The 72,089-nt window shown below is 40.9% G+C and overlaps 1 protein-coding gene across 1 annotated transcript; it reads left to right on the forward strand.

Moving 5' to 3' along the window:
- The first annotated feature begins 23,174 nt into the window (after positions 1-23,174).
- LOC104227417 (wound-induced proteinase inhibitor 2-like) lies at positions 23,175-25,994 on the forward strand. Its single transcript, XM_070170642.1, has 2 exons — positions 23,175-23,347; positions 24,707-25,994. Exons 1-2 carry the CDS (start codon positions 23,302-23,304, stop codon positions 25,852-25,854), a joined length of 1,194 nt encoding a protein of 397 aa, XP_070026743.1. The 5' UTR covers positions 23,175-23,301; the 3' UTR covers positions 25,855-25,994.
- Positions 25,995-72,089: the final 46,095 nt, after the last annotated feature.

Below are 72,089 nucleotides of genomic sequence, written 5' to 3' on the forward strand. Positions count from 1 at the left end.
TGTTGGGCAAAGCCACGGCTTCAACCCATTTTGAGACATATTCCACCGCCACGAGAATGTAAGTATTCCCACAAAAGCTCACAAAAGGACCCATGAAATCGATGCCCCAAACATAAAAAATATCCACTTCGAAAATTGTATTGAGGGGCATCTCATCCCTTTTAGAAATTGCGCCGGCTCTTTGGCACTCATCACATATCTTCACCAAATCGCCCGCATCTTTAAACAAGGTAGGCCAGTAAAATCCGCAACTAAGCACTTTAGAAACCGTTCTCGCCCCGCCATGATGGCCACCATAGAGAGAGGAATGACAAGCCTCCAAAATACCCAATTGTTCCTCCTCCGGGACACATCGTCGAATCAGACCATCCATGCAAATCTTGAACAAGTATGGCTCATCCCAATAGAAATCCAAACTATCTCGCTTGAGCTTCTTCCTTTGGTTATAAGTGAGCTCACACGGGATTATTCCGGTCACAAGGTAATTGGCAATATCGGCAAACCATGGCATATCCTTCATTAACACCACAAGGAGTTGTTCGTCGGGAAATGAATCATTGATCTCAAGGCCGTCACAAGGCCTCCCCTCCTCCTCCAAATGGGACAAGTGGTCCGCCACTTGATTCTCATTACCCTTCCGGTCAACAATTTCTAGATCAAACTCCTGAAGAAGTAACACCCATCTCATCAATCTCACCTTGGAGTCTTTCTTGGTCATCAAATACCTAAGGGCAGTGTGATTGGTGTGCACTATAACTTTGTCACCCATAAGGTAAGGTCGAAACTTTTCCATAGCAAACACAATAGCTAACAATTCTTTCTCGGTGACTGTATAGTTTCTTTGAGCCTCATTCATGGTCTTTCTTGCATAGTACACCGGATGAAACATCTTGTTGATTCTTTGGCCCAAAACAGCCCCAACCGCAACGTCACTAGCATCACACATGAGCTCAAAGGGCAAGCTCCAATATGGTGCGGTAATGATGGGGGTAGAAGTCAACTTGAGCTTAAAAAGCTCGAATGCGTGCATACAACTCTCATCGAACAAGAACTTCGCATCTTTATCTAGCAACTTGCACAACGGATGTACCACTTTAGAAAAATCTTTTATGAACCTCCAGTAGAAACCCGCGTGCCAAAGGAAACTCCTCACCCCTTTGACAGAAGTGGGGGTAGGGAGCCTCGAAATAGCCTCAATCTTGGCGTTATCAACTTCAATTCCTCGCTTTGAGATTTTGTGACCCAACACTATACCTTCTTCTACCATAAAATGGCACTTTTTCCAATTGAGAACAAGGTTGGTGTCTTCATATCGGGACAATACTCTATCCAAGTTTACCAAGAACTCCTTAAAAGAATCCCCAACAACACTTAAATCATCCATGAAGACCTCCAAGATATCCTCCACCATGTCGGTGAAAATAGCCATCATGCAACGTTGGAAGGTCGCCAGAGCATTACACAATCCAAATGGCATTCTAGAGAAAGCAAATGTGCCATAAGGACATGTAAATGTGGTCTTCTCTTGGTCCTACGGGGCAATTAGAATTTGATTGTACCCCGAATAACCATCCAGGAAATAATAGAAAGCCCGGCCCGCAAGACAATCAAGCATTTGGTCAAGGAATGGCAATGGGAAATGATCTTTTCTAGTCACCTTGTTCAGCTTCCGGTAATCCATACAAACTCTCCACCCGGTGACCGTTCTAGTGGGAATGAGCTCATTGTTGTCATTGGTCACCACGGTCATACCACCCTTTTTCGGCAAAAATTGCATTGGAGAAGTCCACGAACTGTGTGAAATAGGATAAACCACCCCAGCATCTAACCACTTGATAACCTCTTTCTTCACCACCTCTTGCATCGCCTCATTTAGTCTTATTTGATGCTCCAAGGAAGGCTTTGCATCCTCCTCCAAGATGATTTTGTGCATGCAAAATGTGGGGCTTATTCCCCGAATATCAGTTAGAGTCCATCCGATTGCCCTTTTCCGCTTTTGAAGAACCGCCAATGTGGCCTCAACCTGCATGTTAGTAAGGCAAGAAGAAAAAATAACAGGTAAAGTAGAATTTAAACCCAAGAATTCATAACTAAGGTGTGGAGGAAGAGGCTTCAATTCCAACACCGGTGGCTCCTCAATCGATGGCTTTGTTGGTAGAGTTTTGCGGTTTTCAAGATCCAAAGATATCCTCCTAGGCTCATATGAATATGAACCCATACTATGCAATGCATTCACGCACTCCACTCTACTAGCATCATCATTGATATCCATATTAAGAAGCACGGCCTCAAGGGGATCTTCAACATGGATCATGGAACTTGTGTCATCCACTATCACAGCTGTGACAATGTCTACAAAAGAACACACCTCCGTGCTATTAGGTTGTCTCATTGATTTGCAAACATGGAATACCACCTTCTTATCCCCAACTCCGAAAGTCAACTCACCCGCTTCAATATCAACCAATGCCTTCCCCGTAGCTAGGAAAGGCCTACCAAAGATAATCGGCACTTCAAAGTCCACATCACAATCCAATATGACAAAGTCGGCTGGCAATATAAACTTATACACCCGGACAAGTACATCATCGATTATGCACAAAGGTCGCTTCATCGAACGATCCGCCATTTGAAGTCTCATTGAAGTAGGTCGAGGTTGTCCAATTCCCAAAGTCTTGAAGACCGAGTACGGCATCAAATTTATGCTAGCCCCCAAGTCACAAAGGGCCTTGGAAAAATCCGCACTTCCGATAGTACAAGGGATAGTAAAAGCTCCGGGGTCCTCAAACTTGGGTGCCATTGAATGCACTATGGCACTCACTTGATGAGTCATTTTAATTGTTTCACACTCCATCGACCTCTTCTTTGTTATCAAATCTTTCATGAACTTAGCGTACCCCGGCATTTGCTCAAGCGCCTCTTCCAAAGGCACATTGATTTTGAGGCTCTTCATCATGTCAATGAACTTTTTGAATCGATTGTCACTCTTTTGCTTTGCTAACCGTTGAGGATAAAATGGAGGTGGCCTAGGCAAAGGTGCCTTGGCTTTTAGTACAACCAGCTCGGGCATGTCAATCACGTGCTCCCTAGACGAGTTCACGACATCTTGTGTCTCTACCTCGGCTTCATCATCAATATCAATCCGCACATCATTGTTCATATTTTTGTTAACCATATCATCAACAATCAAAGGTACGTCATTATCCTGCAACTCAACATCTTCATCCATAACTTGCTTTTGCTTTGAGGCATTCACATCACCGCCTCTCCCACTTCTTGTTGTAACTGCCATCACATGATTATTATTCCCACCCTTCGAATTCACTACCGTATCACTTGGTAGCACACCCTTGGGACGAGTATTCAACACTTGAGAGATTTGTCCTAATTACACCTCCAAGTTCCAGATAGATGTATTATGAGAAGCTAATTGGGCATCGGAATCTTGATTCTTTTTCATCATTTGCTCGAACATGCTTTTAATTATCCCCATATCACTCCCCAAAGAACTCGGACTTTGAGAAGGAAAGGGGGTGGATTGTTCAGTTGTTGGTACATGGGGGGCCTTTGAAAGCCTTGCCCCCAGTTGCCTTGATTCCCGCTATTGTTCCACCCTCCTTGATTGTTGTTGTTGCTCCAATTATTGTTATCACCATTCTAATTCCCTTGGTTGCTTTGATTACCCCAATTGTTGTTTTGGTTGTTATTATTCCAATAGCCACCACCTTGTTGTTGATTGTTATTATTCCAATTACCTCCGCCTTGTTGTTGATTACCCCAATTTCCTTGAGGACGCCATTACTGATTTGAAGAGTTGCCTTTATTCCCTTGGTAGTTATTGACATATTGTACCTCTTCTCTTTGATCATCATAGCACTCATTTGAATAACCACCACCATCATTGTTGTTGTCATATTGTTCACAATTACCTTGAGGAAGTTGCCCTCTTTGCCTCCTTTCAACATAGAAACACCTTCCATTGTATTGACGTGGCGCGAGTTTTGGACTTGTTGCAATTGCGCCTTTTCCAATTGATTTATAGTTCTTGTAAGCTCGACAATATCTTGGCCATGATTGTGCAATTCCTTGTGCAAATGGATGACCATGGGGTCACCTTGGGGCACATTTGCTCCGCTTTGCCATGCTGAAGAGGTGTCGTCCATTTCATCAAGTACATTACATGCCTCTTGGTAAGAAAGTTTCATAAAGTTCCCTCCGGCCAATTGGTTCACAATACATTGATTCATGGTTTTGATGCCCCGATAAAAGGTTTGTTGAATCATAGTTTTAGTCATGTCATTATTAGGGCACTCTTTCACCATTGTTCTATATCTTTCCCATATCTCGTGCAAAGGTTCTGTGGGCTCTTGCTTGAAGGCTAGAATTTCATCCCAAAGAGCTGCCATATGACTTGGAGAAAAGAACTTGGCAATAAATTTGGCCGCCAATTCATCCCATGTTGTAATAGAATGATTGGGGAGCCTTTCTAACCAATCCAATGCTTTACCCCGAAGAGAGAACGGGGAAAGCCTCAATCTCAATGCATCCTCGGACACGTTAGTCTGCTTACTACCCCAGCATGTATCCACGAACCCCATCAAGTGCTTGTAGGCATTTTGATCGGAGGCGCTCGTGAAATACCCTCTTTGCTCGAGCAAGGTCAACATAACATTTGTGATTTGAAAGTTCCCCCCCCCCCTCCCGGATTTGGGGAGGAACAATAGCACTGGCGTATCCTTGATTTGGTAAAACTCTGGGAGCCACTCTCGGCGGTGCCAGATGAGGGTCTGGAATATTGTTGTTCTTATTTGCATTTACATTGACATTTCGGCCTCTCCGTGGAACTTGAGGTAACACCTCATCTTGTTCTAGATCCTCTACCTCCTCCCCCGCTATCACGTTGTCAAGAGGGTCATTTGCATTAAGAGCCATTTGTACCTGATTGATCAACACAAACAAAATTAGTAAACAAGAAGGAAAGAGAAGCAAAACACAAAACTAAATAAACAGATAGTCAACACCGTAAACTCCCCGGCAACGGCGCCAAAAAGTGATCACTGCCAACTCGACACTGCACTAAGGTAGGAAGAGCGGGTCGCAATAGCTTTTATCCAATATGAGGGTCAGGATCGATTTCCTCAGGGAGCTAGTAGTGGAGTTGGATTGTCTGTCTATCCTAGAGATGTGTTTGTACTCCTAATGTCACTTCAAACATTTTTGGGTTTTCAAATTATAACTATTTTTGTAAAACTATTGATTAACACTAAATTATGCTACAAGAATATTATTTCTCACTCTTACAATTTTACCCACTCTCACACCTCTCAGTAGAGAGAGTGATTTTTCCCAATTGACTCTCTCGAAACCAAATAGATAGGCAAATTAGACCAAGCAACTAGGGTTCAAGTAGGGTAATTACTCTCTTGAGGTCTAACCCGTTAATTGGGACTATTATTTCTCATGAGTCCATCCCAATTCCTTGTTGTGTCAATTTTTGGGGTCATAGGCTCTCTTTCTCAAGAAGAGTTAAACCCACAAAGCTTGAATCAGTGTTTGCAACCACCAATTCTAGATTAAAACATAAAATCAACCCAAATAGCAAAACACTCATAGTCAATCTAATACTAGATGACAACACCCATCAATTACCCACACTAGGGTTGAGCCACAACCCTATTTAATGGGTTTAGTTACTCATGATAGATAAAGAAATTGAAGAAATAGATGAAGAACTAAGCATATTAATTAATTGCTAAAATTGAAATACAGGAATCTATCATAAATGTAAAGCAAAAGTGCCAAAAATGGCTACAAAATTCGTTCTCACGAGCGCAGCTGTTGTCTGATATGTCTCAATACCTAAAAATGGTAAAATATTCTATTTATATTAGACTGGAAAAACTGGACAAAAATACCCCTGCGGGGTCAGTGCGGGCCGCATTAAATGGACCGCGGCCGTACTAGGCTTCCTTATGCTTCTCTGAACTTGGACTCCGTGGACCGCATAGAACGGACTGCGGCCACGGAGGGAGCTGGCGCGGTCCGCGCAACAACGATCGCGGCCGCGTATGAAGCTGGCGCGGTCTGAGCAACCACAACCGCGACCGCGGAAGAAGCTGGCACGGTCCGCGCAACCACGACCGCAGACCGCATGGCACTGGCTTTGTAAACTTTATCTCTCTGAATCTCATGACTGCGGACCGCATAAAAGAGCATTGCAGCCGCGGAGCCTTCACCGCAGACCGCGAGATGTGTACCGCGGCCATGCTTCTTCTAGCCTGATTTATTAACTCTTTGAACCACCTAGTGTGACCACTTTCCACTTTGCGCGGTCCGCACTAGGCCTTCTTTTCTTAAATTTCTTGGTCTTTGATACCTGAGCAGGTTTCACTCCTTTTTGAGCCAATCTTTGACATTTCGTCACTTTGTCGATCAAACCTGCGATCAAGCACAACTTGTGAGCCTTTTTGGACTATTTTGTAACAATATATGATCAAAGCATAGGCAAGTAGGGGCATAAAACATGTTAAAATCCTAACTTATCAGGCGCGCAACAAGTTGATCCCTTTCGTCCAGTAGTTGATCCCGCTTGGAGGCAAATCCTTACTGATCAAGGATCAAATTCTACAAGCCCTCGGAAGCAATAAAATTGGCCTATAAAAAAATATCATGATTAGAAGTCCGATTACAACAAATAAATAGAAAACAAGAGATAAGAAAGTAAGTACGGTACTACTGCCACATTATGCATAGCATTATTCAATAAACAATCCCCCGAAAGTGAGCGTATTTTCTTCCTATCTTTCTCTAAAGCCAGCAGTTTATGGTAGTTTGCAAGATCCACTGTCTTGGACAACAGATGGCCCTCCTTCGAAACCGAAAGAGTAGCACTCCTCCTCCCTCGAGGATTTGGGGAATAGGGTGAGTAATTATGCCTTAAATTCTCGTGGTCGGGAGACCGGGGAGGAGAAGCACCCCCTTGAACATTTTTTGCCGGTGGAGAAGACACAGTGGGTACTGGTGGCGAATGTGCAACTGGTGTAGAGGGGCGTGAAGTTGTTGGCATTGAAGGTTGAGAAGCAGCATGAGCAGGAGCAGTGCTAATTATTGGTTGCTTAGTGGCCAAAGGCAGAAGAGCCCCGGGGTCCGAGTTCCTTGGACCAGAGACAACAACGGGAGTTGGAAATCTTGAATCAGCATCCTCCACTGTATCCATTTCGCCTAAAGTGCTTGGACCTCATATGCGGTTAGGTTTTGAAGCTCTCCGGGCTGAGCATCCGGTTGAGTTGATAAAGTTATTTTTCTTCTTTGGAGGGAAGCCACTATTCTCCATCTTCCACAACAACCATTTTGGTCAGCTCGGTTGTTGTGGTCTTTGTTTTCTTATTTTAGCCCCCATCTGAAAAAAATGTCACCTTTTTAGTTGCTTGTTCTTTGGCTGGGGACTCCGAGAGGAAGCATCCTCACCGAAAGCGTATCAATGGCACTGCTTCGAGTAAGGTCACTTTGTAGCACCCTCACGGCCTCTACGAGATCAACCAAATTTTCAACCTCGGGGCAGGTGACAGAGCCCTACGACAGTCCTGACTCAAGCAAATAATGGAATTAGCAAAGTTACTTATGTTCGTACAAAGACAAAAGGAAGAAGAACTCAGATTACTGTGGTTCTTGGCCTTCCACCCATATTTGAGGGCCATTTTCTTCCACCGGTGGGATTCTGCTGTTGTAATGTCCAAATTTTTCTGAACTCACCAATCTAGGCTTTGAACCCATAGTGGTTCCCACGGGGTAGTAGGAATAAAAGAAATGAAGAGGTCAACAATAACGAAAAAATAAGTTTTTCATGAAGAAAGGAAATGACTCAAAAACTTATGAAAACGGTTCCACGACTAAAGAAAAGGCAGAGATGCGACCGGGATGATGTCCCTAGTCGCAATGATGACAAATTGCTCCATCCACCCGCGATCGTTGTCATTGTCCATGCTTGTGAGAAGAGCCTGATGGCCACGTTTGCTGAAATTTATTACTCCCCCAAAAAAAATGGGGGAGTAGAGATTTATCATGTATGCCAAGGTTAGGGTTTTCTCACTCTCCGTGCAGAACTGACATACCGTTCGCCATATTGATGGCCTACTTGTGCCAAGAATACCTAATACCGGTGGAAAAACTCTAAAATACTGGGCCAAGCCCTTCACTTGTCCCCAAGGAAAACGGACCCAAGGTAAATGGATACGTATTGACATACGTAAAACCTTTCTTGGTGAAGGTAAACTGTTTTATCATAATCGGAGCAAGGATGTCAAGGTTGGGCAGTTGCGGTCCTCCTTCAGAACAGGAATACTGGAAAGGCAAATAGAGGAGGGGTATGATAACGGCCCATGTCCGTGGAGACGCGGATGAAACTTTCTCTTGGAAGTCATTGACGATACTCAAGCATTTGGGTATGATAGTGTTTACAATGGGAGGCTCAGAATCAACGTCAGATTCCTTGTCTTTGTTTCTCTCGGGTATCCACCTAAGAGAAAATCAGAGTTTCTAAAAGAAGTAGTAGAAGAAGCCATGGTAGGTAAAAGATAGTAATTTTTTTTAGAAAAAGTAAGAAAAGATTCTAAGCAGAAGGAGGTTGAGTGCAGAGAAGACGATAAACTTATGGAAATTTTGGAAGTGAAAGAGGTAAAGTGATGAGTAGAAGTAAAGATATAGACGACAAAAATCATGATCATGATTACCTCGAGAACCGGCCAAAATATTGCTGAATCGTGGTGCACGTGTTAGGGGGATTAAATGTGAGAAGACGTGCGTCCTTTCAAGCGTCAGAGATTGTTCAGGAGATTTCCCACCAAGAAAGGGATCTTCACCAACTTTCCAGTGATACAAAGATCGGAAAGTAGGGGGACTATCTGTATAGGGTAAAATTGGTTTATAACAAATGGTCGAATGATATCATGACACATGAGATCGAAGACAGACAAAAGGCGAATCAAATAACAACAAGTACTGGAGACAACAACTACAACTGACATCAGATAAACCTCGAAGAGAACGTGGTCAACGGAAGCGGGTCGAATATTTGCCATCGAATAGCATTCAATGAAAAATATTCTCTAACATTAAATGGGCAGTCGTTGCAGAAAATATTTGCATTCATGGCATACCGTTACATATTCATCAATAGCTCCTTTAGTATCATTTAAGAAGGGCTTGATCCTAGGATCTTGTTTCCCTATGTATAGCTATAAATAGCAAACTCAACGGTCATTGTAAGACACGGATTTCTTGGCAAAACATATGTTGTATTCGATTTTCGCTCTCAATTAAACAATTTTATTTGCTCTTTTATATTGTTCTCATTTTTGTCCTCAAAAACGCTGTTCTGGGAGCCAGACTTGTCGTCTTCTTCAATTTTAATCGCTAAGTCTTGCTTTTAATCTTATTTATTTACCATTCTTGGATCAAATCAGATTGTTTGTCTATAAACACGTAATAATTCAACTATACAGGTAAACAGTAAAACAGTTACTCCACAAAATATCAATAATTTGTAAAATTCTGAATTTTATTTTCGGAAACTTTAGTCCTTGAGTATTGAAAATTGTTAATTTAATCCTTGTAATATATGAAAATAGTACTCATTTGACCTCAATAGTTAAAAATGTGTTACTTTTTTTTTTTTTTACCTATATGCTTGTGAATATTCACAAATTTGTTGAATTATTAATCGTTACACCATTTAGTTAGCCATATGATATATTAATTTTGTATTATTATTACTCCATACTTCAGGGTAATAATTCAAAAAATAATTTAAATATAACATGGTTTAGATAAAAGACTATAAAAATATTTCTGTTAATTGATTGTGAAAATATATTTAGTATAAAATTACAAGGATCAGAAATAGGAATATATCATAACTGGGGGGAACCGAAGTGTTGTTTCCTCTCATTTATTAGTTTTTATTAAGGGTGTCAAATTAACTGGTTAGTCTGATTTTGGATAGTCAAAATAGATTGAGTTAATAAATGAGCGATTTAATGGTCCGCACAAAAGTTACTTGGGCTCAGACGAGGAGCTCAATGACCATCCCAACTTTAAATGGATTGAATGAAGATGAATCTTCATAAACCACTATGGTTTAGAGCATAATAACTATAATGTATCTAATTATTATTTGTATTTACTGTTTAATTATTACTAATTTGAATCACTTATATTCAAATACGCAACGAATATAGCATGTGTCAAATGTATTCGTTCGCACAACAAATACAACTAGTATCAATTGTATTCGTTCGCGCAATTGTATTCGTTCGTGCAACGAATACAATATATATCAAGTGTAACCAAGGCAAAAATACAAGGGTGTATACATAGGATACACCTTGTACTAATTGTATCCATGAGTATATACAAAGGATACAATCTGCATCGACTGTATTTGTTCGTTCAACGAATACAACTAAACGGGAAAATAAATGTTCTTGTTAAGAACTTGAAATTCGAACTCAAAACCTTTGCTAGCTAAGTAGGCTCTCTAACCAATTAAGCGATGCGAATTTATTGCTTTTTTGATTCAGTTCAAAATAATTAATTTCTTATTTCATGATTTTATTATAAAATTCAAATATAGCTACGAATGATAAATTTATTAAATATAATTATAAATAATAAATATAATATAAATATTTAATATGTCTGCGTATTTTTCCTTTGAATGACTTTAGGCTCAAATTGCCACTCGTAGTTTTCACATATATGCCGTACTATCTATCCTCATGAATCATGCTTGTGTGGTCTCTATTCGTTTTGGATAAGATTATCACGTGGTGCTACTTGGTAACTAGAATATGGTACAATAATTAATTCGTTCGGCAAGTACGAACCTAACCAATAAAGTAACTCATTAAAAAAATATTAAATTTTAGACGAAAATAATTAGTATGACTAAAATATTCCTTATTAAATATTGCATCATAATTATAGTAGCATTTACTTCTCTTCTCAAATATGAGGAATAAATAACTTTTTAAGAATACGTACATAAGAGTAATTTTGAAAAAATAAATTATTTTTTTTAATTATATAAATGAACATTTATATTAGACCAAAATAAAAAAAATCAAATAAAATACTAATATTTAATTATTGTATTTTGTATTCTAGTACGACCAAAAGCAGAACCGAGTCACCACTTCTCATTTGCACGTGAATGAATTTATTTTAGTTGTACTGTATTTGTCCACCAACCGCACCGTCTCGACGTTGTTTTATGTAGAAATAAATTAAAACTAAAATTAAACCAGTTAATGCAATTTCTTAAATATTTTAATCTAACTAATCTATATACTATTTGGTCAAGCTATTTTCTTTCTAAGAGTATTTTTTGGTCAAAAATATTATTTTAGGAGGCAAAAACTACTTTTGAAAGCAGGAGTTGTTTTTGAAAAGTTGAAAAAAGTAATTTCTCTTCAAAAATATTTTTACAAAAAATACAATTAAAAACACTTTTTAAAAGTTTAACCAAATTGCTCAAAGATGTTTTTCAAATAGATTATCCAAACAAAAATTGCCTCACCAAAAAGTTTTTTTTTGCAAAGCACTTTTGAGAAAAATATTTTTCAAAAATAAGCTGATTTTAGAAGTTTGACCAAACAGCCTATAAGTTAGTTTTTTTAAATATCCAATCAAATTAAACACAAATTAGCACAAATTTTACCATACGCTTCTTTTATTAATTTATCAGTTTTTTCTTATTTTTATATTGTTTACCCTTAAAATCGGATAATAGTTAAAGTTATAAGTGGGTTTAAGGATATGTGATTTCACTTGGCACAAAATAATATATATAAGAATTAATGATAGAAATTATAGCAAAATAAAGCAAACCAATGTGATGAACAATTATGGCCTTCAAGCTAATTGCCCTCGAACGAACTGAATGAGATATTAAAGTATGAAATGAACAACAGAGCTTGCAAGAGATAAAAATGTGGTATACTGCTTTGATATGCGTGAATATATGATTGTTAGAAAATAATTAGAACCCTTTTTTATATAGTAGATGAATTCTATTTATGGTACAATTCTAATTACAAAAATAAATCTCATGATAAGCTAAATATTCGATCCTGACTCGATACATTCCGAGATTTCCGCCATGATCCTCGCCCGATCACGAATATCTCGGCTTTCTGTTATTCGATTTAGCAAGCCTCCTTCGATCTTACTCAATCTCTTTCTCGCTTTGGTCTCGATCACGGCTAGCCTAGATCTTCATTGGCCAGATCCACGAGCTTATCAATCCATCTCCGCACTATGTTCTCATATAACTGGGGCCGGGCCTTGATCTTCTGTCCCGACTTCGATTGGTCGTACAAAATTAGGCAAATTCGATTTTGACCGTATACAACTATGCAATCATATAAACTTAGGGTTCAAATAATAATCCATAAATAGGTAATGTTTCTCATTATTGCACCCACAAAAAATTTCATCTATGAGATATTGAGAAATATACTAGGCTTTGAACTAGAAGCTTCTCTGCCCGCGAGAAGTGTCCAGGGATTTTTGTTCGTCATTTTGTATCCATTATATTCTTTGTAAAATATTGATTCCTAAGTTGGTTATCCGTAAAGGAATAAGAATAGGACACGTGTAGATAGCGTAACAAATTTTATTCACTTTTGTTTTGTATGAATAAGGGTACGGTGCAGAAAATAATAGGACAGAAAATAACATTGTATGACCGTTCTTAAAATAATAGTCGAATACATATATTTTTTGAATATATATATCTACATTTTTATATGTTATATATAAAAAATTATATAAATTTTATACACTTTCACCGCTTTAAAATATAAATAATTTCGGCCGTGGTAAAAGTAATCTTTGCCCTTTAAAAGTATTATCAAAACTTTCTTATTTCCAATATAATACGTTTGAAAAAGCATCACATATAATTTGAAAGATGAGACCTTTGTTCATTTACTAATTGGCCAAATATATAACCACCATAAGGTTGGTATCAATTTTCATTTTAACATCTCAACTATCCCTTACTCTTGTTCCTATTAGACGCTTTAATACTTATCAAAATGTACATATTAAACACATAAATTACAATCTCACTTCAAATAACTGAGTACCACGTGCAAATAACAAAAGGAAAAAGTATAGAACTTAAAACTAAAAGAAAAAGCTTTTAGCCCGATGGTCTTACGGCGATACATCATCATAAAGCAAGTGGCGAACCAAAGGAGGAAGTTTAGTCGATAATCAACAACACATCTAGTATAATCCACAAAATGAAAAATGGAGAGGATAGTATACATGCAAGCCTTGCTTTATCTTGTGAAGATAGAGAGGCTGTTTCTAGTAGACCTCAGCTCAAGCATAGTCCCACAAAATGAGGTGTAGAGAGGATAATATGTATGCAAATCTTATCTTATCTTGTGAAGATAGAGAGACTGTTTCCACTAGACCTCGGCTCAAGGAAAAATAAAGAAGAAAATAGTTTACCTGGAAAACGGCAATTACAATTATATTTGATTTTGTGATTCTAAAAATACGTGATTTATTTTTATACTAGTTGTTAGGAAATAGGTGCTAAGTATAAGTAAAGAAAATAAGAAATGCAAACCAAAGCTATCACAGAACAGAGCCTCGAGCTGACTGGAGCAGAGGCTTCGAAGCCTATTTAGGGCGGTTGGTGATGAGCTATTGATGAAGAAATGATGACAATGGAAGCCTCAACGATGGCCTTTTGCGGTTAATAATGAGCAATAAATGAAGAACAATAAATGCACAATGAATGAACAATGAAAGAATAAGTAATAAATGTGTAGAACAATTGTTTGAGCAAAGAGTAGAGAATGTTGTATTGTATTCGATATGTTGTGTCCTTACAAAATGCCAAGGGTCCCCTTTATATATGAGGGGTGAATCCCAACACAGTACATGTCCAATAAATGACGAAGAAATGCTACCAGTACTGCTGTATAACGGCTCAGCATGAATTTGTACTATTCTTGCAGACTTTGTCAGTCCTCATCGCTTGCCCTCGGGGGTTTCCCGCCTTTTCATGACGGTTGTCAATTTTCATACTGCCTCGAGGTACACCATGGTGAGTCTTCAACGTACCCTGCCGAGGCGAGTGCTTCGGGGACGAGCCTTGGTCCATGCTTTGATCCCATCGAGGCCAAGCTTGAACTGCCACAGAAGCCTCAAATCGGTCTTCCCTAATTTTGACTGTATATAGATAGTCCCCGCATTTTTTAGAATAAAAAGAAAAGAAACAATATTGACCTCGACTTTCTCGAACCTATCGTGATGATGTCATGCTAGCGTCGTAGGCGCTCGAAAGATCGAAATGTCACGTCGGTTCATTTCCCCAGAACCACCAGCCCGTTTCCCAAAATAAAACATTGAATGCATTGCTGGTCCATTTCCCCAGAAATATTGAATGCGTCGTCAGTTTCGTCGCCATTTCTCTATAAATAAGGGATTTCCGAACCTAAAGCTCCATTCATTCTTTTTTCAACAATCTCTATTCCTTCCCTTTCTCTGTATCCTCCTCTGATTTCTTATTCTTATTGTCCAAACTTGTGACCATAAGGTCATAAGGCAGCAACCTTATCAGTTATGCCATTGCTCTTTTTTGAAGCCTTTTCCCTCTAAGAGGAATTATGCTGAGTTGTTGTTGTTGGCTCGAATCGGTGAGAAGAGGGCATCGGACTTTTCCCATATCAGAAGATATGTGGACTGTAAACCGTTGCTCATCTCTCTTAACTTCAACCTGTTGTGGTGCTTCACTCCTTTTTCTTTCTACGGAGTGAGGTGGCACTATCTACTAACTTTTGCATCTCACACCGGTACAATATCTCAAGAAGTGGTTTCACAATAGTGGTGCTGACGAGACTCATACTCACCAAGTTTTTCACCAGGCCACAATTTTCTTCGCTTGTTAAACATTTTTGCTCTTTGATAGGCTATAGTCTTTTCTTCATCTATTGCTACTTCGGAGGGGATTCTAGAAGACAACGCTCTAAAGATCAAAATGGGTCCCCGAGGAAGCGGTTCACAAAGATGTCACTCCCGAGGATATACCCTCGAAAGTAGATTAGGCTTTTCAGCTATTGTTTTTTGCTTCTTTGTTTCTGTGTAAGGACCCCTCGTGGGCTTTTGTAATCGTCTTTCATTAATATAAGAGTTTCTTCATTTTGCTTTCGACTTGTGTTGAATTCCATTTTTCCTTCATTTGCAAAAACCCAAGTGTATGACTTTATCGATCGGTCCGAATACCGGACCCTGACATAATAAACCCTTAGGTTTTTGATTGGTTAATATGATATCCCTTGAAGCTCTTTTTTATCCCTTGGACTAAGTCTGGATTGATTTGATACGAACTTAGGTGGCGGGACTTCTGGTCCCGAATTGAGTGAGAGCAGGGTCTCGATTTTTGAAATAAAGCTTAGCCTTTTTAGGCCTCGTTGATAGTCCTCGAGTGGTAAGTTCCTCGAGCTAAAGCAACCTTTAGATTTTGAAGCCCTTAGGCTTTCATAGATAATCCCCGAGTGAGAATTTTCTCGAACTCGGGCAGCCCGTAATTGAGCGAAAATTTATTCGAACTTGAAATAACGATAGCCCTGAGGCTTTATAAATAGTCCCCGAGTGGGAACCTGCTCGAACTCGGGTAGCCCTTGGGCTAAATAATCGAGTGAATGTTCGCTCAAACTCGAGAGAAAGATAGCCCTCAGGATTTATAAATAGTCCCTGAGTGAGGACCTTCTCGAACTCGGGTAGCCCTTGCGCCAAATAATCGAGTGAGCGTTGGCTCGAACTCGAGAGAAAGATTGCCTTGAGTCTTTATAAATAGTCCTTGAGTGAGAGCCTACTCGAACTAGGGTAGCCCTTGGGCCAAATGATCGAGTGAACGTTTGCTCGAACTCGAGAGAAAGATAGCCCTGAGGCTTTATAAATAGTCCCCGAATGGGACCCTGCTCGAACTCGGGTAGCCCTTAGGCCAAATAATCGAGTGAGATTTGGCTCGAACTCGAGAGAAAGATAGCTCAGAGGCTTTATAAATAGTCCCCGAGTGGGAACCTGCTCGAACTCGGGTAGCCCTTGTGCTAAATAATCGAGTGAGCATTCACTCGAACTCGAAAGAAAGATAGCCTTAAGGCTTTATAAATAATCCCCGAGTGAGGACCTGCTCGAACTCGGGTAGCCCTTGGGCTAAATAATCGAGTGAGCGTTCGCTCGAACTCGAGAGAAAGATAGCCAGAGGCTTTATAAATAGTTCTCGAGTGAGATCCTGCTCGAACTTGGGTAGCCCTTTGGCTAAATAATCAAGTGAGCATTTGCTCGAACTCGAGAGAAAGATAACCCTAAGGCTTTATAAATAGTCTCCGAGTGAGGACCTACTCGAATTCAGGTAGCCCTTGGGCTAAATAATCGAGTGAGAGTTCGCTCGAACTCGAGAGAAAGATAGCCTTAAGACTTTATAAATAGTCCCCGAGTGAGAGCCTGCTCGAACTTAGGCAGCCCTTGGGCTAAATAATCGAGTGAGCGTTCGCTCGAACTCGAGAGAAAGATAGCCTGAGGCTTTATAAATAGTCCCCGAGTGAGAACCTGCTCGAACTCGGGTAGCCCTTGGGCTAAATAATCGAGTGAGTGTCTATTCGAACCCGATTCCCCGATTGTTCTTAGCAATTTTTGACAAAGCTAGTTCCCGAAGCCTGGGTCCTGACGTCAACATCATGACATAAGTGGTTGAGGTAAATGAAGGGTCACTTATTGTACGATTCCCAAAAATCATTAATTGTAGGCGGCCGATGGTCGGCCTTTTGGCATCGCCAACACGTTTAAACGAACTTTGTAAATAGACAAACCTCATAACCTTGCAGATTCTACTTTCTTAGTGCTTCCAAAATTTCATTTAGCCCTTTGCAATTTCCCAAAACTTTTCCTTCTCTTTTCTAACAACATTTTCCATCTTCTCGGATTTTTCGCTTTAGAGATGGCTAAAACTTCTAAATCCATTCCTCAAAAGGATAAGGCTTCATCATCTTCTCGAACGGCCAAAGGAAAACCGGTAGTTCCTCCTAGCATCGAGGAGTGTACTCCCGGGCCTTGTGATACATCTTCTGATTTCCAGGTCGAAAACACTTCCTCTGTTCCGGGATGATGCGAACACATGTCTCGATACATCAGCCTAATAACTGAAACTGAGAAAGTGAAGGTTGATTGCCGTTGGGGGGAGGCAGTGCAAGTAGAGATTCCTTTACGTGGAGGAGACATAACCAAGCACAAAGCTGGTTTCCTCAGCGTATACATATATCCCTTCACCTTAGGACCGGCAGGAGCCTCTTCACCACCAATAGACCCAGTGATCCTTGATTTTTGCATACAATATCGGGTGATGATTGGATAAATCTATCCATCGTTCTGGCGCATCGTTTATCTGATTAGGCATTTCTCGAGCATGGTTGAGGGGATGCCTTTTACTCTTGATCATTTGATCAGACCGTATAGTCCCCGACTTTATCGAGGTGGCCTGATTAAGTTAAAACGTCGATCCCCGAAGGCCTTTTTTGGTAGCATTGATGAAGACAAGGACCGAGTGTGGATGAGCCGCTTTGTCCGAGTCAGGACCTCAGACCTGATCCCTGCTAAGAGAATGCCATTCCCCGAGGAATGGAATATAAATCTTAAAGTAAACATGTTTTGTTGATCGGATATCTTTTCTTGACTTTAGAATTAACTTTCTTCGATGATACAACTGTTTAGCGGTACCCTGGTGCTGTCAACGATCTCCCGGGCTGGGTTCGACGACTTGATTTGATCTGCCTATACACTAAGCGCGTGTAGAGCGATCTAGATAAGACCCGTTGGGAGGCCAAAAATCATGGTGAGTTTCTATCTCTGTTCATACTTGAGCTTTTTAGAGAAGATATTCGTCGCTTATACTCTCATCCTTTATGCATATGCAAGCCTTGGTGAGGCCGTTTTGATGAGGGAACCCCCGCCTGGGGAAGCAGATACCCCAAAGCCTGCTAAAGAGAAAAAGAGAAAGAAGAAATTACTGGCTAGGTCCCCGAAACCAAAAATGGCTGAAGTTCAAAAGCCCGAGGCTGATTTAGTGGCCTCAACTTGAGAAGTAGCCGAAAGTCTTTACACCGAGGGTGAAAAGAGTGACGACTGCTCGCTGGAACTTAGGGGGAGAAGCAGTATTGTTGCCTCGAAGTCTACTGAGCTGAAGGTGGCTGAGCCGGAGGCTGCTGGAACGGAGTCCGGTGAGGTGGTCCTGACCGGAAATGAGGGAATTGTTAAAGGGGTCTTAGACGAAGTCCTCGGGCCAGCAAACGACCAAAACACATTGGGTGCCGAGGGGCACCTGGTTGATGAACCCGAAGAAACCAATGATGAAGCCCTTTGAAGAAGGGAGAGGGCCCCCGTCGAACCAGTCAAGGTGGCCAATGTAGATGAGCCTTCGCCGAGCCTGTCATTCTCTCCTGGGCGAATACGGGATCCTCAAGATATGAAAATTCCCATCGTGGGGGCATCGATTTTTCTGCCGAGATTGAAAGGGTGAAAGCCCTAGAGGAAGAATCGGCAACTCTGCTTTCTTCCGATAGTGGTTCAACCAGTGATTCGACCAGCAGCTCGAAGGATGATGAAGACAAAGGTGAAGTCCCTGAGGGGGAGGATGTCGTCGATGTTCTGGGGGTCGAGGGCCAGGCCGTTGAAGGCACAACTTTCGAGGGAGCTCCGTCTAGTCAAGTACCCCCGGTGGTAGATTAGGTTTTTATTTGTTCCTTTTTTGTGTAAGGGCTCCAGGCGTGAGCCTTGTAAATATGTCTTTGTGAAACTTTTATCATATATATATATATATATATATATATATATATATATATATATGGATTTTTTCTTTCCATCATTTCTTGTTTTCTCTTTGCCTTTTTGGAATAAATTTCGACACTTGTCGATAACCAGTTCGGTGTGTTGGACTCATGATATAAACCCCTCAAGTTTTCATGCTCGAGGAGTGATTGATAATAGTTGACCGTTCTATGCTTCAAGTCAAAATTTTGACTCGGGCTCATTGACTCTTAGGTTTTCAACATATTAGCCTTTAGGCTCTTTAGGTTGGCCCCTAGGCTCTTACGCATTGGCCCCTAGGCTCTTACGCATTGTCCCTTAGGCTCTTTAGGCTGGCCCTTAGGTTCTTACGCATTTTCCCTTATGCTCTTTTTAGATTGGGTCGATGAGACCTATAATATGGCTATAGTTTTTCCTTATTTTGGCTAAAAACTTTTGAAGTTTTGATTATGCCTTGGCATGTTTTATGTTCGTCCAACTCTCCGACGACTCAAATGAGAACCTCAATTATGAGTCGATATGTGACGATAGTTGAGTACCTCGGGAGGCTCGCTCGAAGGTTGAGTTTTTGAAACCTTTTCATTGAAAGCTGATTATTTTCGAAGTGTTTAAGGTTGATTGAAGAGAAGCCTTGAATACTTGAGGAGTTCTCCCTATGTAGCATATAGATGTTGGCTTGTTAAAATCCTAGTCGGTAAAACCCGTTCAGGATAAAATCCAGTCTAAGGGAAAAAGAGAGCAACATATGCTTTAAAACCCAAGGTCTTTGAGCTGGAGGGCGCTTCGATTCCTCTCAATCGAAAACCTGCAATGAGTTAGTATAAAACATAAATGAAAAGGGAGAGGGTTGTACCTTAATGAGGGAGAGGGTTGTACCTTAATGATGGCATTCGAGCCTTGATAAATTTCAAATGCTTGTTCTGGGACGTGGCACGGTCTTTTATTCACTCGTCTGGATGTAGCCAAGAATGTAGGTTGTGGTTGCTACCCGATTTTTTATTTGCCTTTTGGCTTTTTGATGTAGAGGGCATCGATGTTGGTGCCATGTCATGCACCGCGAACATCTCTCTTGCTGCATGTTGCTCCCTGTATACTGCTTTTACTCCATCCTTGGTTGGAAATTTCATTATTTGATAAAGGATCGATGGTACTGCCCTCATACTGTGTATCCATGGCCTTCCAAGTAAGGCATTGTATCTCATGTCGCCTTCGATGATATGAAACTTGGTATCTTGGATTGCACCGGCTACGTTGACTGGGAGGATGATTTCCCCTTTTGTTGTCTCGCTCTCCATGTTGAATCTATTGAGGACTCGAGAGGCGGGTACGATCCGGTCGAGTAGTTCGAGCTTCTCCACCACCCTCGACCTGATTATGTTGGTCAAGATACCTAGATCCACGAGCACACGTTTAATTTGAATTTTATTCAAAAGAAAAGAAATTATCAGTGCATCATTATGAGGCTGAGACAAGGTATCGATGTCCTCTTCGCTGAATGTAAGAGCATCCTCTAGTATGTAATTCCGAGTTTGCTTTTCCCTGGTGATAGATATTTTTGTTCGTTTGAAAATAGGTCTCTGTGGGTCGTCGACCCCTCCAATTCTCATGTGGATGATGTGTTGTGGTTCTTCTAGTTCGTTTTTCCTATTCATCTCTCTTTCTTGAAATTGGTTTTTAGCTCTGTCGCTTAGGAATTCTTGAAAGTGCCCTTCATTGATCAGTCGGGCTACCTCTTCCCGAAGTTGTCTGCAGTCCTTGGTCCTATGACCGTGAGTGCCGTGATATTTACACATCAAGTTAGGGTTCCTCTGTGAAGGGTCTGACTGTACGGGTTTTGGCCACCAGGTATCTTTGATTTTCCCTATGGCCTATACGATGCCTAAGACATCGACGTTGAAGTTATACTCAGATAGTCGGGGTGCCTCTACCGGCCCAGTGTGCCTATCGAACCCGACTTTACTTATGAGTCCCAGGGAATTTTGACCTCGATCTATCCTTCAATAGCCTCGAGGCATCTTACGCCTTGGTGCGTTTCTTCGATCTTTTACATACGACTGGTATCTTTCCTTGTTTGATCTTGACTCCCTTTTTGTAAACCTTTGTTCCCTTGTTAAGAGCCTGCTAGGATATACTTAGCCCGATGGGGCTCCTAATTGGTCGTTTTCGACCCTGATCTTTGACTGATACCTGTTGTGCATATCCGCCCAGGTCACGACGGGATATTCAATCAAATTTTGTTTTAGTTGCCTCGAAGCTACCGAGCTTCGTCCGTTCAAACCTTGAGTGAAGGCCTGTACTGCCCAGTCATCGGAGACTGGTGGTAATTCCATTCGCTCTATCTAAAAATGAGATACGAATTCCCTTAGCATATTGTTTTCTCTCTGTTTGATTTTGAAGACACCGGACTTCCTGGTGGCGACCTTGATGGCACCGGCATGTGCCTTCACAAAAGAATCTGCCAACATGGCAAACGAATCCATCGAGTTCGAGGGTGGGTTGTGATACTACATCATGGCTCCCTTCGACATTGTTTCTCCAAATTTCTTCAGCCATACGGATTCAATCTCATCATCCTTTAAGTCATTCCCTTTTATAACACAAGTATAAGCGGTAATGTGCTCATTAGGGTCCGTGGTCCCGTTATACTTCAGGACATCGGGCATTCTGAATTTCTTCGGGATGGGCGTCGGAGACGCACTTGATGGGAATGGTCTTTGCACTAACTTCTTTGAATCTATACCCTTCAAAATCGGGGGTGCGTCCGGGATCTAATCGACCCTTGAGTTATAGGTCTCCACTTTTTTATCGTTAGCATCTATCTTCTTTTCTCCTGATTCAATCCTTTTAGTGAGGTCCTCGAGCATTTTCACAATAGTGGGGTCCGTTGCTGACCCGTTGTTACTCGATCTCTCTGGTGCCTGCTCGACTCGAGGAGCCATTTTCGGTGCTGTTGTGCTTGGAGTTTTTTGTTGACTTTGCAGCTGAGCAATAGCCACTTGTTGTGCTTGTAACATTTCAAAAATGACTTGGAGGCTGACTCCTCATTTTTCCATCCCTCGTGCTTCTTGGCCTCCAACCCGGGTTTCCCTGCATCTGTTCCTTACGGGATCTGCGCCTGCTTCCATGTTTAGAATGTTTTGGGAGCTGATATCAACTGGCTCCACGTTTGGAACTCCCTCAGGGTTTACAGGTGGTACACCCAGCCCTATGCTGCTATTTTCTCCAAGTCCTTCACTGTCGTAAAGAGGTGCATTTTGTGTGCTAGGCATGATTAAGCCTGAAATCAAAGAATCTTTGACAAGAAAAAGTGTAAAGAGTAACATGTGTTATCAGCAAACTAGCACCAAAACAATCACTATTATTTTTAGTCCCACGGTGGGCGCCAAATTGTTTACTCGAAAAACGGAAATTACAATATATTTGATTTTGTGGTTCTAAAAATACGTGATTTATTTTTATACTAGTTTTAGGCAATAGGTGCTAAGTGTAAGTAAAGAAAATAAGAAATGCAAACCAAAGCTATCACTGAACAAAGCCTCGAGCTGGGTGGAGCAGAGGCTTCGAGGCCTATTTAGGGCGGTTGGTGATGAGCTATTGATGAAGATATGATGACAATGAAAGCCTCAAAGATGGCCTTTTGCGGTTAATAATGAACAATAAATGAACAATGAAAGAATAAGCAATAAATGTGTAGAACAATTGTTTAAGCAAAGAGCAGAGAATGTTGTATTGTATTCAATAAGTTGTGTCCTTACAAAATGCCAAGGGTATCCTTTATATATGAGGGGTGAATCTCAACACAATACATGTCCAATAAATGACGAAGAAATGCTATGAGTACAACTGTATAACGACTAGCACGGATTTGTACTATTCTTGCAGACTTTGTCAGTCCTCATCGCATGCCCTCGGGGGTTTCCCGCCTTTCCATGACGGTTGTCGATTTTCATATTGCCTCGAGGTACACCATGGTGAGTCTTCGACGTACCCTGCCGAGGCGAGTACTTTGGGGACGGGCCTTGGTCCGTGCTTTGATCCCATCGAGGCCGAGCTTGAACTGCCACAAAAGCCTCAAATTGATCTTCCCTGATTTTGACCGTATACAAAACCGAAACAACACAATAGTAGTTTTTGAAATTGATCTAAAACTGACTACATATTGTTTTGGTTATTATTTGCATCAAATAACTTATACTAGTTTTTTAAAAATACTCAAAGGACTGTTTTTCATGGGTACCAGGAAATGAAATCCACGTGTATTTACAACATTGCAAATGAAACAAAGTCGTCTTCGATGTCTCGATGTCAAGTCATTCTCATGTGTTGTTTTATTAGATGGCTAAACTGCTATAAATAGATGCATAAGATAACACTCTCCATGCTCAAAAAGAAAACCAGTTAACTAAGGAGATAGTAAGTATGGCTGTTCACAGAGTTAGTTTCCTTGCTCTCCTCCTCTTACTTGGTAAGGCTCTTCTTTTCAGCTTTCTTTAAGGGAAAATACATAAAATCCCCTCGAATTTGTCTACTTTAGTTTGTTACTAACCTTTGCGAGAGTCCTATTACCCTGAAGTCGATTAAAGTGATATTACTATTTTCTTTCTTGGCTAACCTAGTTTTAAGAAAGATGGTAATCGTCATGCACCAATTTTGTTGTGCCACATGTCATTTTCATTAAAAAAAACTTTTGATCTTTAATTTTTCTTTTTTTTGTTGTTGATTTTTAACCTTATTTTATTCTTTTTTCTTTTACTTTTTGGTTTCTCCTTCACCTCTTTCGCTGGAGACTAATTGAGCGTTGGTGACTTTGTGTGTTTATGCCCCTGAGGATATGTTCTGTGTGTGCACTGTGGGAGGTATATGAATAAGGATGGAGAAAATAAATGATTATAAAGAAAAATGAAAGAAAAAGACTTTAAGAAGCGAAAAAATTAAACAAAAGAATTAATGAAAAAGATAAAATTTCAAACATATTTTCTCATCACTCTCGTTAAGTGCTCGCGTGTAAAAAATCCGAAAGGAGAGGAAAAAGGAGTTTAATTATGGGTCACTTAATATTTATTTAAATATTTTTATAATTATCTAAGCAAATTTATTATATTTAGTCAAAAGTAATGGGTGCTCAAGCACCCACAAATGTTCATCTAAATTGTAAAAATAGTACGGGCTAGCCAGTTTTCGGACTGGTCATTCAAAAATAGTCAGCGTTTACAAAGTCATTGATAAATAGTCATTATTTTGCTGCAATACAGAAAGTTCCAATATAATATACTGGAGATCGGTGCACCTATGTATGAACTTCCAACATATTATGTTGGAACTCCAATACGTTAAAAGTTTCAGTGTAATATACTGCTTCAATCTCCAGTATATTATGCTGGACCGGTAATTATACTGGATCTCTAGTATATTATACTGGAATTCCAGTATACTTGTGCTAGAATATACTGGAGTTTCACTATATTATACTTGAATTCCAGTATATTATACTGGACTTATTTTTTGATTTTGAACAGTGTTTCCGTTCATATTTATCTTTACATGAAAAATGACTAAATTTCAATTACTTTTGAAATTATGATTATTTTTGAATGACCACCTGTAAATCTAACTATTTTTGAATTTCTCCCATCTGAATTTGCCACTGTCTGGGCGTTATATGGAGGTAATAATATCACTTCAAACGAGTTCACGAGGATAATAAGACTCCTGCGTAATTTAAGGAGGATTTTATGTATTTCCCTTTCTTTAAGTTTCTCTCTTAACCAATTACTTGAATCCATTGTTCAACACTCATAAGGTAATTAATGTGGCTATGTTATAGGAATGTCTCTGCTTGTAAGCAATGTGGAACATGCAGATGCCAAGGCTTGTCCCTTAAATTGTGATCCAAGAATTGCCTATGGAGTTTGCCCGCGTTCAGAAGAAAAGAAGAATGATCGGATATGCACCAACTGTTGCGCAGGCACGAAGGGATGTAAGTATTTTAGTGATGATGGAACTTTTGTTTGTGAAGGAGAGTCTGATCCTAGAAATCCAAAGGCTTGTCCTCGGAATTGCGATCCAAGAATTGCCTATGGGATTTGCCCACTTTCAGAAGAAAAAAAGAATGATCGGATATGCACCAACTGTTGCGCAGGCACGAAGGGTTGTAAGTACTTTAGTGATGATGGAACTTTTGTTTGTGAAGGAGAGTCTGATCCTAGAAATCCAAAGGCTTGTCCTCGGAATTGCGATCCAAGAATTGCCTATGGGATTTGCCCACTTTCAGAAGAAAAGAAGAATGATCGGATATGCACCAACTGTTGCGCAGGCAAAAAGGGCTGTAAGTACTTTAGTAATGATGGAACTTTTGTTTGTGAAGGAGAGTCTGATCCTAGAAATCCAAAGGCTTGTACTCTGAATTGCGATCCAAGAATTGCCTATGGGATTTGCCCACTTTCAGAAGAAAAGAAGAATGATCGGATATGCACCAACTGTTGCGCAGGCAAAAAGGGTTGTAAATACTTTAGTGATGATGGAACTTTTGTTTGTGAAGGAGAGTCTGATCCTAGAAATCCAAAGGCTTGTACTCTGAATTGCGATCCAAGAATTGCCTATGGGATTTGCCCACTTTCAGAAGAAAAGAAGAATGATCGGATATGTACTAACTGTTGTGCAGGCAAAAAGGGTTGTAAGTACTTTAGTGATGATGGAACTTTTGTTTGTGAAGGAGAGTCTGATCCTAGAAATCCAAAAGCCTGTCCTCGGAATTGTGATGGAAGAATTGCCTATGGGATTTGCCCACTTTCAGAAGAAAAGAAGAATGATCGGATATGCACCAATTGTTGCGCAGGTAAAAAGGGCTGTAAGTACTTTAGTGATGATGGTACTTTTATTTGTGAAGGAGAATCTGAATATGCCAGCAAAGTGGATGAATATGTTCGTGAAGTTGAGAATGATCTCCAGAAGTCTAAGGTTGCTGTTTCCTAAGTCCTAACGAATAATATGTAGTCTATGTATGAAACAAAGGCATGACAATATGCTCTGTCTTGCCTGTAATCTGTAATATGGCAGTGGAGCTTTTCCACTGCCTGTTTAATAAGAAATGGAGCACTAGTTTGTTTTAGTTAGTGATGCTTTTGTTGCATTTCTTTCATTTACAATGTGCACTTTTGTTTTTAGTTGATTATTAACTTCTCTAGCAGCTACAGTTAAATCTAATTAGTCTTCTTTAGCTCAATCAGTGTGAAACGTTAAGTCTAATTAGGCTTCTGCAAAAGATCAAAATTCACATTTTTTTTTTCAATTTTAGAAACTTTGTTTGCTAGAGAGATTGCCATGCATTGCATCCCTGTCTTTCCATATAGTGCCATCACTGCCATGGTACTTTATTTTCTTGTGCATTAGAGGGAGTATTTTGTTTTCGGAATTTGAAATTTGTTCGAGTGGTGTTGCTCCCAAAAGCACACACAAGTATATGTGGTTGACAAGTAATATATGATTATAAGTCCAGATATCGTACCCACAGGGACCTGTGATTAACTATCAACTAAATTAAACCCAAACAATTCATCTATTCAAGCGATTTGCTAAAGTATGAATATTTAACTAAACTAATCTAGAGTAAAAAAATAAGAGATTAAAGAAAATAATTTGGCGAGATTAGAGACAAAATCAAGGGGAGAAAATATTCCAGAGCTATGGGTTAGCTAACAATCCCGTTGAGGTTTCCACTTAAATCGTCCAATTAATTTATCTGGTTTATTGATTGATAGGGTTAATATTGCGCGTAGCTTTCTCCCGAAGTACTACTCACCTATTCAAGCTAACCTAATGCCTATATTCCTATGGAATTAGGATTAACAAGAACGCATTTATAATTCCCGTATAGTAATTAAGCATGGTGATTAGGTATATCCTTATTTTAATCGCAAATTCGTTCCCGATACTCGAGTTCAATATCTTGCTCTATTCACTCTTATATGCAATCTAATATTCCCTCTCCCGAGTTCAATCCTAGATTTGCGGATAGTATCAATTGGTGATCAACAATCAAATAATTAAGCGTAAGATTGAATAAATAAACCAACATGATAAAATAATAAGAGTAATTCAAATTTCAAAACACAGCGTTCATGTTGCACCCAACAACTCTAGAACAAATAAACTATGAATTAAAGGAAGAGAAAAGAAGAAAAACTAGTTAGAAGCCTTCTCCAAGCGTGGTGTATGTTCCCCCACGTAAATTCTCCTTCAAAGTATGTTAGATATTCTCCAAATTAAGTTTAGGCCCCTTTTATACTGTCACACCTCCTTTTTCCGCCCCCGAGGGGCGCAGGGGGAGTTTTTCCAATTAAAGGACAATCGAAACGGGATTGGTTTAATTATTTCAGAGTCGCCACTTGGGATATTTAGGGTGTCCCAAGTCACCAATTTTAATCCCGAATCGAGGAAAAGAATGACTCTATATTACAGTCTGCGTACCAGAAATCCGGATAAGGAATTCTGTTAGCCCGGGAGAAGGTGTTAGGCATTCCCGAGTTCCGTGGTTCTAGCACGGTCGCTCAATTGTTATATTCGGCTTGATTATCTGATTTTATACAAGCATGAACTTATGTGCCAATTTTATCTTTTAACCGCTTTTATAATTATTATTATTAAGAAATGTGAACATCGCTTAAAACATATCTTTGGACTGTGTCACATGAAATGCACCCACAATCCGAAACATATTTTATTTGATGTTTTAGAATTTGGATTTGGGTCGCATGAAATGCGCACCCGAGTTTAAGAAAATTAAATTATTAAAGGCGCGCCTAAAGCAACTAGCGCATTATTATTTTTGGGGAGGGCCGTGAAATTTGCTAAACGACCCGTCCCGGAATCTAAATATTTAATATATACACTTAGAGGCCCCCGCAGCTTGTGCGTTTTTTCGAGGCTCGTCTCATTTTTATTAAAGGCAAGCCTAAAAATAATTAAAATTTTCTACCGATGACGTCATCTGAGATTGAATGAAAACAACGATTCTAATGAATAATAATATCCATGGTAAAATAAAAAAAAACGATTCAACCAAGATGACTCGCAAACCGTTCATACATTCTTACATTCACTTTAAACACGCAGTAACTATCCATAAAAATAAACATTTTTTAACAAAACAACAAGATTTCATTGTCGACATTCATCAATATCAAATACTCTCATTTGCCTTGAATCATAACATGCGAAACGAACAAAATGAAACAAGGGACGAAGAACACCAACCTTCGAGCCTCGACAATCCTAGAACAAAACAAGACCCCGATGGGACTCAAGCTGGACTTCACTGAACGAGGTACAACAACGAAAACTAGGAACGACCTCGACGTTCCGGACCTCGACGAACAACGACGACCTCAATGGAGACTGAAACCTCGGCCAAGACCGCCAACGCACGAAATGTTGGTTGCTGCTGTATTTCCGTTCTTCGACGCAACAGACTGATACGCGGATATGAAGCAAAAGGGGTCGTTTGGATGCTGGACTGGGGACTGCGAGCTGGGCAGCAGCAGTGGGTCGTCGGGGCGATGGGGAAGGTGAGGGAGTTGGTGTTTTTTTGCTGGACGTGAGGAGGAGGGGGTTCGACGAGCAGGTGGGTTGGTTGAAGGTGGTGTTTGGGAGCTGAAGGTTTGACGACGAAGGCGAAGCAGCAGTACTCGCCGGATTTAATGGAGGATGGAAGCGATGGTCGTTCGGACGTGAGGGAGTGGCGTCGCGACTGGTTTTGGGTTGCGACGGGTGTGATGGAGCTGGGCGTCGTTGATGGTGACTTTGGACGTGGGGGGTGGTGGTTATGGCGTTCGTTTGGTGTTGGGTTTGGACGCGGGGAGGTAGGGTTTTTGGTCGTCCGTTTTTCTGGTTTTTCCGGGGTAGGGAAGAAGAAGCCGGGGAAGGTGATGGACTGGTTGCGGACGTGAGGGAGCTCGCAACGGCAACAATGGTGGTGGCGGGTGCGTGGGGGTTGCCGGTGTCGTTGGTTTTCTCTTTTCTCCAGTAGGTTCCCTTTCTTTCTTCGTTTGAAGAAGAAAGAGGAACAGTAGTTTTTGCTTTTTAAATTTTTCAAAAAAAATCCTTTTTCGTTCCTCCCTGCTTTTTGGCCCTTGTCCGTGTTTTGTACTGGGTTTTGCCCAGAAAAATGAGCCCCACGCGTGGTGGGGTTCAAGGTTTATGTCCCCCACGCGTGGTGGGGTTCCCCATGTGTCCTGGACACGGTTTATTATGGGTTAGGTCCGAAATTAGGCCTAAAACCGGGTAGTTTGAACCCGAATATTATTCTTTTGCCCGGACCCGAGAAATAGGAACACGTTGCTTAAATAGTCCTATGTAAGCAAAATAGCTACTAAAATAAGACTAATTATTTAAAACAAAACTATATTATTTTCTTAATATTTTTTCAAGATTTAAAATAACTACAAAATATTAATAAAACTATTTTTTTGTAATTTTCGTTTTTTATATAAAGATAAAATATAAAGTAATATTTTTGTATTTTTCCAAAATTAAAACGACTATAGAATATTAATAAAACTATTTTTTTTGTAATTTTCGTTTTTTAATAAAGACAAAAATATGAAGTAATATTTTTTGTACTTTTCAAAATTATAATGACTGCAAACATTAATAGAACTATATATTTTTTATAATTTTCGAATTTATATAAAGTACCAAAATAAAGTACAATTTTTTTTTGTATTTTTCAAATTTATGAGAGATACATAAACTAAAATTATATATATATTTTTTGTGATTTTCAACGAAATAAAGTAAAAATAGTTAAAATAGCTATACTAGTCCTAAATTAGATATTTAAGCTTAAGAACGTAAAAATTCCCGGGGAGGGTCAAAAATCACGTGCTTACAGCTGCCCCTCTTTGACTGGAAACACGAAGAGTTTTCCGACAAAGAACGACTAGACGTGTTTTTGACCCGACCATTACTTGGACGGACTACACTTAAGGAAAGGGAGGGAATGTGACCGAGCCCTGGTATCTGAGCTGCCTACATATCCTTGGTTATACAGGAATCAGGCCACGTGTAGTTCGGAAATGAGAGAGATAGTGAAGTGTACCGAGGTGAAGAGCCGATCGAGGTGCCGTTCCGTTGAGGTTCCGGTCCGCGGTCCTGTCGTTACAACAAAAATGAAAACTGAAAAAGACTAACTAAGCCTATCAGCTACTAGTTACAAGGATTCCTATCTCTTAAGTCTTCTGAAACTTGGTCTTGAGTCTTGAATGGTGCTTCATACAGACTTTGGATTTGAACCTTGATACTTGCTAGTTGTAGGCGCTAGTTCTTGAGCAGATCACATCTGTTCTCTACTTCCGTACCTTGGGTTCTTTTCCCCTCTTGTTTTCTTGTTGTCTTTTCTTGACCAGCCTCTTGTGAATGCTGGGGATTTTATTGCTTCCTGCTGGAGATTCCTGTTGTATTCCTCTGCTTCATTGATTCTAAGTGTGCTCCTTTCTCATATGAGCGGGCTTTTGACTTCAATACTTCAATTGTATTCCCTTATTCTCCAGGTGGGTGCCTGATTTCTATTTCTTTTATCCTTGTTCTCCATGTGGACGCCTGATTTCTTCCTTCCTTTGTCCTTATTCTCCCGGTGGACGCCTGATTACTTCTTTTCTTTGTCCTTGTTCTCCAGGTGGACGCCTGATTTCTATTTTTCTTTGTCCTACAACAAACTCCGTTCTACAGGCGGGTCTCCTATTGGTAAGATTAAACTTAGGAAGTGTGTCTCCTATGGTGAAACTATACTGAGGAAGTGCGTCTCCTATGGTGATGACATGCCTGCATTTATACTTGTGGGCGACCTGGAATATGGAATGAACAGACAAAATGTATTCCCGCATTATACTGGTGGGCGACCTAGAACTTAAATGTATTCCCGCATTATACTGGTGGGCGACCTAGAACTTAAATGTATTCCCGCATTATACTGGTGGGCGACCTAGAACTTAAATGTATTCCCGCATTATACTGGTGGGCGACCTAGAACTTAAATGTATTCCCGCATTATACTGGTGGGCGACCTAGAACTTAAATGTATTCCCGCATTATACTGGTGGGCGACCTAGAACTTAAATATATTCCCGCATTATACTGGTGGGCGACCTAGAACTTAAATGTATTCCCGCATTATACTGGTGGGCGACCTAGAACTTAAATGTATTCCCGCATTATACTGGTGGGCGACCTAGAACTTGAATGAACAGACAAAATGTATTTGAAATTGTTTTCCCGTTCTTCCGAGAAAATTTTGACAATCGGTAGAAAATTTTCTGCCCCGGTTTTGGTGACTTCCCTGGCATTGCATCTTGCTGCCATCATCAACCCTTTGTTTTCCTGCTGGGGGTCTCTAGCCTGCTGGGGATTGGCTTTCAATTAATCCCCTTTTCTGCTTTCTCTTTAAGCACATGCTGTGGGAGTCTGCTTTTAATTCCCGAAACCACTCCCTTTATGAGCTTACTTCCTCCAAAATTGCCGGGCACGATCACTGCATTGCCTGGGATCGGCCTTTAAAACTGTTTGTATTATCCTGCATTGGATGAATTCCCCTTCGGTTTCTGGTAGTAAGCTTTGAAAAATCCTTTCAAGACACATTTTAGGAACAGAAATAAAAGATAGAAAAAGGAGAAAATCTTTCTGAACCAATATTTTGGTGGGAGAAGAAACTCAAAAGAACTTATCTGGAGGACATGACTGGTCCCCGTGATCATGACGTGCACCACCGATTCCTGACCCAGTCTATTTGTATCAATCGATTTGCCCGATGGTTTGATTTGCTGGGGCTGATAAAGGAGTGTCCATTTCGAATGTTGTAGCTTTTGTTGATCTGTCTTGTCGCCTCATAGTGCCCTTCGAGGGGTTTTCACTAATGAGACTCTCTCTTTTCTCTCATCTCCCGGCGCCTTATGGTGCCTGTGAAGGTTTTCACCAATAAGACTCTCTCATTTCATATCCCTCATCTTACATCGCCTCTCGGTGCCTGTGAAGGTTTTCACCGATAAGACTCTCTCATTTTATTTCTTTCGAGGATCCGGGGTGTTGTAGATACGACCCTCTCTTCCGGGGATTCTTTTGACTATCAACTCATTCCCAGTCTTACGATCCTCTTCTTTGCTGGGGATCAGTGTATTATTCTCGGCCTTATTTGCCGGATTTGGCATCTCTCGAACATTGATCGGGAGGTCTTTTGGATGTTGATGTTGGTTTTGGTGTGGGATTGAAGAAAGGCTACAAAAATGAAAACAATTTGAAGGGTGATGTGCTACAACTTTTGGAATCAAACCTTTGTTGGAACTTAAAACATAACCTCTGCCCCAGTTTTCTTGCTTGGGGAATTTATTTTTTATGCTTATGTTGAGCTATGTGCGTTACGCACATTGTGCCTATTATGCACACTATGTACATTATGCATCCTATATTTGCTATGATGCATACTATGACCGAGCCGTGAGGCGCCTACGTATCCTCTTTGAGGAATCAGGTCAAACGTAGTTCCCACGTTTTGTATTTCTTATGATTTTATCTTCTTTTTTTCTTTTTTTCTCTTTTCTTTTTCTCTTTTTTTTCATGTCTTTTCCATTAGTGATTCCAAAAGAGGGGTATGAAAGAATTACTTAGGCTCAAAGGGGGAAGCAAGGGTTAAAAGTGTTTGGATAGAAGAAAGAATTGTCTCCGTCATCTCATTATTCAACAAATGCCAAATACAAACAAATAAACCAAAAATTGCCATAATTAAAGAAATTACGCATAATATCTCTTGACTGCATCTGAATTGATAGCCATGTCGACACATCTACCCTCGACATCTGTCAAACACAAAGCACCGTTGGACAATACTCTGGTCACGATATAAGGCCCTTGCCAATTTGGGGCGAATTTGCCTTTTGCCTCGACCTGATGTGGGAGGATCTTCTTCAATACCTGCTGCCCTACCTCAAACTTCCTGGGGCGCACCTTCTTATTATATGTTCTCGCCATTCTCTTCTGGTACAGCTGACCATGGCACACTACTGCCAATCTTTTCTCATCTATCAGGCTCAACTGTTCCAATCGAGCTTTGACCCATTCATCATCATCAATCCCGGCTTCAGCGACAATTCGGAGGGACGGAATTTCGACTTCCGCTGGTATTACGGCCTCAGTTCCGTACACCAACAAATAAGGAGTTGTGCCTATGGAAGTTCGGACCGTAGTGCGGTAACCCAACAAAGCAAAGGGTAATCTCTCGTGCCATTGTCTGGACCCTTCCACCATTTTTCGCAGTATCTTCTTGATATTCTTATTGGCTGCTTCGACTGCTCCATTCGCCTTGGGACGATATGGGGTGGAATTGCGGTGTGTAATCTTGAATTGTTGGCATACCTCTCTCATCAAGCTGCTATTAAGATTCGCACCGTTATCCGTGATGATCACTTTTGGGATCCCAAATCTGCAGATGATATGGGAGTGAACAAAGTCCACCACTGCCTTCTTGGTTACTGATTTGAAGGTTTTAGCCTCAACCCATTTGGTGAAGTAATCAATGGTCACTAGAATGAACCTATGACCGTTGGATGCTGCCGGCTCGATGGGCCCAATGACATCCATGCCCCATGCCACAAACGGCCAGGGTGCTGACATCGTATGTAACTCTGTTGGCGGAGAATGAATCAAATCTCCATGTATCTGGCACTGATGGCATTTCCTCACAAAAGTGATACAGTCGTGTTCCATGGTGAGCCAATAACACCCTGTTCGAAGGATCTTTCTTGCCAATATATATCCGCTCATGTGTGGCCCACAAACTCCAGCATGTACCTCTGCCATAACCGTCGTTGCTTGACTGGCATCTATGCATCTCAACAATCCCAAATCCGGGGTTCTTTTGTACAATACTCCTCCACTGAGGAAGAAACCATTCGACAAACGCCGAAGGGCTCTTTTTTGGTCTCTAGAGGCATGTTCTGGATATATCCCCATTCTGAGGTATTCCTTGATATCATGAAACCAGGGTTCGCCATCTGCTTCTTCTTCTATGGCATTGCAGTAGGCGTGCTGATCACGGACCTGGATGTGCAGAGGATCAACATACATTTTGTCAGGGTGGTGCAGCATTGATGCTAAGGTGGCCAAGGCATCCGCAACCTCATTGTGAACTCTCGGGATGTGTTTGAACTTCACCGATCGAAATTGCTTGCTCAGATCATGCAAGCATTGTCGGTATGGTATGAGCTTTAGATCTCGTGTTTCCCATTCACCCTGAATTTGATGTACCAAGAGGTCCGAGTCTCCCAAGACCAAGACGTCTTGGACATCCATGTCAGCAGCCAAGCGCAGACCCAGAATGCAAGCCTCATACTCGGCCATATTGTTGGTGCAATAGAAGCGTAGTTGAGCCGTAACAGGATAATGCCGTCCTGTTTCAGAAATGAGTACTGCTCCTATTCCAACCCCTTTTGCGTTTGCAGCTCCATCGAAGAAAAGCTTCCAACCCGGTTCCTCAGGTAATTCCAACTCATTTGTATGCATTACCTCTTCGTCAGGAAAATACGTTCTTAAGGGCTCGTATTTTTCATCAACGGGATTCTCTGCCAAATGGTCTGCCAGCGCCTGGGCTTTCATGGCCGTCCTCGTCACATAGATGATATCAAACTCTGTGAGCAGAATTTGCCATTTTGCCAACCTTCCCGTGGGCATAGGTTTCTGAAAGATATACTTCAATGGGTCCAAACGGGATATGAGATAAGTAGTATACGAAGACAGGTAGTGCTTCAACTTCTGAGCTACCCAAGTTAAGGCACAACATGTTTTCTCGAGTTGAGTGTACTTGACCTCATGTACTGTGAATTTCTTGCTAAGATAGTAGATGGCTTGCTCCTTCCTTCCTGTGTCATCATGCTGCCCCAATACACAACCAAATGAATTTTCCAAGACCGTCAGGTAAAGAATTAGGGGCTTCCCGGGCTTAGGCGGGACCAATACGGGTGGATTAGACAGATACCCTTTGATTTGGTCGAAAGCCTCCTGACACTCTGCCGTCCAACCTACCGCAGCATCCTTTCTCAGCAGCCGAAATATGGGCTCACAAGTTGCTGTGAGTTGAGCGATGAACCTGCTGATGTAATTGAGTCTACCCAGCAAACTCATTACCTCTGTTTTGTTCCTTGGCGGTGGCAAATCTCGGATGGATTCAATTTTGGATGGGTCTAACTCAATCCCCCGTCGACTGACGATGAATCCTAGCAACTTTCCTGATGGAACCCCGAATGCGCATTTGGCCGGGTTAAGCTTGATATCATACCTTCGGAGTCTTTGGAAAAATCTCCTTAGGTCTGCTACATGGTCCTCCTGACGCCAAGATTTGATGATCACATCATCGACGTACACTTCTATTTCTTTGTGTATCATGTCATGAAACACGGCAGTCATTGCTCTCATGTACGTTGCCCCGGCGTTCTTTAACCCGAACGGCATTACCCGATAGCAGTAGGTTCCCCATGGTGTGATAAACGCTATCTTCTCAGCATCCTCTTCGTCCATTAGGATCTGATGATAACCCGCATAGCAATCCACAAAGGATCCGATCTCGCGCCCAGCGCAATTATCGATCAGGATATGAATGTTGGGTAACGGAAAATTGTCCTTGGGACTTGCTTTGTTGAGGTTGCGGTAGTCGACGCACACCCTGATTTTTCCATCCTTCTTTGGGACTGGTACCACATTGGCCAACCACTCGGGATATCGAGTGACCCGAATGACCTTTGCCTGCAACTGCTTAATCACCTCTTCTTTGATTTTTACACTCATTTCTGTTTTAAATTTCCTTAGTTTTTGCTTGACCGGAGGGTATGCCGGGTCAGTGGGCAATTTGTGAACCACTAAATTGGTGCTTAATCCAGGCATATCGTCATATGACCATGCAAAAACATCTTTGAATTCCATGAGGGTTTTGATCAATTCTTCTCTGACATTCGGCTCAATGTGGATACTAATTTTGGTCTCTTGGACGTTATCAGCGTCTCCTAGATTCACAGCCTCGGTGTCATTTAGGTTAGGCTTGGGTTTCTCTTCAAATTGGCACAGTTCTCGGTTTATCTCTTCGAAGGCTTCCCCTTCGTCACATTCAGATTCATCGTCACAAAACGACCTCTTGCATCATTGAGTCGGTTTCAGATTGATTTATTAGACTAGGTCGAAGATCCGATGTGCAGGCCATGTCATTAGAACTAGTAAAAAGAGAACTGTTCAGAAAGAAAAAGAACAAAACAAAATTAAAATGGGACAAAAGAAAAGAACTTCATTACACTTGCGGGATAAAAGGGTTCACACTTTTACAAAAACGAAAGTAAAATTTGGATTACACCCCTGAATAATTCGGACAAAACAAAACACACAAAACATAAATCAAAGCCTACTACCAAGACTCCCTCGGACAGGAAGAGGAGTAACTGTCCAATTGTTGGTCTTGGCCTCAAGCCCCACAAACTGTATCTCTGCTCTGCTAGAACCTTCTCCAGCTTCCACCATACTGACATCCGCGAATAGCCTCTCAAAACTCTGATTCAGGTCTTCATTTATACCGATCAAAGGTCCTAGAATCTTTGGGACCGGCGACCCCTTGGCACTCGCTTTGACAAAAGACCTTGAGAGGCGTGGCATTGGTTTAGGCAGAAACCAGACCCTCTTCTTCATTCTTCGCGCTTGCTTCCTGTCTGCTGCGGTTGGTTTGAACCCCAATCCGAAAGTTTCCAGATTTTTAGGAAGAGAGACAGGTTGGACAATCCCTTGAAGCTCGACTCCCAGGCCCTTTCCTGGCACGAATCCATTACCCAGCATTTCTGAGACCATCATGACTGTTGCGGTAGCTACCCTGGGGTGCGGGATGATTTCTCCTTCAGAAATTTTGTTGGCCGACCCTGTATCGAAAATTTAGTAGACCCAAGGACCTTTGTCATCAGCGGTCTCTATGAAAGGTACAATGGTTCCGCCCATGGTGCACGTTGTATCCTCGCCGTGTAACACGACCTCTTGTCTTTACCACTCGAACTTCACCATCTGATGTAGGGTGGAAGGCACCGCTTTGGCTGCATGAATCCATGGTCGACCTAACAGCAGGTTGTAAGATACCGTGGCATCTAATATCTGGAATTCCATGGTAAATAGGACCGGACCAATGGTCAGTTCGAGTACAACATCCCCTACAGTGGCTGTTCCATTTCCGTCAAACCCTCGGACACAGATGCTATTCTTGCGGATTCTTCCGCGGTCGATCTTTAACTGGTCCAGAGTGGATAGTGGGCAAATATTGGCGCTTGAGCCGTTATCCACCAATACTCGAGTTACCACCGAGTCTTCACATTTGACAGCTAGGTATAGAGCTTTATTATGCTCCGTACCTTCCACCGGCAGGTCATCATCTGAGAATGTTACCCTGTTCACCTCGAAAATCTTGCTGGCAATGGTTTCCAGGTGGTTTACAGAAATCTCACTGGGTACATGAGCTTCGTTCAATATCTTCAGCAGGGCCTGACGATGCTCCTCAGAATGGATCAGTAACGACAACAGTGAGATCTGGGCCGGTGTTTTTCTCAGCTGTTCGACCACAGAATAGTCCTGTACTTTCATCTTCCTCAGGAATTCTTCAGCCTCTTCTTCGGACACAGGTTTCTTGGTTGCAACTGGGTTGGTTCTTCTTAGCTCCACCGGAGCAAAACATCGACCTGATCGAGTCAGCCCTTGCGCTTCACAACTGACTTCTTCCACCTGTTTTCCTTTGTACATCACCACCGCCTTTTCATATTTCCAAGGCACAGCCCTGCTGTCAATCATCGGCAGCTGGACCACAGGCTTTATGGTCACCCGTTCTCTACATACCCCTTTCAACACGACCGCCGGTGTGGGCGGGATCCCTGGTATTACCAACTTGCTTGGCTCGGGTTTGCTTGTTATGGCGGACGGGCTCTTTCCCAATATCACTACCGGCTTGACGCCTTCTCCCTGCGACTGTACACTCGTTCCTCCACTGGTTGAGACTTCTTTCGGGGCGGCTTGGATCATCATCACTGTTTGTGAGGGTTTTCTCAATTCTCCTCCCTCACACACCAACTCAATCATGTGAGTTTCGTGGTGCGCTGGCAGTGGGTTTTGGTTGATGTTAGGAGCCTCCGGTGTCTGGACCTCGAATCTTATTGGTGTCGATAAGATCCTGTATGGCATGCCTTAATTTCCAGCACTTCTCGGTATCATGCCCGAGCATCCCTGAACAGTATTCACAACTGATTGATCGATCCAAGTTCTGAGGTGGGGGATTTGGTTCTCGAGTCTGGACAGGACTAACCAAACCCAATTGCCTCAGCTTGTGGAACAAAGCGGTGTAGGTTTCTCCCAACTCCGTGAAAGTTCTCTGCTTCCGCAACCTGTCATTCCTAGCATCTGGATTTCCCCGGAAGCCTGCCCCTGAAGGGTTTCTATACGCCCTCGGTGGAGGATAGGTGTTTTGTGGTGGTGCATATATGTTCTGGGGAGCCGGCGCGTGCCATTGTGGGCGAACCGGAGGCTGAGTGTATGCTTGGGCCTGGTGTACGGAACAATGTGGTTCTCGAGGCGGATAGAAATTTTGTGGTGGGTTGTATGGGTAGTTTGACCTGTGAGGTCTGGGTTGGTTGTAGTGCGGCCTGCCAGCCCTGGACCAACTGCCTGCCTCGATCGTGGCAACCTCTTCTTTCTTTCTTCTCAGCGCACCTCCCGTGCCGCTTTGAATAGCCTGGGTTGTGGCTTTGAGTGCCGAATAGTTCAAGATTTTGTCAGACCTCAGACCCTCTTCTATCATGACCCCTATCTTGACCACCTCGTTGAAAGATTTTCCAACTGTTGTCACCAAGTGACCAAAATAGGTTGGATCCAGTGTCTGCAAGAAATAGTCCACCATCTCTCCCTCTCTCATGGGAGGATCGACTCTAGCTGCTTGCTCTCTCCAGCGGAACCCGAACTCGCGAAAACTTTCCCCGGGTTTCTTCCCAGTTCTCAATAATGTGAGACGGTCAGGGACTATCTCGAGATTGTACTGGAAATGACCTGCAAAAGCCTGCGCCAGATCATCCCACGTGTACCACCTGCTGGAATCCTGCCTGGTATACCATTCTAGTGCAGATCCGCTCAGACTTTGGCCGAAATAAGCTATCAGCAGCTCATCCTTGCCGCCTGCCCCCCTCATTTTGCTACAGAATCCCCGCAAATGTGCCATGGGATCACCGTGCCCTTCATATAAATCAAACTTAGGCATCTTGAACCCAGCCGGGAGTTGGACGTCTGGGAAAGGGCACAGATCTTTGTATGCTACGCTGACTTGATTGCCCAGCCCGTGCAAGTTCCTGAAGGACTGCTCCAGGCTTTTGAACTTTCTCAATACTTCATCCTGTTCAGGGGCCTTAGCCGGCTTCTCAATCTCTGCCGGCACTTCCAAATGTGGATTGTAAGCCTGTGGTTCGGGGGCATGAAACGTAGGCTCGGGGGGGTAGTATTGTGTATCGTGAGCCTGAAACAATGGCTCACTGGTCGTTCTTTGCAAAGGGGCTGATGTTGGTCCCACAAAAATGGGAATATTGGGTGTTGGGAGAGGTTGATGGGGTGGTGGAGCTTGGGAATCATGAGGGCTTCTTTCTTGATGATAAAGGGGATTTGGGCGGCTTGTGGAAGGGCCAGAGTGAGGGTATTCCGGCATGTGCCCCAGTGTTTCAGGGCTCTTTTGTGTTTTGGCTATGGCTAGCTGCATTGCATTCATCTCTAGTCCCATCCTTTCAATCTTTTCCATCGCTTCTTTTAGCAACTGGCTCATCGGCCTCTCTTCCTCATTACTATTCTCTGAAGTAGTCATGCTGGTTGCTATCGGTCCTTTGGATCTGGTTTGATAGGAGTGTGCTACCAGAGTTCCTTAACAACTTCTTCGTTTGATTCAGACAACAACAAACTTTGTTAGCATTAGAGTTTAACAGATTTGATCATAACACATAGAGGATGCAATGCACCTAGGCAGTTAATCGTTTCTACATGCTTTGCTTCAAACAACATGCGTCATCCCGGTTTGCTCATTCGTCCCCTTTTAAAGTACTTTGGGAAACCCTGTGTTTTATTTTATTTTGTATTTTCTTTTCTTTCTTTATTAAAAGCGGTCGAATCTTATGGGGATTGCCTACGTATCACGTCCCCGCGTGAATCAGACCAGGCGTAGTTCTGCCTTAAAGTAAAGAAACACAAAATTCTTGTGAAATCGTTAAATTCATTCTCAAAATTTTGCTATTACAAATTACTTCAAGCAAGGAATAGCAATAGTACAGACTCCACAGTTCTTAACCCGTTTTGACTAAAAGAAAAGAAAACAACATATGGAAAAGCAACAAAGCCAAATAAACAAGACTCAACCAAAGATTAATTTTCCAACTTAGGGGCCCGCGAGGCATCATTCGGCCTTTCCGCGGCCCTTGGTGTGAGGTCCCTCTGCAGGCTTTTCAACTCATTCATGATTCGGTGGACGCAACCCATGATGGAAACAAGGAGGGTCTTCCGAGGCATTTGCTCGCATGCCAGGCATCTCATGTAGATGTAATGCCCAATCTCGTCGATCCTTCCTCGAATGTTGTCCCTTTCTGCGAACAAATGCCTTATCTGTCGGTTCTTCAACCCCAGTGTTTGCGCATTGTTGGCAAGCTGATCCTGGAATATCTCCATTTGTCTTTCCATTCTGGTCATTGCATCGTAACATCGCCTTCTGTCGGCTTGGGCATCTCGTGCTTGTTTGACGATCCGATCATGTAGAGTGGAGTTCGTCTCCCTCAATATTCCGATGCTCATCTCATAATCCCTTATGACCTGTTGCAAACGCTGCTTCCGGGCCATTGTGTGCCTTGCCCATCTGACCTTCATCCTTGCTATGCATGCTTCTGATTGTTCTAATTCTTCTTGGCTCTGGATGACCTGACTTCTCAAACTTGCTATCAATCTTTCGTCAGAGCGACGCTTCTGTCGGTCAACGTCACTCTTACTGGCTTGGTGAAGGCGGGCCTTCAAGATTTGGTTTTCTTGGGCTAGCTTGTTTCTTTCAGCCTGCTCCGAAGCGGCTTGCACATTGTTCTCAAATGCAAGTCTTTCGACTTGTTGCTTTAGCTTCCCGATTTCAACCCGGTAACCTTCCTCCCTTTTTAACCATCCCCATTGCTCTTGCGAATCATCTGTGAAGTGTTGGACGTGTGCCCTTTTAGCAGGTCTTTGCCGAATCTGAAACCTTCCTTCGAACCAAGCATCGTACTTTGGGTCTACCTCACCTTTGGCTAGTTCTCGCACCATGGTCTTGGGCTCCAAGAATCTACATTCATGCCACAGTTTTCTAATCTTCCCCTCGGGGAATATGACTCCCGGGCTTAATTCCAAGGCATGCTTGCTCAGATCTTCGTCAGTAGGGACTACTTGAAACCTGCCCAATTGTCGTAATACCCGATGAGGGGCATATGGCTGGATGCTGCGAAGACCCATTAAGAGAACATGACATTCTTCAGCCGACATGTAGATCACCTCAGTATCAGCCAACCAACCGAATGCCCATTCAATTTGGTCAGCTGTTGTTGACCTTAACCGTGTAAACCATGCTTCGACACCTTCAGGAAATCTGGCGCCTGTCATGCGCTTCTTGAATCCGCTGATACAATTCCTCTCGGTCAACCCGTGGTTCATGTATCCTACTCGGTGATGGAGATGTTCCTGCATCCATAGCTGAAGTAACAGGTTGCAACCTTGGAAGAACTTGCCTCCTTCTCGGCATATAGTCAGAGCCCGGTAGATTTCGGACAAAATCAAAGGAACCACAGTACTATTGGTTCTTTTGATTGCCACGTCGGCCATCCCTACCAGACCTATCTCTATCTTTTTATCCTTCCTTGGACAGACCATGACTCCCAAGAATGCTGTGATAAAAGCCAAAGTACGTCTTGCTTCCCATTTGTTTCTGTTCCCTCCGTGAGTTAACCCAAGGTTCGGTTCCTCGAAACCCTGCGGGGTTCCGTACCGCTGATACAAGAAATGGAGATCACAATATCCTCTCGATAAATCGTCATGTTGTACCTTCCGACTAATGCTTAGTAGATCCAGAAACGCATGCGGAGACACTGGCCTTGGCGAAAGCAAATATTGCCCTCTTAACCTCTCATTCAATCCCGCATATCCGGCGACTTCCTCAAGTGTTGGTGAAAGTTCAAAGTCAACAAAACGGAATACATTGCGGGTTGGGTCCCAAAATGGTATTAGAGCTTCAAGAATATCTGTCCTTGGCCTAACGCCCAACAAATTTACAAAACCTCCCAATATTCTTCCTACTACCTCTTTGCTATTGGCTTCCAAATCATTCCACCACATGTGGAGTTGTAGGGGGACCTCGCTGAGGGCCGAGAATGGTTCATTTTGCTCTGTGTTCATCCTGCACATTTATTAAGGTGACCTTTTAGGCGAAAACAAAAACCTTTATTTTGACTCTTAAACAAAAAATCTTGGAAAACAGAACAAACAGTATATGTATTTATATACATGTGTGTACATATATGCTTTATGGTATATCATTATTGATAAAATGAAAGGGGAGTTGGACCCGATGAGGGTTGCCTACGTATCTCACATCCGGTGAGAATCAAACCCGCGTAGTTCGGGTCAATAAGAGATAAACAATGATAAACATTTTTCAATTTTCATGTTAAAAAAAATACCGGGTTTCAAAGGTTTGAAGATGACCTATAACTAAAAAAAAATCAAACAACACACACATTCTAATTAAAAGATTTACAAACTCCAAAAACAAATGATCAGCTCCCTTTCTCCGTTTGACAAATGCAACCAAACGGTTATTTTTTGCAAATGTGGCCCCTTCCAAATTTCACATGAATTTTGAGGCCGAGGAAGATTATTTTGACACTTTACAAACTTGTCCATTCTTTTACGAAAATAACCGTTCGACAACTGAAAGATACTCTAAGGCTATTTCGGCAAGAACGGTTTAAGACGCGGCCGAAGCTGGCTCGGCTTATTTTATTCTTTCATTTTTTTTGACTAAACATCCAAACGGCATTCACCTGACCGTTTTACTCTTTGTTTTTTTTTCAAATTACGATAAAACCCTTGTGTTGCAAACACAGCTTTCGACGTCTCGGGGACGAAGCTTTTTAAGGCTGTGTGGGTCAACTGGACCAAACTCCCAGACACGACCCAAAAGGTGGCTGTTTACGCAAAATCAGCCTTCCGGCGTCCCTTTCGAGAACATTCGGCTATTTATGACAAAACAGCATCACCCGACTTCTTTATGACTCTTTTTATTGTTTTTCAAATTAGAAAACTCAATATTACAAACACAGCCTTTCAACGTCTCGGGGACGAAGATTTTTAGGCTGTGCGGGTCCATATCTCAAAATGACCCAAAGGTGGCTGCTTATGCAAAGTCAGCCTTCCGGCGTCCCTTTCGGGAACATTCGGCTATGTCTTGATAAAACAGCGTCACCTGACTCCTCTATGACAAAATTAAAATTTGACATATATTTTTTATTTGTTTGTTTTTTGGCTATTTTAGCAAAAGGTGGGGTTGGACCCGATGAGGGTTGCCTACGTATCTCACATCCGGTGAGAATCAAACCCGCGTAGTTCGGTCAAATAAACTATTTTTGAGAAGACCCTTTTCCATTTTCTATATATTTTTTTTTATTATTATTATTTTCGCAACAATCAAATAGACTATTAGTCTATTATTTTTCATTTATAACAAAAAAACGAATTAACGAAAAACATAAAACATTCCTTCTTTTTGAGAAGGTGGGGTTGGACCCGATGAGGGTTGCCTACGTATCTCACATCCGGTGAGAATCAAACCCGCGTAGTTCGGTCAAATAAGTAGGCAAATAATAATAAGAAGATGAACTAACTTTTTTTTTTTGAATTTTCGTTTAAAAGAACTATTTTAAAAGAAGCAAGGAAATATTATTTTGATTGATTTTCTTTTTAAAAGAAAGACTAATATTTTTTGAATTTTCGTTTTTTTTATTCTAAAGAAAAGAAGAAAATATTTTTTCGGAATTTTACCTTTAATATAAGAAATGCTTCTAAAAATGTTTTTTTTTTGAATTTTGAATTTTCTTTTCAATTTTTGAGAGAAGAATCAAAATATTTTCGGATTTGTTTTTTTTTATATTATATATTTTTTTTATTTTTATTTTTTATTATTATTATTTCTTTTTTTTAAAAAAAAACAACTAGAAAGACTTTCTAAAGAAGTCCATAATGGAAAATATTTTTGGATTATTTGTTTTGAAAATTGGGATTCTAAAAACTTTTGGTAAGACAATTGTTCTTGCAACAGATAAAGTTATATATATACATATAAAGAAAAACCTTTTGGATTTTATATATATATATATATTTGCAACAAATAATAAAACTACTTTCAATGCCCAACTCTTTTTATTTTATTATTTTTTATTTTTATTTTGACATTTTCATAAACAGATAAATAAATAAAAACCCATTTTAAAACAAAACCTTCTTTTTTTTTTCATTTTTATGGCAAAACAAACTATTTTCTTTTCTATATTTTTTTAAAAACAAAACAGAACAATGATGATTTTTTTTTCTATTTTCCTTTGCTTTTAATATAACAAACTAATAAGACATTCATTTTTATTTTCTCAAAATTTCGGCAGAGTTTCGATACTACTTGGACATTGATTTTTCTCTAAATATAAGTAGTTATATCTCTACACTGTCATTTTTCTCCTCTCTTTCACGATTTGTTTTTTAATCTGTGGAAAATAATGAAAACATACAAAATCTTTTGAATTTTCATGCCTTGTTTTTATATGTATTTTTATTTTTTATATTTATTGTTATTTTCAAAATGTGGCATGGGAAACATAAGGATTTCCAAGACATCTTGGATTTCGCAAATGTTCCCCATGCGCTTTTTCCAACATATGAAGCGTGGGGGACATATGGGAATTCCAAGACTTCTTGGATTCCACAAATGTTCCCCATGTGTTTTCCCAAAAAGCAAGCGTGGGGGACATAGGGAATTCCAAGGCTTCTTGGATTCCGCAAATGTTCCCCATGCTTTGATTAAAATAACATCATGCTGGAAATGACCAAATGACCCATTCGCCCTTGACTGAATACAACATGTAGCACATAGGATGCCATAAGATGGTCTATTATTTTCAGGTTGCTTGTCCTAGACGGACCCAACCCCTGTGTTGAGTCCCCTAAGTCAAATGCACATGATGCAAATAAACGTTCCTACTAGGGATCCGGCATGTGGCTTTGTTATACTAGGTTCAGAACCTGGGTGTTTGTTCTAGACCTGGCTTACCCGAGCGGACAGCTCGAGCCGAGGGGGGGGCAGCGTACCGGGAATACAGAAGCTTCACCGGCTTAGCAACTTATCCGAACCTCGTTCTAAATTGGGATTTGACACTATACAGAAAAGAAGTCATACGAAGTACGCCCTTCTTCATGATTTAGAAGACTCAGAGAGAAGATGGGTTTCGGCACAATTTATATACAGTTCACATAATATCAAAGCGGTAAAAGCAACATTTAGCACATTAGGCTTAAAACATGTAAAAAATCAGATAAAGCCAAATATAACAATTTATCTAAGCTCGAATTTCTAACCCTGAACCAGTGGTTCTGGGTTAAAGTCCCCAGCAGAGTCGCCAGAGCTGTCACACCTCCTTTTTCCGCGCCCGAGGGGCGCAGGGGAGTTTTTCCAATTAAAGGACAATCGAAACGGGATTGGTTTAATTATTTCAGAGTCGCCACTTGGGAGATTTAGGGTGTCCCAAGTCACCAATTTTAATCCCGAATCGAGGAAAAGAATGACTCTATATTACAGTCTGCGTACCAGAAATCCGGATAAGGAATTCTGTTAGCCCGGGAGAAGGTGTTAGGCATTCCCGAGTTCCGTGGTTCTAGCACGGTCGCTCAATTGTTATATTCGGCTTGATTATCTGATTTTTAATACAATTATGAACCATGTGCAAATTTTATCTTTTAACCGCTTTATTAATTATTATTATTAAGAAATGTGAACATCGCTTAAAACATATCTTTGGACTGTGTCACATGAAATGCACCCACAATCCGAAACATATTTTATTTGATGTTTTAGAATTTGGATTTGGGTCGCATGAAATGCGCACCCGAGTTTAAGAAAATTAAATTATTAAAGGCGCGCCTAAAGCAACTAGCGCATTATTATTTTTGGGGAGGGCCGTGAAATTTGCTAAACGACCCGTCCCGGAATCTAAATATTTAATATATACACTTAGAGGGCCCCGCAGCTTGTGCGTTTTTTCGAGGCTCGTCTCATTTTTATTAAAGGCAAGCCTAAAAATAATTAAAATTTTCTACCGATGACGTCATCTGAGATTGAATGAAAACAACGATTCTAATGAATAATAATATCCATGGTAAAATAAAAAAAAATGATTCAACCAAGATGACTCGCAAACCGTTCATACATTCTTACATTCACTTTAAACACGCAGTAACTATCCATAAAAATAAATATTTTTTAACAAAACAACAAGATTTCATTGTCGACATTCATCAATATCAAATACTCTCATTTGCCTTGAATCATAACATGCGAAACGAACAAAATGAAACAAGGGACGAAGAACACCAACCTTCGAGCCTCGACAATCCTAGAACGAAACAAGACCCCGACGGGACTCAAGCTGGACTTCACTGAATGAGGTACAACAACGAAAACTAGGAACGACCTCGACGTTCCGGACCTCGACGAACAACGACGACCTCAATGGAGACTGAAACCTCGGCCAAGACCGCCAACGCACGAAATGTTGGTTGTTGCTGTATTTCCATTCTTCGACGCAACAGACTGATACGCGAATATGAAGCAAAAGGGGTCATTTGGATGCTGGACTGGGGACTGCGAGCTGGGCAGCAGCAGTGGGTCGTCGGGGCGATGGGGAAGGTGAGGGAGTTGGTGTTTTTTTGCTGGACGTGAGGAGGAGGGGGTTCGACGAGCAGGTGGGTTGGTTGAAGGTGGTGTTTGGGAGCTGAAGGTTTGACGACGAAGGCGAAGCAGCAGTACTCGCCGGATTTAATGGAGGATGGAAGCGATGGTCGTTCGGACGTGAGGGAGTGGCGTCGCGACTGGTTTTGGGTTGCGACGGGTGTGATGGAGCTGGGCGTCGTTGATGGTGACTTTGGACGTGGGGGGGTGGTGGTTATGGCATTCGTTTGGTGTTGGGTTTGGACGCGGGGAGGTAGGGTTTTTGGTCGTCCGTTTTTTTGGTTTTTCCGGGGTAGGGAAGAAGAAGCCGGGGAAGGTGATGGACTGGTTGCGGACGTGAGGGAGCTCGCAACGGCAACAATGGTGGTGGCGGGTGCGTGGGGGTTGCCGGTGTCGTTGGTTTTCTCTTTTCTCCAGTAGGTTCCCTTTCTTTCTTCGTTTGAAGAAGAAAGAGGAACAGTAGTTTTTGCTTTTTAAATTTTTCAAAAAAAATCCTTTTTCGTTCCTCCCTGCTTTTTGGCCCTTGTCCGTGTTTTGTACTGGGTTTTGCCCAGAAAAATGAGCCCCACGCGTGGTGGGGTTCAAGGTTTATGTCCCCCACGCGTGGTGGGGTTCCCCATGTGTCCTGGACACGGTTTATTATGGGTTAGGTCCGAAATTAGGCCTAAAACCGGGTAGTTTGAACCCGAATATTATTCTTTTGCCCGGACCCGAGAAATAGGAACACGTTGCTTAAATAGTCCTATGTAAGCAAAATAGCTACTAAAATAAGACTAATTATTTAAAACAAAACTATATTATTTTCTTAATATTTTTTCAAGATTTAAAATAACTACAAAATATTAATAAAACTATTTTTTTGTAATTTTCGTTTTTTATATAAAGATAAAATATAAAGTAATATTTTTGTATTTTTCCAAAATTAAAACGACTATAGAATATTAATAAAACTATTTTTTTTGTAATTTTCGTTTTTTAATAAAGACAAAAATATGAAGTAATATTTTTTGTACTTTTCAAAATTATAATGACTGCAAACATTAATAGAACTATATATTTTTTATAATTTTCGAATTTATATAAAGTACCAAAATAAAGTACAAATTTTTTTTGTATTTTTCAAATTTATGAGAGATACATAAACTAAAATTATATATATATTTTTTGTGATTTTCAACGAAATAAAGTAAAAATAGTTAAAATAATTATACTAGTCCTAAATTAGATATTTAAGCTTAAGAACGTAAAAATTCCCGAGGAAGGTCAAAAATCACGTGCTTACATATACGAGTTGGGGCTGTATAGGACCGAAATAATCTTGTCCCGACGAAATAAGAAAAGTCCTCGCCTCAAGCGGCCAGGACAGTGCCTCACGCTGGTCCTGGAGTTAGATCCAGTGAGCTTTGCCGTCTCCAATCCTTTAGGTACTTTCGTTTGCCTTGTTTAATTCTTTGCTTTGCATATATTTCCTTTGTTTCTTTGTCTTGCATTTGGGGGACAAAATCCAAAGGGTGTCCCCTTTTTTTTATTTTTTTTCTTTCGTATTTTATTCAATTTTGCTCTAAATTTTTCATCTTCACACTGCTTTATTCTTACACAGCTAAAATATAATATTAAGCACAAAGTGATATAATTAATATTCAAAAAACGATTAAAAGTACTAGAATATGAGATAATAATGGGTAAATATATGCATTTTTTGCCGAACATCAACACCCCACACTTAGACTCTTACTCGTCCTCGAGTAAGCATTAAAACAACTCTCAATGAATTAAGCCTAGAAACACCACCACTTCGATTGATACTAACAATTAGGCCCTATAGCAACTCAAACCATCAGATATACACTTCCTCATCATCGTGCAAGATATACAAGTCACAAACAAACAACAAACTTCTAACCTCCTAACCTCACAGTCGGACTCTAATTTACCAAATTCAAGCTAGCTCACCTACTCTGACAAAGAAGCTAATAATATCACATATATATCATGAAACAAGTGCCCTCACAAGAATAAATAGTCCATACACTAAAATCAAAGAATGAATATAATTTAAGGACTTAGCATCAAAGAACAACTTTCACACTCACAAACGAATTCACATGTATGCACAAAGAACCATAGACTTGCCCATTATGTACATCTCTACTAATTAAGTATGCTCGAATAGAATCAAATAGGACTTTAACGGGTTGTAATATTGTCTAGGGGACGGGTAAGAGAATTATATAATAGTGACTTACACTTCCCTAAGCACTTTACATTTTTAGATTTCTTCACCCATTATTTTCAGCTCTTAATTTTATTTTTCAGCTGTCTCTTCATCAATTATTTCAAAAGTATTTCCCTCATATCAAGGCTGTTTCATTTTTTTCTCAAAGCATTTTTTTTTGTCCATTTTTTTTCATATCACATTATTTTCAAGAGGGCCTTTTCATTACTTTGAAACTATCGTTGTCCATCATTTTTTATTTAATCATCCCTTTCTCCAAATTTATCAATTAATATTACAGTTTAAGTAATAATGCTCAAGGAAGTATGATGCAAAAACTAGGGATTCAACAAAAGAATCAAGGCAAAAATAGGACTGCCAACAAACAGCTATAAACTCAAAGGGCTATCTAGTGGTACAATATCTCAAAAGGCTAAAATTCACATGACATATCAAAAAAAGCCTATTATCATCTTCTAAACAGAGCTACACTTTTATTTCGATTCAATAACATGCAGGGTAAGTTCTAGACTAAGATGCAAAACATGGAATATATTTTAAGAAATCATCAACCCACATGGCACAAGTACCAATCAAGATGGATCAATTTCTACTCTAAGACAGGCATGATCATTGTGAACAACAAAATAAAAATAAGTTATACAGAGAGTCACAACCCTAAGCTTAGGTGTCAGAAAGTTTACTATTTTATTCATTACTCAAGCTTTCAGAGGAAAGTACTACTCAAGCTCACGCCTAAATATGCTAGTATCAAACAAGTCATAAAAGGTTTTTCTTCTCTCTCTCTCTTTTATTACTCCTAAAAAATATAATCCTAAAAATAAAAAGTTTACTCGGTTCAAGTTACATCCCCTGAAAAAGAATCGATGCAAAAAGAAAAACCAAGGGGGATTATTACCTACCTAACACTAACTAGAAAAGAAAAGAAAAATCTTTTTGATATTTTTTAAATTGGACCTTAATCCCTCAAGAAAGTTGTTCACAAAATCCATCATCAGGAAAAGTCCTAATTTTCTGATTTTTTGTTTTTGTTTTTTTTCTATTTTATTTTTAATAAAAACTACTACACTAGGAGCGAGTACTATAACTAAGCTAAGATAGCACAGAAAATTACCCAGACAATCTCTTCACCCCACACTTAGAATTGTGCAATGTTCTCAATGCACACTAAAAATAACAAGAGGGTAAAAGAGATCCCTGGTAGGCTAAAAGCTAAAGCATTAGCAGCTCACAGGATGCTCAGACTTCTCCCAGATATGATCCGTTGTGCGGGTACCTCACACTTAGTTTCAGTCACCTGCTCGCTTTTGCACACGCCTACTAGCTTTGACTCCATGCTCCTACTCCTACAAAATACAAAAATAACACTACAAAAAAAATACATAATTAATAAAATGAAACAAAATAAAAAGAAATAATGAATTGGATTGCCTCCCAACAAGCACCTTATTTATAGTCTATGATACGAAGCTATCACTTTCATCACTTTTTCTTCCACTTTGAGGATATAAATTGCGCCCCCAAATTTGTTTTAAATTTTCTATCACGTTCCTAAGGCGGTGGTGTAAATACAAAATAACCAAGTAAATGTGAGCACGTGATTTTTGCTTCACGAAAACTACTCCAAAAGAAATCGAAAAATAAAACAAATTGCCTTTGGGTACAATTTTTGAGAATTTTGCGTGAAATTTTGGATAATTATTTTTTTGTCTGTGAATGCTTGTCTTGTTTTAATTAATGAAAAATACAAAATATATGTTGCATGTGCATTTAGGGTCTAATTTTACAATTTAGGAATTAATTAAACAATCAAGCTTGTTTTACAAAATGAAAAATCACAAAAATATGTACTTTGCATTTTTTGCATTTAATATTTGAATTGTGTGATTTTATCTTTATTGATGTTTAATTTCGTGTGATAGTTATTGTTAAGAGTCAATATTTTTAGTTAATTGTCGATTTTATAATTTAATTAGGATTTTTAGTTTTATTGTTGAAAAGGAAAATTGAAAAAAAAGAATAAGAAGAGAAAATTCAGTTGGGCCAATTTGGCCAAGCCCCAAATCCAAACACAGCCAAACCTGTCCAAAAACCAGCCCATACCCGCCCCAAATCCAGTCCACTTGCGACTAATCCGAACGACGTCATTTTTTGTCACTCTCAATCTGGGTTGTTGATCTCACCTGATCAACGGTCAACATCAACTCCTCCAATACCCGACCCATTCTCATCCAAGACTGATCCGGTCTCGAGGTAAGTGAAGCGACGTCGTTCCCATTAAGAAATGGATCCAAGCCGTTGATCTTATCAGATCGAGCAGCCTGGATTCATTCCGCCCCTTCGTATATATACACTTCAAACCATACCCTGCCCCCCCAAACCAAACCCCCCTGTTCAGTCGTCTCTCTCAAAGATGACCCCTCAAAACCCTAGCCGCCCTGAAACCCCTTCGCCTCAAAGCCGGCGGGAACGATGCCGTTGTCCATGAAACTAACACCCTTAAGCCATCTGACCACCCTCGTTACATATCCGCTAACTGTTTGCCTCGAATCAACCTCCAGCTTCTCGAATCTTCAATTAAAGATCCGAGCAGAACCTAAACCTACCCCAACCAGTCCCAAACTCATACCGAACATCTCCCTGACTTCCCTCGTCACCAAACCACCGTTGTTTGGTTCGAATCAGACCAGAACCGTTCGAACCCCAAATCAAACCCCAAGAACCCTAGAGAACCAAAGGCTGAAGTTTGTCCGAATTCAAGGAATTTGGGTGTCCAATGGACCTTAGTCGAAGTGTTCTCAGTTGAGAACACTCGATTAAGGTCCGTTCGACCACAAAACGTTCGAGTCAAGGGTTCGACCTGGGTTCGTCTAGTTTCTGTTTTGTTAAGGTACCTTTTCCTCCTTTCTTGTTCTATTTTTGTTACGTGTCAATTATGTTTAGTTTGTTATGATCCAGTTTTGTTCATTGCTCCTTCTTCTTCCCCAATCAGACCTTTTTTTGGTCGAGTCTGCTTTTGTGCATGGTCGAATATATGTACTTATATTGAAAAAGAATATAAGTGATTTGATTAGTTCTTCCCTAATATTCGGTGCAATGTGGATGCTTATTTTAGTTTCCCTAATATCATCTGCATCCCCTAAATTGATGGCTTCTGTGTCATTTAAGTTGGGCTTGGATTTCTCTTCAAACTGGCTTAACTCTCTGTTTATCTCTTCGAAGGCTTCATCCTCATCGTATTTCGATTCATCATCATAATCGACCTCTTGTACAATTAGTTCGGAATCAGATTGATTTTTTAGACTGGGATGACACAACATTTCGGTCAACTTGAACGAAGATTTTTAGAAATGGAAGCTATTACTCACAGAATTCGACATCGTCTATGTGATGAGGACGGCCATGAAGGCCCAAGCATTGGCTGATCACTTGGCTGAGAATCCTGTTGATGAAGAATACGAGCCCTTGAGGACGTATTTTCCTGATGAAGAAGTGATGCATATAGATGAGTTTGAAATGACCAAAGAACCAAGATAGAAGCTTTTTTTCGATGGAGCCGCAAATGCGAAGGGAGTTAGAATAGGAGCGGTACTTATTTCTGAAACATGACATCATTATCTTGTTACGGCTCAACTGCGTTTCTATTGTACCAACAACATGGCTGAGTATGAGGCATGCATTTTGGGTCTACGGCTAGCTGCAGACATGGATGTCCAGGACGTCTTGGTCTTGGGAGACTCGGACCTCCTAGTGCATCAGATTCATGGTAAATGGGAAACAAGGGATTTAAAGCTCATACCATATCGACAATGCTTGCACGATCTGAGCAAGCGATTTCGATCAGTGGAGTTCAGACACATCCCAAGAGTTCATAATGAGATTGCCAAAGCAGTGCCTTCTACACTACATCAGATGGTCAAATTCGAATGGGATAGGCAAGAGATTGTAGTACATGGGGAAGATAGTACAGGCACCGTAAGTAATGTCATCGTACCCTTCATAGAGACTGATGATGATAAGGGACCGTGGGTTTACCAGGTTTTCGATACGATTTTAGTGGACAAAGTTCCTGAAGGTGAAAGCATCCCACTTCCCAAAATAGCAGCTGCAACTGTCATGGTAGCTTCGGAGATGTTGAAGAACGGATTTGTGACAGGCAAAGGTTTAGGGGCTGATCTTTAGGGTATTGTTCAGCCGGTTTCTTTGCCCAAAAATCTGGATACCTTTGGGTTGGGGTTCAAGCCTACAGCAGCGGATGTGAGACGGGCCCTCTAATTGAAGAAAAGAGTCTGGGTCCTTTCCAAGCCAATCCCGTGCCTATCCAGATCATTTGTCAGAGCAGGTATCAAAATGTTGTCGGTCCCGAAAGTTCTCGGACCACTGATTGGGCCAAATGGAGATTTGAATGAGGGCTTTGAAAGGCTGTTCGCCGATGTCAACATGATAGAAGCTGGAGAAGGGTCCAGTAGGTTAGATGTATAGTTTGTGGGGCCTAGGGCAAATATCAACAATTGGATGGCTACTCCCCTTCCTACCCGGAGGGAGTCTTGATAGTGGGCTCTGATTTTCCTTTCTTATTTTTTGGATTATTCAAGGGTTGTAATCCAGTTTTGTTTTGTACTCGGCAAAGTGTGAAACTCTGTTGTCCCGTATTTTAATAAAGTGAAAGCTTTCCTCTTTTTATTTTGTTCTAATTTTGTTTTCTTCTTTTCTCTTTCTGAACAGTTCTCTTTATATTGGTTCTAATGACATGGCATGCACAACGGATCTTCAACCCATTCTAAAAAATCAATTTGATTCCGAACTAATTGTACAAGAGGTCGATTATGATGATGAGTCGGAATACGTTGAGGATGAAGCCTTCGAAGAGATAAACAGAGAGCTAAGCCAATTTGAAGAGAAATCCAAGCCCAACTTAAATGACACAGAAGCCATCAATTTAGGGGATGCAGATGATATCAGGGAAACTAAAATAACATTTTTAGAGCTTGTACAAAGGGAGATTGTTTCGTAATCTTTTTCTATAAGTGAATATTACAAAAAAATTGAAATTATAAATAGAATACAGAATCGACAAACAATAATATCAAAACGAAACTAATTACTCTCTACCAATTTAGACCCACCTTACTAGATGAATTGAATCGCCATAATTAATTGTTTACAACTATTTGAAATTAAAACTAACCTTAATTACTAATGCTTGCGAAAGTTTGTTAAAACTTGATCGATACTTGGAGAAATCTATTACATTTAAAGGAACTCTAACACGTCTTGTTCGAACTCAACTCATGCCTATTGAATTAATGACCTTAACTTTACTACATCGAATCAAACTTGAAATATGGCAGACCTACTGACTCTATGAAATTACTGGCTAATTATGTTTGCCTAATACTTGCGGATCTTTGTTACTAACAGGACTCAAAATCACGAACTTTAATTTATTTCTATTCCCGTTTTCGTGAGTTCAAAGTTATACTTTACCAATCAACTAAATCGAACGATTCTCAATATTAACTATTTACCAATTGAAATAGCTATAGGTATGAGGAAAACTTGTTCAGGATTCATTCGCATTTTTGGATTTTTGACCGGTTGACTCACCCAGCTTTAAAATCTTCGTTCCCGAAGTGCTGAAAAGCCGTGCGAGGAACCGGATCTTCCTTTTAATCTATGAAATATTAAAAATAGTCAATTTGTTGAGTCCAATAAATTTTATTTCTTAATCACCTTAATAAATGTGTAGGATGAGCACGATGCAAAATGAACCTTTTTTTCAATAATGACTAAAATCCCTTTCAAGTTACGGCTATGGTGGGATGATTTAGGTGGTGAAGGGCAACATGAGGTCAATAAATATCTAAAAGGTCTTACGGGTTTATTGGAAATCCAGTCTCGGGGGGATATCATAAGAGCTTTGGTCACCTACTAGGACCCGACACACAATGTCTTCCACTTCTCCGATTTTGAACTCACCCCGACTTTGGAGAAAATAGCCGGGTACATCGGAAATGCTGAAGTTCCGTTGAGGCAAAAATACCTGGTTGCTCCAAGAGTTGTCACTGTGCATCGGTTTTTAGATTCGTTAAAGATACCCAGGACGGTCCATAACCCAGATTTGGCTGCATGTTTTTGTAATCCGCGCTTCATATACGACATATATGGTCATGTTGTAGGATTCAACAACCCAGGTAACAAGTTATGCAGCAAAAGTAACCATCAGAAATGGGACGAGCATAGATGAGTGGCTTTTATGATAACCTTTTTGGGCCTTTTGGTATTTCCAAGGAAAGACGGAAACATTGATCTGAAAATAGACGGGGTCGTCAGTACCTTGCTCATTCAAGATGAAAGCACTATTATGCCTATGATAGTATCTGATATCTTCCGAGCTCTCACAGCCTGCAAAGCCAGAGGGAACTTTTTTGAGGGGTGTAACTTGTTGCTACAAATATGGATGACCGAGCATCTCTGCCACCGTTCCCAGCTCTTGAGTTATGGTTCCTCAAAGAAAACTTGCATAGAAGAGTTCTACACAAGAATCAAGGGGGTTAGTCTACCCGAGGGAGTTACGGCGTGGACATCATTCTTTCGGACCCTTACCACCAGCCAAATACAGTGGACACTAGGATGGTTGCCCGTTGACGATGTCATCCATATGCCGGCAGCTAGGACCCACTTTCTATTGATGGGGCTTAAGATAATTCAGCCTTACGCGCCATATCGGGTTTTGAGACAACTCGGGAGATGCCAAACAGTGCCACAGGAGGAAGATCTTAGTGCTCAAATAATTGAGATTAGCCTGACGGACAGTTCCCTGAAGCAAGAGTCCATCAGATCTGGAGTGAATGCCAATATTTAAAAGCAGATACTTGCGTGCAGGATTCAGGCCAAAGGCGAAGTGGCGCCAGGATACCTTGCTTGGTACATGAGAGAACTTGAGCACGAAAGGCCGGCTAAAAGACCCCATCTCCAGGAATTCGTCAAGGCGTCGCAAGAACAGTGGGATTGGTTGGCTAAAGAGACGAGTATAGGGTTACAATAGGCAAGTTGGAGAAGCAAGTTATAGATTTGAACTTTGAGAAAGATTTGCATATCGCTGCAAATAAGGGAGAAAAGAGAAAACTAGCTCAGGAAAACGAGGTCCTTAAAGCTCAAATCCAGGAAATGAAAATAGCTACCAGAAACCCAAAGAGAAGTCGGGCTGATGAAAGGCTCATAAACGGTCTAAAGAAGAAAGTCCTCGAGTATCAAGAAGACCTGGAAAAATCTAAAGCTGGTCTAGCGAGAATCCAGGTGAAACGGATAAAGAAGGCAGAAGAGCGAGCACGGTCTATACAACAAATGAAGAGGGACCACGAAAGGAACATTGCTATATTGAGAGAGACAATATCCACTCTCAAAGAGCGGATCTTCAGACAAGCCCGAGATGCCAGAGCAGATAGGAAGCGCTACTATGATCTAATGGCCCGAATGGAGAAACAGATGAATGAGTTTCAGGATCAACTCCTTTACAACGCTCAAATGTTGGGGACGCGGAATCAACAAATAGAGCGATTGCTTATGGAAAGGGACAAAATCAAGGGAAGAATTGACGATATCGGGCAGGCAACCAAGTCAGTATGGCCTACAAAGATCTGTGCCCATTCCCCGACATTCAATTGCCGGTAGGGTTCAAGATGCCAAAGTTTGATCTATACGAGGGGCACGGTGATCCAATGGCACATCTGTGAGGTTTTTGCAGTAAGATGAGAGGGGCAGGGGGAAAGGAAGAGCTGTTGATAGCTCATTTTGGTCAAAGTATAAGCGGGTCTACACTGGAATGGTACACAAGACAGGATCCTAGCAGGTGGTACACCTGGGACGATCTGGCACAAGCCTTTGCAGGCCACTTCCAGTACAACCTTGAGATCGTCTCTGACCGTCTCACATTGCTGAAACTTGAGAAGAAGCCTGGGGAAAGCTTCCGAGAATTTGGGTTCCGCTGGAGAGAGCAGGCGGCAAGAGTTGATCCTCCAATGAGAGAGGGGGAAATGGTGGACTATTTTCTGCAGACCCTAGAGCCAACTTACTTCGGTCACCTGGTGACGTCAGTTGGCAAATCTTTCAATGAAGTAGTTAAAATGGTAGGTATGATTGAAGAAGGACTTAAGTCCAACAATATCCTGAGCTATTCGGCGATTAAAGCAACCACTCAGGCCATCCAGAGCGGCACGGGAGGTGCACTCGGAAAGAAGAAAAGGGAAGATGTCGCAACAGTCGAGGCAGGTACTTGGTCCAGATCCAGAGGTCCCCCCTCACTACCAACCTAGACCCCATCACTCAAAATACCCACACATTCCCTACGACCCTCCACAACCCTACTACCCACCGCAAGAGCCACATTTCTCTATCCATCACGCCCAAACTTACACCCAGCCTCCGGCTCGCCCACAATGGCGTGCGCTGGCTCCCCAGAATACATATCCACCTCTACAAAATACATATCCACCTCTACAAAATACATATCCACCTCTACAAAACACATATCCACCACCAAGGGCCTACAGGAATTCTTCGGGACCAGGTTTCCGTGGGAATCAGACTTTCAGGAATGAAAGGGTGTAGAGATACAGAATATTCACTCCGCTGGGAGAAACCTATACTACTCTGTTCTACAAATTAAGGAAGTTAGGCCTATTGAGTCCTGTGGAGCCCAAATTGCCAAATCCTCTTCCCAAAAATCTGGACCACTCGGTAAGTTGTGAATATTGTTCGGGGGCTCCCGGGCATGATACTGAGAAGTGTTGGAAGTTGAAGACTGCCGTGCAAGATTTTATTGACACTAATAGGATCGAGGTCCAGGAGCCAGAGGCACCTAACATCAAACAGAACCCGTTGCCGGCACACCATGAAGCTCACATGATCAAACTAGTGCACGAAGGAGGGAAGCTCAAGAAGCCCTCACAAACGGTAATGATGATTCGTGCCAGTCCGAAAGAAAGGTCGATCAGTGGAAAAGCGGTAGTACAGTCGGAAAGGGTAGAAGGCAAGCTAGTGGTGATGATGGGGAAGAGTTTGTATGATGTTGCCAAGAATCCAGAGCCGGTCAAAGTAACGGTGCAAGGGATATCAAGTAAACCATCAGCCGTGAAGGGGGCATGCATAGGACCAGTTGTTATCAGGCTAGTAATGCAGTTGCCGATAATCAGCGAGAAAGCTGTGCCATGGAGCTACAGTCAAGTAATGGTAATGCATAAGGGGAAGGAAATTGTGGAGGAAATATGTGAGGCACAGGGGTTAACTCGTTCGGGAAGGTGTTTTGCTCCCGCAGAGTTAAGAAGGGCCAATCCAGTAGCGACAAAGAATCCAGTTACCAAGGAAGAGGCGGAAGAATTTTTAAAGAAAATGAAGGCACAGGATTACTCTAGTGTCGAGCAGTTGAGGAAGACCCCGACACAGATCTCATTGTTATCCTTGTTGATCCATTCAGATGAGCACCACCGGGTATTAATGAAAATTTTGAACGAAGCCCATGTTCCGGATAAGATGTCTGTGAACCATCTGGAGAAAATAGCAAACAAGATTTTCGAGGTCAATAGGGTCACTTTTTCAGACGACGAGTTGCCCGTGGAGGGTACAGAACATAATAGAGCCCTTTATTTGACCGTGAAGTGCGAAGACTTGGTAGTCACTCGAGTGCTGATTGATAATGGGTCTAGTGCCAATATCTGTCCATTGGCCACATTGAACAAATTGAAGTTCGATGGTGACAGAATTCACAAGAACAACATCTATGTTCGAGGGTTTGATGGTGGTGGTACAGACACAGTGGGTGACATTATACTTGAATTAACAATTGGTCCTGTCGAGTTCACCATGGAGTTTCAAGTGTTAGACGTGGTGGTGTCATATAATTTTCTGTTGGGGCAACCCTGGATCCACGCTGCCAAAGCAATGCCTTCTACACTACATAAGATGGTCAAATTCGAATGGGATAGGCAAGAGATTGTAGTACATGGGGAAGACAGTACAAGCACCGTAAGTAATGCCATCGTACCCTTCATAGAGACTGATGATGATAAGGGACCGTGGGTTTACCAGGTTTTCGATACAGTTTTAGTGAACAAAGTTCATGAAGGTGAAAGCATCCCACTTCCCAAAATAGCAGCTGCAACTGTCATGGTAGCTTCGGAGATGTTGAAGAACGGGTTTGTGCCAGGCAAAGGTTTCAGGGCTGATCTTCAAGGTATTGTTCAGCCTATTTCTTTGCCCAAAAATCTGGATACCTTTGGGTTGGGGTTCAAGCCTACAACGGCGGATGTGAGATGGGCCCGAAAGTTGAAGAAAAGAGTCTGGGTGCTTCCCAAGCCAATCCCGCGCCTATCCAGATCATTTGTCAGAGCAGGTATCAGAAAGTTGTCAGTCCCGAAAGTTCTCGGACCACTGATTGGGCCAGATGGAGATTTGAATGAGGTCTTTGAAAGGCTGTTCGCCGATGTCAACATGATAGAAGCTGGAGAAGGGTCCAGTAGGTTAGATCTACAGTTTGTGGGGCCTAGGGAAAATTTCAACAATTGGATGGCTACTCCCCATTTCTACCCGGAGGGAGTCTTGGTAGTGGGCTCTGATTTTGCTTTCTTGTTTTTTGAATTATTCTAGGGTTGTAATCCAGTTTTGTTTTGTACTCGGCAAAGTGTGAAGCTCTGTTGTCCCGTATTTTAATAAAGTGAAAGCTTTTCTCTTTTTATTTTGTTCTAATTTTGTTTTATTCTTTTCTCTTTCTGAACAGTTCTCTTTATATTGGTTCTAATGACATGGCATGCACAACGGATCTTCAACCCAGTCTAAAAAATCAATCTGATTCTGAACTAATTGTATAAGAGGTCTATTATGATTATGAGTTGGAATACGATGAGGATGAAGCATTCGAAGAGATAAAAAGAGAGCTAAGCCAGTTTGAAGAGAAATTCAAGCCCAACTTAAATGACACAGAAGCCATCAATTTAGGGGATGCAGATGATATCAGGGAAACTAAAATAAGCATCCACATTGCATCGAATATCAGGGAAGAACTAATCAAAGCACTTATTGAGTTCAAACACATTTTTGCATGGTCGTATGACGACATGCCGGGGTTAAGCACGGATTTAGTGGTTCACAAATTGCCTATTAACCCGGTATGCCCTCCCGTCAAGCAGAAATTGAGGAAGTTCAAAACAGACATGAGTGTAAAGATTAAAGAGGAAGTAACCAAGCAGATGCAAGCAAAGGTCATTCGGGTCACTCGATATCCTGATTGGTTGGCTAATGTGGTGCCAGTGCCGAAGAAAGATGGGAAGATTAGGGCGTGTGTCGATTACCGCAATCTGAACAGGGCAAGCCCAAAGGATAACTTCCCATTACCCAACATCCATATCCTGATCAATAATTATGCCGGACGTGAGATCGAGTCTTTTGTGGATTGCTATGCTGGGTATCATCAGATTCTAATGGATGAAGAAAACGCGGAAAAGACGACTTTCATTACGCCGTGGGGGACTTATTGCTACTAGGTAAAGCCATTTGGTTTGAAGAATGCGGGGGCAACGTACATGAGAGCAATGACTATTGTGTTTCATGACATGATACACAAAGAGATTGAGGTATACGTGGACGATGTGATCATAAACTCCAAGCATCAGGAAGACCACGTAGTAGACCTAAGGAAGTTTTTCCAAAGACTTCGAAGGTACAATATTAAACTCAACCCGACCAAATGTGCATTTGGTGTTCCATCTGGAAAGCTGTTGGGATTCATCGTCAGTCGAAGAGGCATTGAGTTGGACCCGTCAAAGATCAAATCCATCCAAGATTTGCCACAGCCGAAGAACAAGACAGAAGTAATGAGTCTGTTGGGAAGGTTGAATTATATCAGCAGGTTTATTGCTCAACTCACAGCAACTTGTGAACCCATTTTTCGGCTACTGAAGAAAGATGCTGCGGTAGAATGGACGACAGAATGTCAGGAAGCATTTGACGAAATCAAGGGATACTTATCAAATCCACCTGTGTTGGTTCCACCTAAGCCGGGAAGACCATTAATTCTTTATCTAATGGTCCTGGAGAATTCATTTGGTTGTGTACTGGGGCAACACGACATTACAGGAAGGAAGGAGCAAGCCATCTATTATCTCAGCAAGAAGTTTACAGGCTATGAGGTTAAGTACACTCAACTCGAGAAGACATGTTGCGCCCTAACTTGGGTGGCCCAGAAATTGAAGCATTATCTGTCATCATATACTACTTATCTCATTTCACGCTTGGATCCACTGAAGTATATTTTCCAGAAGCCTATGCCCACAGGGAGATTGGCGAAATGGCAGATATTACTCATAGAATTCGACATCGTCTATGTGACGAGGACGGCCATGAAGGCCCAAGCGTTGGCTGATCACTTGGCTGAGAATCCTGTTGATGAAGAATACGAGCCTTTGAGAACGTATTTTCCTGATGAAGAAGTGATGCATATAGATGAGTTGGAAATGACCAAGGAACCAGGATGGAAGCTTTTTTCGATGGAGCCGCAAATGCGAAGGGAGTTGGAATAGGAGCGGTACATATTTCTGAAACAGGACATCATTATCCTGTTACGGCTCAACTGCGTTTATATTGTACCAATAACATGGCTGAGTATGAGGCATGCATTTTGGGTCTACGGCTAGCTGCAGACATGGATGTCCTGGACGTCTTGGTCTTGGGAGACTCGGACCTCCTGGTGCATCAGATTCAGGGTGAATGGGAAACAAGGGATTTGAAGCTCATAACATATCGACAATGTTTGCACGATCTGAGCAAGCGATTTCGATCAGTGGAGTTCAGATACATCCCAAGAGTTCATAATGAGATTGCCGATGCTTTGGCCATCTTAGCATCAATGTTGCACCACCCAGACAAAATTCACGTTGACCAACTGCATATTCAGGTTCGTGATCAGCATGCTTATTGCAACATGTTAGAGGAAGAACTGGATGGCGAACCATGGTTCTATGATGTCAAGGAATACCTCAGGATGGGGATATACCCGGAGCAGGCCACCGGAGATCAAAAGAGAGCCATTCGGCGACTGGCAAATGGATTTTTCCTCAGTGGAGGAGTGTTGTACAAAAGAACACCAGATTTGGGATTGCTGAGATGCATAGATGCTAGTCACACCACGACAGTTATGACAGAGGTACATGCTGGATTTTGTGGGCCACATATGAGCGGATATGTATTGGCGAAGAAGATTCTTCGAGCAGGGTACTATTGGCTCACTATGGAGCGTGATTGTATCAGTTTCGTGCAGAAATGCCATCAGTGTCAGATACACGGAGATCTAATTCATTCTCCGCCGACAGAATTGCATACAATATCAGCACCATGGCCATTTATTGCCTGGGGTATAGATGTCATTGGACCTATTGAGCCGGCAGCTACCAACGGTCATTGGTTCATTCTGGTGACCATCGATTATTTCACTAAGTGGGTTGAAGCTAAAACTTTCAAGTCGGTAACCAAGAAGGCAGTGGTAGATTTTGTTCATTCCCATATCATCTGTAGATTTGGGATCCCAAAAGTGATCATCACGGACAATGGTGCTAATCTTAAGAGCGGTTTGATGAAAGAAGTATGTCAATAGTTCAATATTACACACCGTAATTCCACACCATATCGTCCCAAGACGAATGGAGTGGTCGAGGAGGCCAACAAGAACATAAAGAAGATACTGAGGAAGATGGTAAAAGGATCCAGACAATGGCATGAGAAGTTACCATTGGCAATGTTGGGTTATCGCACTATTGTTCGTACTTTGATAGGTGCAACTCCGTATTTGTTGGTATACGGAACAGAAGTAGTGATACCGGCAGAAGTTGAAATTCCATCCCTTCGGATTGTCGCTGAGGTTGAGATTGATGATGACGAGTGGGTCAAAACCCGTTTGGAGCAGTTGAATTTGATTGACGAAAAGAGATTGGCAGTTGTGTGTCATGGCCAGTTATTTCAAAAGAGAATGGCGAGAGCATACAACAAAAAGGTGCGTCCCCGGAACTTTGAAGTGGGCCAGCAAGTGTTGAAACGCATCCTCCCACATCAGGCTGAGGCAAAGGGCAAGTTCGCCCCGAATTGGCAAGGGTCATTCATTGTAACCAGAGTGTTGTCCAATGGCGCTTTATGTTTAACAAATATCGAAGGGAAATGCGTCGACATGGCTATCAATTCTGACACAGTTAAGAGATATTATATATGATTTCTTTTAATTGTAATTGTTGTTTGTTTGCATTTGGCATGGTATCGGAGAATGAAATGACGGAGGCAATTTGTTCTTACATCCAAACACAATGAGCTTCAAATCCCTTGTTTCCCATTCACCCTGAATCTGATGCACCAGGAGGTCCGAGTCTCCCAAGACCAAGACGTCCAGGACATCCATGTCTGCAGCTAGCCGTAGACCCAAAATGCATGCCTCATACTCAGCCATGTTATTGGTACAATATAAACACAGTTGAGCCGTAACAGGATAATGATGTCCTGTTTCAGAAATATGTACCGCTCCTATTCCAACTCCCTTCACATTTGCGGCTCCATCGAAAAAAGCTTCCATCCTGGTTCCTTGGTCATTTCCAACTCATCTATATGCATCACTTCTTCATCAGGAAAATACGTTCTCAAAGGCTCGTATTCTTCATCAACAGGATTCTCAGCCAAGTGATCAGCCAACGCTTGGGCCTTCATGGCCGTCCTCGTCACATAGACGATGTCGAATTCTATGAGTAATATCTGCCATTTTGCCAATCTCCCTGTGGGCATAGGCTTCTGGAAAATATACTTCAGTGGATCCAAGCGTGAAATGAGATAAGTAGTATATGATGACAGATAATGCTTCAATTTCTGGGCCACCCAAGTTAGGGCGCAACATGTCTTCTCGAGTTGAGTGTACTTAACCTCATAGCCTGTAAACTTCTTGCTGAGATAATAGATGGCTTGCTCCTTCCTTCCTGTAATGTCGTGTTGCCCCAGTACACAACCAAATGAATTCTCCAGGACCATTAGATAAAGAATTAATGGTCTTCCCGGCTCAGGTGGAACCAACACAGGTGGATTTGATAAGTATCCCTTGATTTCGTCAAATGCTTCCTGACATTCTGTCGTCCATTCTACCGCAGCATCTTTCTTCAGTAGCCGAAAAATGGGTTCACAAGTTGCTGTGAGTTGAGCAATAAACCTGCTGATATAATTCAACCTTCCCAACAGACTCATTACTTCTGTCTTGTTCTTCGGCTGTGGCAAATCTTGGATGGATTTGATCTTTGACGGGTCCAACTCAATGCCTCTTCGACTGACGATGAATCCCAACAGCTTTCCAGATGGAACACCAAATGCACATTTGGTCGGGTTGAGTTTAATATTGTACCTTCGAAGTCTTTGGAAAAACTTCCTTAGGTCTACTACGTGGTCTTCCTGATGCTTGGAGTTTATGATCACATCGTCCACGTATACCTCAATCTCTTTGTGTATCATGTCATGAAACACAATAGTCATTGCTCTCATGTACGTTGCCCCCGCATTCTTCAAACCAAATGGCTTTACCTAGTAGCAATAAGTCCCCCACGGCGTAATGAAAGTCGTCTTTTCCGCGTTTTCTTCATCCATTAGAATCTGATGATACCCAGCATAGCAATCCACAAAAGACTCGATCTCACGTCCGGCATAATTATTGATCAGGATATGGATGTTGGGTAATGGGAAGTTATCCTTTGGGCTTGCCCTGTTCAGATTGCGGTAATCGACACACGCCCTAATCTTCCCATCTTTCTTCGGCACTGGCACCACATTAGCCAACCAATCAGTATATCGAGTGACCCGAATGACCTTTGCTTGCATCTGCTTGGTTACTTCCTCTTTAATCTTTACACTCATGTCTGTTTTGAACTTCCTCAATTTCTGCTTGACGGGAGGGCATACCGGGTTAATAGGCAATTTGTGAACCACTAAATCCGTGCTTAACCCCGGCATGTCGTCATATGACCATGCAAAAATGTGTTTGAACTCAATAAGTGCTTTGATTAGTTCTTCCCTGATATTCGATGCAATGTGGATGCTTATTTTAGTTTCCCTGATATCATCTGCATCCCCTAAATTGATGGCTTCTGTGTCATTTAAGTTGGGCTTGAATTTCTCTTCAAACTGGCTTAGCTCTCTTTTTATCTCTTCGAATGCTTCATCCTCATCGTATTCCAACTCATAATCATAATAGACCTCTTATACAATTAGTTCAGAATCAGATTGATTTTTAGACTGGGTTGAAGATCCGTTGTGCATGCCATGTCATTAGAACTAATATAAAGAGAACTGTTCAGAAAGAGAAAAAAAGAAAATAAAATTAGAACAAAATAAGAAGAGAAAAGCTTTCACTTTATTAAAATACGGGATAACAGAGTTTCACACTTTGCCGAATACAAAACAAAACTGTATTACAACCCTGGAACAATCCAAAAAACAAGAAAGAAAATCCAGAGCCTACTACCAAGACTCCCTCCGGGTAGGAAGAGGAGTAGCTGTCCAATTGTTGATATTGGCCCTAGGACCCATAAACTGTATATCTAACCTCAATCAGGAAAATACATTCTCAAAGGCTCCATTCTCCAGGCAGGCTCCTGACCTCAACAATTTCTTAAAAACATAACACCTCCATTCTCCAGGGGGGCTCCTGACTTCAACTACAACTTGAAAATACAACACCTCCATTCTCCAGGCGGGCTCCTGAATTCAACAACTTCTTAAAATGTAACACCTCCGTTCTTCAGGTGGGCTCCTGACTTCCTAACTTAAAATTTAACAACCTCCATTCTACAGGCGGGATCCTGACTGCAACAACTTCTTAAAATGTAACACCTCCGTTCTCCAGGCGGGCTCCTGACCTCAACAACTTCTTAAAAATATAACACTTCTATTCTCCAGGCGGGCTCCTGATTTAACAACTTCAACTTGAAAATATAACAACCTCAATTCTCCAGGCGGGCTCCTGACTTTAACTCCTTCTTAAAAATGCGTTTTACTGCTGTTGTTCCTTCCTGCCTCCTGAACCATTTTCCTTCTAACTTGAATCATATTCTTTCAGAACTGCTTCCCTCAAAACTGGTGTTTCATTCCTCTGAAAACTGTTGGGGATAACACCGGTGTTTTATTTAAAAATATGTTATTTTCCTCCTTCAAAGACTACTTCCCTTAAAACTGGTGCTTTCCTTCCACTGGAACTACTTCCCTTAAGCCTCGCGTTATCCTCCTTCCGAAATTGCTTCCTTTAAAACTTGTTTGGTCTTCTTCGCAATGTGGATGTTGTGGTTAACAAACTTCTTTTGAAAACAAGACTCTTTTCAATGGCAAATAAAACCATTTCTCATAAACAAAAAACCCCCCTTTTTTTCTTTTTTCTTTTTTTTCATTTGTTTTTTCATTTTTCTCAAAAATTCGACAGAGTTTCGACGCTATTTGGACATTGAGTTTTTCAAAACAGGTGATTAACTACCTCTATCTCTCTTTCCTCAAAGTATTCAAAAGCCGGTCAGCATACAAGTCCGAAGCAAACAAATTCACAAGTAGCAAGTTGGATGCACCAGGATGGTCTTTTGTCGTTTTGTTACACCAGTCCTAGACAGACCCAACCCCTGTGTTGAGCCTCCAAAGTCAAATGCACATGATACAAACAAACGTTCCTACTAGGGATCCGGCATGAATCTGAGTTATTCTAGGTTCGTAACCTAGGTATTTGTTCTAGACTATGTACCCGAGCGGACAACTCGAGTCGAGGAGGGGGCTACGTACCGGGGACCCGCGAGATCGTCCGGCTTTGTAACTTGTCCTGCCTCTTTCTTATTCCAAGGTATGACACTAACAGAATAGGGAGTCTCAACCAGCAAGCACATCCCCGTAGGTAAGAAGAGAAGGGTTTCGGCACAGTTTACATACAGTTCAGACAATATCAAAGCGGTAAAAGCAACATTTAGCACATTAGGCCCAAACATGTAAAAATCAGATAATAAACAAAGCCAATTATAACAATTATTCCAGGCTCAAATTCTCGAACCCTGAACAAGAGATTCTGGGTCAGGTCCCCAGCAGAGTTGCCAGAGCTGTCACACCTCCTTTTTCATTGCGCCACCGCAAAGGGGCGCAAAGGTAGTTTTTCTAAAGGACAATCAAAACGGGATTTATTATTTAATTCAGAGTCGCCACTTGGGAGATTTATGGTGTCCCAAGTCACCGGTTGAATCCCGAATCGAGGAAAAGAATGACTCTGTATTTACAGTCCGCGAACCAAAAATCCGAGTAAGGAATTCTGTTAACCCGGGAGAAGGTGTTAGGCATTCCCGAGTTCCGTGGTTCGAGCACGATTGCTCAACTGTCATATTCGGCTTATTTATCTGATTTTAATACATGTTGAACCTATGTGCAAATTTTAACTGTGTACCGCTTTTATTATTATTATTTTTACCGAGAATTAAAACATCGTGAAAATACATCTCGAACCACGTCACATCAATGCACCCATGGTTATTGACACATTTCAACTCCGTTGAGATTTGGGTTTGGGTCACATAAATGTGCACCCGAGTTTAAGAAGATAACATTATTAAAGGTGCGCCTAAAGCGACTAGCGTATCATTATTTTGAGAAAAGTCGTAAAGTTCGCTATGCGGCCTATCTCGAAATCTAAGCATTTGAAATAACTATCCGTTGAGGGCCCCGCAACTCATAATTTATTCGGCGAGGCACGCCTCACTTATTTTTAAAAGGGCTAATCAGCCACTTCTATTATTTATTATTTTAATGAGATTGCAACGTCGTGAGAATGCATCTCGAACTGCGCCACATAAATATACCCGCAATTTTGATATGTTTCAACTTCGTTGAGATTTGGATTTGAGTCACATAAATGTGCACTCGAGTTTAGGGAGGTAACATTATTAAATACGCCCCTAAATATGCTAACGCGTTATTATTTTGAGAATGCCGCGAAATTTGCTCAGACGGCATATCCCGAAACCTAAGTGTTTATCATAAGCACCTAGTGAGGGCCCCGCAGTTTGCAACTTATTAGGCGAGGCTCATCTCGTTCATTTAAAAGGACAACCCTAAAGTGAATACATTTTTCTTTTAAGTTCGTCTCTAAAATACAAGAAAATCTCCAAATTAATTACATGCTAAAAAAAGCACGTAACTTATAGGTTATTAGTTTAAGACAAATGCAAATGGAAAATTGCAATAGAGCTCGTACAAAGGGAGATTGTTTCGTAATCTTATCTATAAGTGAATATTACAAAAAAAAATTGAAGTTATAAATAGAATACAGAATCGACAAACAATAATATCAAAACGAAACTTATTACTCTCTACCAATTTAGACCCACCTTACTAGATGAATTGAACCGCCAGAATTAATTGTTTACAACTATTTGAAATTAAAACCAACCTTAATTACTAAGGCTTGCGAAAGTTTGTTAAAACTTGATCGATACTTGGAGAAATCTATTACATTTAAAGGAACTCTAATACGCCTTGTTCGAACTCAACTCATGCCTATTAAATTAATGACCTTAGCTTTACTACATCGAATCAAACTTCAAATATGACAGGCCTACTGACTCTAGGTGTTACTAACAGGACTCAAAATCACGAACTTCAATTTATTTCTATTCCCATTTTCGTGAGTTCAAAGTTATACTTTACCAATCAACTAAATCGAAATGATTCTCAATATTACCTATTTACCAATTCAAATGGCTACAGATATGAGGAAAACTGTTCCAAACTGCCTAAGATAGTCCTAAGTGTAGTCCAAGCTGGTTCAATATCTAGTGGCTTATTTTGATTTATGTAAACTAAACAATGAGTGCTAATTTGCAAATTACTATATGTTGTGGTCAATATCCAATACATAACCCAACTCAAGTTGAATGTGATTTTGAACTACCTTATTTTGATGATATGAACTAACAAAACTGAAATTATTTAACTATGAAATTCATACAGACACACACCTAATAGTTTAACAATCTAACAGTTTGTTCCAATTAAACACACATACTGAACTGCCATTTGAAGGATTCAGTTTAGTAGTCCGGCATCATACATCAGCTAATTGCCAATAAGTGATTTAAAAGGCAGTCCTAATTATACATATATCTACCAATCATATAACAAGAAACACATAACTAATATCAAATAGAATACAAGCATTATATAGTTTGAACAATAAATCCTCTGGCCATTTCATTTCAGCTTCAATGATCATACACCAAGATGATTCAAAGTAGTGTACCTGGAATCGAAAATAGCAGAAGAAGAAGAAGAAGAAGAAAGGTAGGTCAGCAGCAGCAACAATAACCAGCAACAACCAGTAAACAGAACACCCAGTGACAGATTTGAAAACCAACAGGGTTCCAACACACTCAATGAAACAGTACCAATACAAACCAATGCAGACCAGAAATAACAAACTCAAAAAAAACCACTTAAAACCTCAGTGAAATCCTAGAAATAACCAGCCAACAACATCAACGAGACAACAACAGTACTAGTTCTGATATTCAACAGTAAAAGAAAAGACCTCACTTTTCAGTTTCTTAGCTCTCAAACACTGAACGTTTTAGGATTAAAAACCAACCTGTCTTTTTACTCTCAAATTACTGAACTTTTAAATATTAAAAATCCAGCATAGATTCTCTGAAAAAAAACCTAAGTTTGAGAGAAATTTGTTCCAGTCAGTTCTTGTTTCTTCTTTAGCTTGGGAGAATCAATTTAAAAGGAAAAAAGGTTAGGCATTCATGGAGTTTGTTACTGTGCCATTGGGGTCCAGAGTTGTTGCTGATTTGATTTTGAGTAAGTTGGGTTTGTTGTAGCTGTTTGGTTTCCTTCCTGAAGTTGAAACTAGTGTGCTGTCTAGTTAAAGTTGACTCTTGGACTGCCTTCTGCTACTCTTTTGGTTTGAAGTTGGTTTCAAGTTAGGTTTATTTTGGGTGCTGTTATTTCTGTGTTGGTTTGTTTGTGTTGCTGTTTGGTATAGCTGGTGAATTTTTAACTGGTTTTCCTGAGTTGCTGCTGGATATCTGTTACTGTTGCTGTTGTGTTGTGCTATCTGTTGTGCTGATCACTCCTTCTTCTTCTCCATTGTATTCCATTTCCAGGTACACATTCTAAAAAACCTGTGTTGATGTAAGCTCGAATTTGAAGTTGAAGTTGAGATGAAATGGAAATGCAACTGTTAGTTCTATTTGACATGACTGTATAAATAAACTGAAACTGTTTCTTTATTAGCTAGATTATCACTCGATATGTCTTGAATGTATATAAGCCTGTGATCTCGAGCAGTGGTTGTATTTAGTTTTATGTTAGGTTAATAGGATAGTTAGATTAATTCCGGTTTTGGTAATTTGTTTCGATTCACATTGCAATAATCCTATTAACCTAACATAAAACTAAATACAACCACTGCTAGAGATCACAGGCTTATATACATTCAAGACATATCGAGTGATAATCTAGCTAATAAAGAAACAATTTCAGTTTATTTATACAGTAATGTCAAATAGAACTAACAGCTGCATTTCCATTTTATTTCATCTCAACTTCAACTTCAAATTCAAGCTTACATCAACACAGGTTTTTTAGAATGTGTACTTGGAAATGGAATACAATGGAGAAGAAGAAGGAGTGATCAATACAACAGATAGCACAGCACAACAACAACAGTAACAGATATCCAACAACAACTCAGGAAAACCAGTTAAAATTTCACCATCTATACCAAACAGCAACACAAACAAACCAACACAGCAATAACAACACCCAAAATAAACCGTAGCTTTTCGATTCCAGGTACACTACTTTGAATCATCTTGGTGTATGCTCATTGAAGCTGAAATGAAATGGTCAGAGGATTTATTGTTCAAAGTATAGAATGCTTGTATTCTATTTGATATTAGTTATGTGTTTCCTGTTATATGAATGGTAGATATATGTATAATTAGGGATGTCTTTTAAATCACTTATTGGCAATTAGGTGATGTATGATGCCGGACTACTGAACTGAGTCCTTCAAATGGCAGTTCAGTTAAGTATGTGTGTTTAATTGGAACAAACTATTAGATTGCTAAGCTATTAGGCATGTGTCTCTTGAGATCACAGGCTTATATACATTCAAGACATATCGAGTGATAATCTAGCTAATAAAGAAACAGTTTCAGTTTATTTATACAGTCATGTCAAATAGAACTAGCAGTTGCATTTCCACTCCATCTCAACTTCAACTTCAAATTCGAGCTTACATCAACACGGGTTTTTTAGAATGTGTACCTGGAAATGGAATACAATGGAGAAGAAGAAGGAATCTGATTAAGGAGATTGGTTATAGCTGATGAGGTAAAAGGGATTGGGTAGGACAATAATTTCAGGGGCTTTAGGAGGGTAATTTGGGAATTGAAAAGTTTAAAAAATGGTTAGTTTAAGTATTTTGTCCAGTAAGTACTAATTAACATTAAACTAATGCATTTGTTTAGTGCTAATGGGGAACAAAATATAATGGTATGAAAGTCTTTAAAGGAAATGGATTAAGAAATAGGTGCCCATACCTATTTGAATTTAAATAAAGGGAAGGACAAGGGATAATGGGAAAAACATACTCTAGTTGGGAACAAATGAATTAAAAGGAGGGAAAACATACTCTAGTGGGGTTTTAGATAATGGGCAGAAATTAATAATAGTTGGGGTGCTTTTGAGAGTTGGGGGAGGGTCTGTTTTGCAGATAAATAGAGGTTTGGACAGAATTAAAAATGACCTTTTTTAGGAGTCTGGGGCTGGCTTTTCTTTTGGGGCAGACCTGAAGGAAGGAAAAGAGAG

Source organism: Nicotiana sylvestris, chromosome 3 (assembly GCF_000393655.2).
Source record: "Nicotiana sylvestris chromosome 3, ASM39365v2, whole genome shotgun sequence".
In the NCBI taxonomy this organism is placed as follows: Eukaryota; Viridiplantae; Streptophyta; class Magnoliopsida; order Solanales; family Solanaceae; genus Nicotiana; species Nicotiana sylvestris.

Bases quoted from the DNA above. Each gene is read 5' to 3' on its own strand.
- LOC104227417 (XM_070170642.1), top strand. From the start codon at position 23,302: ATGGCTGTTCACAGAGTTAGTTTCCTTGCTCTCCTCCTCTTACTTG. The intron at 23,348-24,706 runs GTAAGGCTCTTC...GCTATGTTATAG, and splicing joins TGCTCTCCTCCTCTTACTTG to GAATGTCTCTGCTTGTAAGC.